The sequence below is a fragment of the Musca domestica genome, unplaced genomic scaffold, assembly GCF_030504385.1.
Source record: "Musca domestica strain aabys unplaced genomic scaffold, Musca_domestica.polishedcontigs.V.1.1 4, whole genome shotgun sequence".
Taxonomy (NCBI): domain Eukaryota; kingdom Metazoa; phylum Arthropoda; class Insecta; order Diptera; family Muscidae; genus Musca; species Musca domestica.
In genome coordinates this window covers 18,347,756-18,419,844 of record NW_026712328.1, presented here as the reverse complement: position 1 = coordinate 18,419,844, position 72,089 = coordinate 18,347,756, and the positions used below count along the sequence as shown (strand labels likewise).

Genomic DNA, 72,089 nt, shown 5'->3' with positions numbered 1-72,089 from the left:
CGCTTCGCCGGGAATTGGCCAAAATACCGCAGAGCAAAATTCGGGCTGCGTGTGACGGTTTCATTGGCCGTTTGAAGGCCATAATTTGTGCCAAATGTGTGATTTTGATGCAGTTTTTTTTATCTCACCCGGTATTCTTGATCAGCATAAGATTCCATGTCGATTTAGCCATGTCCTTCCGTCTCCCTGTCCATCTTTTCGTCTGTGGAAATCAGTCTAGCTTCCCAAAGAAATGAAGTAGATTGATATAATTCTGTTGAGATGCACTGAAGGCTCGAAGAATATTTCACCGGAATTGTTTTTAAATTTAGAATTCGTAATGGGTACCACTTCCTATAACAGAAAATTTCATGAACGTCCACATCTTTCTATATGCCTGATATAATGTTACTTTCCGATGTTCTGTATTTTTCCGCTTTCGCATAGCCTCCACATAAATGTACCACCCGATATTCAGTGTTTAGAATAATTCCTTCCAAGTGGTGGATGGTAATAAAAGTTCGGTGCGGCCGAACTATCTGCTTTCTTACTTGTTCAAACTGAAATCATATTTCTCATAGAAAGCTGAAACAGAACCGTCCCCTACAATGAATCAACATTTTGTATAATCAAAACACTTATAATAGATTTGAAGTTTTCCTGATATTTTGATTATAACTGGTATGAAAATGTACAATGTTTACTGGTTAGGATACTACTCCCCAAAAAGTCATAATTTTAAATAATCATTACTCTGATAACATGATGAATAATTAACCAATTTGCTTTAACCTCTCAACATGGCAGTGATATGTTCTAACAAGCTTTTTCTTCTCATTTTGAAATAACGGAGTTCAGTAAGTTTCATGTAAAAAATACTGCAGTTTTTAATCAGTCTGGTTTGGTACCACCATAAAACGATAGTTGTGCGAATATCATTACAAACGTACTTACTTTTTATAAACAGGACTTCGATCTTCTATTTTTCTATCATATTCACCATAGCAGGAGTTAAAATACCTCACAAATGCTTCATTGACATGACAGGTGTTTTCTTTAACACGGATCTGTCTTAAGCGTGGCGGTCCAAGAAGAATATTATCTTTTAATACCACCCTCTGCCATTTTGCCAATCCATCTTTGCCATTGGTTTTATTATTTAACGAAAATGTTTCATTTTCCGTGGAACTCAACATTTCACCGTGCAAATCATCCAGAAATTTATATTGTAAAAAGCTCCACCAATCAGCGGTTGTAACCAGTTCCTCAAAACGAACTTCCACACCATAATTCGTTTCCATTTCTCGTCCGGTAAATAGTTTTTCCAAAGTTTGGTTTAAATAGAACATGTACAGGTGACGTGATGCCGTGGCCACTGAAATAAAAAAATACGAAAAGCGGATACAAATTATAGTCCATAATTTTATCTTCCTCAGATTTTACCGATTGTTGTAGTTATTAGAAAAATCACATAAATTAATATCTCCAATAAAGCCGACCTTACAGATTCGTCAGTATCGTATTTAACGGTTGTAGTTTTGATGCCACGTTTTGTACTTTTTTTGTCTTTTATGCGAAATTTTTGTAGAAAAATTCTTGGGAAAAACATTTTTGAAGTTATGAATGTGTCATTATTTTATTGGCCCTGCATAAATTAATGCGTGTGCTTACGTAAAAAACAGTAACAGGGCTACTCATGTTACAATTATTGCAAGTGATTTAATTCCATTTCTTGATATAAAATATATATACAATTTTAGATCAGGGCAATATGGACATATGTTTTTTCGCGGTTAAAGAACAGCGACACTACATTAGGTTATATTGTCGTATATTTCCAAAAATTAACATTTTTGAAATTCAAATAATTTATTGAAAATTTATTGTTTACAGTTTTAGATACATAACATTCTTAACCGATTTTTGAAATTTTGACGAAATAATTCTGGACTAATTTTGGAATCTGTGGTATACATTATCATTCAATTTCATTTCAGGTTGGAGGCATGGAAAAAGTTGGGGGAATTCAATGGAAGTGTAATATTTGTGGAGAAGATGGAGAAGCTCAAATTGGGGAAAACAGCGACTGTCAAAGAAGGCAGAGACAGCTGGGAATGGCCATCAATAAATTAAATGGATGAAATGAATAAAAAATACAAAAAAAAATATGTATTTCTATACCATTACAAAAATGAGCTTAAATTATATTACTTTCTTAAGCTTATTCTAGAATAACAAGCTTAAGCTTATAAATAAGGGTTCAATCATGGTACCAAGGTAATCTAATGCTATCATATGATCACAATCTTGTTATTTTATGTCCCTTCATTGTCAAATTTATATTTTGTAGTTCTTCCTTAAATGTTTGCGTTATTTTTGTTATTTTCACGCCTTTTCGAGTGTATAAAAGTCAAGGAAGAATATAGTCTAAAACAGAAAATTGAAGTATTCGTCCGATAAGTCATGTAAGACTTAATTATGGAATGGTTTTCTTTTCGCTTAGGACAAGTATGAAGACAATACCACTCCTTGTTGGCTACAATATTGATCAAAGATTAACATACCTAATTTTTAGTCAAATTGGCATTAACTTCATTACAAGAAATTGTCAGCGTAAGTTTTCGTTTTAATACAGAATCCATATAACAGGTATTGTGAAGAATTTGCAACATTTTCAGCTGGTAAAGGCTGACCTAAAGTAAAATCTCATTCGAGGCCTACACAAGAACAAAAACATAACCGGATGAAGTGTTTGAAAGTCCAAGAGAAGATAAATAAATTTGGTATTCCAAAGATATGCCAAGAAATGATGAAAATACAAGACTTTTAATATATATATATATTTTTTAAAATCTGCCACACGTCATACGAAAATATAACAAGGTCAAGTTTGTCATAAACGGGGTGGCATACTATATTCCCCGATATTCGGTATTTTGATGATTATAGCGACATTATTTACCAGAATTGTTTCAACTTTGGTATTTGAAGTTCGTAATGGATGAATACTACAGCCTATGACAGAAAATTGCCTGTGTAGGTCCACGCCTTCGTATAGCCCCCATATAACGATACCCCCAATATTCGGTATATTGATGATTTTAGCAACATTATTTATCGAAATTATTTCAAATTTTGTATTTGAAATTTGTAATGGATACTACAGCCTATGACAGAAAATTGTCTGTGCAGGTCCACGTTTTCTAACCCCAATGGTACCTCCCTCTATTCGGTGTTTTGATGATGATTTTAGCTACGTTATAAACGGCTTTTTTTTAAGTTTCGCATTTGAATATTGTAATAGCTTGTGACAAAAGATGCCTACGCAGTTTCATGTCGTCGCATATACCCTAATATACGGCTACATTCGGTATTTTTAAGATTTTAACAGAATTTTTAACGGATTTAATTTTTTTTTAAATTGTTAAATTTGTACCAAATGGTGTTCAAAGTTCGGCCCGGCCGAATTTACAGCTTTTGTATTTGTTTTTTTTTTTAAGATTTTTGCTTGTGTCCTTAACCTCACCATAATTTTAAATAATATGCATGACGAAGAACGTCACTAATATTAGAAATTTTGTAAAATGGAAGCCTAAATTGATCATTTTACCAAGACTGAATTTATTCACATATAATCCAAAATGTCAAATTACAGCTGGTTTGGTTGGAAATTGATAGCGATGTTTCATTTTTCAAGACTAATCTGTAATATATAATAGTTGCAAACGCAATGACTAACATAAAGTAGTCTCCACTTTATGGTGGATGGTTTTGAAATGCGTAGATCGATTTATCGATGACTTAGAAATACTAAGTGCAATTATGTTCAACCTTAAATTTGGTAAATGCGCATGTTTGTTTAAAACTAACTTCCAATACAACGATTAATCATTATTAATCACAAGTCTGCATTGTAGAACTTGTATTTTTGAACTTTGCTACCTCATTATAGTTATAAAATTATCAGAGTTTGCTAATGAAGTTTACTCTATTAGAAGTCACTTAGACATTAATAATATTTCGCCCCTACTATTTATTAGAAGCTAGGCTTAGTCTGTCCATGTATATGAATTATTACGGACTTTGCTTTGGCGATGAATGAGTTTCAAACCTTCTTTTCGAATATAACACAAACATTTCGATTTTGCGTCTTACAGCCTGGTCTTGTAACAATATGTTCCCATTCGTTCGCAAATTTGTCGACTGAAAACATATTTAGAGCAAATATTTTTGTATATCACATACATTTTGGTTTCAGAAAAATAGAAAATAGGTAAAAATAGGAAGTCGCATTGACATTTTTCAATTTTATTTTAACATTTTTCACAAGGCCTATGTAAGGTCGACCAGGAAGCGAATTTGTAAAAAATACAGCTCTTTCTATTAAGTTTAATGTCAAATTCATGGCCTATATAAGGTCGGCCAGGAAGCGCATTGGTAAAAAATACAGCTCCGTCTGTTAATTTTAATGCCAATTTTTTGTTTTTTCTAGGCGAAACAACTTGTTTCGCCCTGACATCTAGTAATCACGGCAAATTTGTTAATTGCCAACAAATGAAAACAACCAAAAGGACAACATCATGTATCAGAACGTCGACTTTTGTGTGGGAGACATGATTATTATGCATTTTATGATAGATAAATTTTTGAAAATTTTGACCCGTTGTGGGGGAGGTACCTGAGAGAGTAGACTGATGTCGTCCTGGCACTAACATGGAGAGTTTTAACAAAATTGGATGACCTGTTTTTTTGTATTAGTTAAATTATTTTCTTTGAAATTGTTGGCCCTTTTTAAGTAGGTACCAGTAGGATTGGAACAATACTGCTCATCTACGAACTCGATCTAAGTTTTCTAAGCCAAATCGGGGGCTCCCTTCGGCAAGACACCTCTAGATCGATTCCAAATGTCCTGAAACGGATTAGTCCAAAGAGACCTCGAACCGTTGTTTCGATGCGACACGTTTTTGCCGTATCAAATGTTATACCTATCAATTATTCATACAGGTTGAGATAAAAAAACTGCAACAAAGTCAAACGCCATACTTTACAACAACATTTACAACATTTTATTGAATGAAAGCAAAAGATGTCGGCAATAGCGTCACATTTTATAATATGTTTACATTTGCTTGAATTGGTCATCTTTGGCACGAATTATGGCCTTCAAACGGCTAATGAAACTGCCTGAATGTTGTTCTGCGGTATCTTGGTCCATTCCCAGCGAAGCTCTTGCTTGAGGTGATCAACACTTTGGTATTTATTTAGTGCCAACCTTGCTTTCCAAAATACTCCAGACACAATAGTCCAACAGATTAATATCCGGAGATTTTATTGGCCATTGTGCGCTGGAAATGAAGCAAGGAACCTCATTTTGTAACCATTCTTGGGTGGCTCGTGCTGAGTGCAATGGTGCTGAGTCCTGTTAGAATGTCCAAGGTCTGCGGCCAAAATGTTTGCGTGCCCAAGGCTTTCATATACCCTCCAGAATATTATCGGGAAAATAGTCTCTTCCAGATTTCACCACATCAGCAACGTCGAAGTGTTCAGAGCATACAGAAGACGTTGCTTTAAATTCTCACTGGCAAACTTTACTCCATTCTGCCTTCGACATTTCATCCTTTTGAACCGAAAAGTGTACCCCTTCCTGGAAACTCCTTCTTTCTGCATATTCGGCAAATTCTCATTTTCAAAATTCACACATTTTTCTGTTTATTTATAACTAGCTGGCCCGGTCCGCGTTGCCGGCCCGTAGTTTTTGTCTATTATGCATATTTGTCCAAGCTTAATTATTCACAGATATGACTGATATAAGTGTTCACGTACAGGTCGATTAAAAGTGTTTTAAAATATTTAAACCGTGGGCTTCAACTGTGTGGATGTGCTATACAAATCTATTAAAAAGTATATATCAATCTTATCGCCATGTATGGGACCACATTAATTTTTAATATGGTAAAAATCGTAGCAAAATCTTCCAGTCAAATGAGCAATAATTTGGAATTTACTGTATTTTGTATACTACATAGTTGAGGGCTGAATGATTTAAGAATAGCCAAAGTTAATTACCTTATTAAACCCATTAGCACCTTAGATTGTACATTAGAGTCCTTATAAGTCCCCCTAACCATGTCGGTCTGTTTGTCCGCCAAAAGGTGGACTTGAGAGGGTATTATTACATGGAGAAAATTCTCAAATTTGTAGATATATTCAAATTTTTGTGTACGATTTTCACCCTCCTTATACACATTATTAGCCAAATTCTTTGAAATATGGTAAAATTAGGAGGTACCTTCTTTATATGAGCACTACTCTGAAACATCGACCTACACTGAAAACTTATAATCCAAGATGACAAATAGAGGCCAAATCAAAAATATAGCAGAACAATATAGCATGTCATAGCATTTCGCGTGATTTAAATAAGTAAAAATAGTTTTATCCACCTCATAATTGAGGGCAGAATGATAAGATGGGAATTAATTTTATTTGCCATTTAAATTGTAAGTTGGAGACCCCTTAAAGTTCATATTTTCATCATAGTATAATTCAATGATGACTCAACAAATATTCGGTCCCGTGCTACTTTCTTATATTTGTAATTTGTTCATGTTTCCACAACTTATTTCATATAGATGTACATCCCAAATCTACGTTCCAAACCAATTTTCTCTTGGGGGTTACAAATTCAATAGAATACAAAATTTTCTTTTCTGACCACACATTAGATGTGAAAGTGGACTTGGGGATACTCCAATGTGGGGACTTTACTTAAATAAATTCCTATGTGGCAATTATCTGTATGATGGTTCCCTACCCCAGGGTGATATTAATAAAAATTGTTAGCCAAATCAATTGATGAATGTGGTCAAGACCAATATGGGTCCTACTCTGGAAATTTCAAATTTTATGCGAAGAGGTTCTCTACCCCCTTAGAAACAAAAAAAGCCAAATAAGGGCCAAAAAATGAAAAAAGTGGCCAAGACCCCAAAAATAGCTTAAATCATAGATGGTTATATAAATATGAAATCGGGTTGTTCCCTTATCCGTGAGTTATGATCGATATAAAGACCTGCAAAAGTGATTTAAGGTATTTTGAATGTTTGGGAAGAATTTCTGGAAGGATATAAAAGCTTTTCTTACTAAAAGTCCCATTCGCTCTTCTATTTTGCACCTTTTATATTTGGTATTTTACTGATTATTCTCCCAAAGAATTTAGCATTTTGAGCTCTCATTGGACCACGCTTTGAAATGAGCCACATTAGGTTTATTCGGTCATTTTTGTTTTTTTTTTTTTTTTTAATGCGTTCGCATCTTCCAGGATGTCAGTTAACATCCTATTTCGCACTTATTTCATTTTATTGGTTAAAAATTGTATATAGTGAAAAATTATTCTTTATTTTGTTCACAAAAAATCCACTGATACACTGATAATACAAATTGAAAAAAAATTACAAAAGAAGAATAACAAATTGAAAAAATCTTCACCTTATTCGCTGATTTTTTACAGCAAATGTTTAAAGATCCTTAAAAAGTTTGTCAATAGAATAGTACAATTGTTTTAAAATTCGATTCCATTGAAAATTTTTTTAGAGTTTTTCCCGATTTGAGAATTTTTGCAATGAGATCTCTTTTTCGTGAGTTTTTAGCGATTTTGAAAAAGTAATTATCTTTTAACTTTGGTGTGACCGCGTTAAATTATTTCAATATCCTCTATTCCGTTTCACCACCACATAATTCGGTACTACACTTCCATGTAACCAGCCATCAATATCAGTTCTCAAGAAATCAAATCAATTTAATAAATTGGTATTAATATTCGAATTCTAAAATAAAATATAAAAAACACTACAAATGTACATTAGAAAAAAGTAAGTCAAAATGGAAAAAATCATGCAAAATAAAACATTACTATTGTACATTTCAAAAGTCAAAATGAAAATGTTAATATATCACATTTTTACGCGATTTTTTTGGATGTTATCCTTTTCGGAAAGGATACAATTCCGAATTTGTATGAATCGTTAAAATCTGTCCAGCGGTTTTTAAGTTATAAGCGTAGTAACTAACACAACTTCCTTTTATATATATAGATTTATAGACAAATGTTCAAACTCCTTTAATAATTTAAATTATTTGGAAATTTGTTGACAAGAACGTCACAACTTTGTTTTTGTTTTCATAGGGCGAATTCAGAATATATTTGGACAGAAAATTTGGTTGTCAGATGGTCTTACTGGCCGACCTTATATTGGCCATGGTCAAATTTTTGATTTTTTTCGTATTTATTTTTCCGTATTCACAAAATTTGAAACGAATCGTTGATTTGTATTTGTTATGAGAGATATCTTTTGTGGGATACGTACCGGAAGGAGTGGACCTTAACTTAAGTTCTCATCAATATCTTCCAGTGGAAGTTCCATTTATTGTAAAGCTATGGGCAGCAGTCTAAATCTCTTGCGAGATTTCACCTCATGACCAACGATGAAGTGTTGAGATTATAGAGAAGACGTAGGTTTAAACTCTACCTGGCAAACATTACTCCCTTCTGCCCTCGACGCTTCATTGTTTGGAATCCAAATAAAGTATACCTTCCAGGAACCTCTTTCTTTCGGAATATTTTGCAAATTTTTAAGTAAAAACCCGCACAATTTTTCCTTTTCAGATACTATTTATTCAGATTTCCTTTCAAAATGTTTAAATTAATTCTAAATTTTCTTGACATGAACGTTAGAAATTTGTTTTTTGGGCGACCTTACATAGGCCTTGATTTTTGAGAAATTTGGAATTTATTATGGTTGCCAAAAGCAGCAAAATTCCTAAATGAAAATTTAAGGTATAGTTAGATGTGACCGTGTCATATCCATAACTTTAACCGTACACACACTAATGTTATTGATTAGTGGCACTGAAATCCTGAACAGATATTATTTACAGATTTCTTCGGACGAAAAATATAAATTAGAACTTATTAATATATATCAGTTTTCACAGCTGTTTTATATGGTAACGGTTATGGAAATAATGACATATCAAAGCGTTTCGGAAATGGACGAAAGCTCTGAAAATCTTTATAAAAACCAAAATTAAAACGAATATGCTCAAATACAAACGATTCGATTCAACTTTGTACTAAAACTACATTTTTTACAAGACATGAATAATTAAGATTTTTAAGAAAAAGTACAAAACTTTTGCTTAATTTTTAATTTTTTTTTTCTTAAGTTTCTAATTGACATATATAAATGGGATTGAAAATGTATTTTTTAAAATTAATAAAAATGTTTTCCTAAAACTTGTGTAGATCTTCTTGACACCATAACTGGTTTCAAAAATGTAAACAAATTAATCGAAAACTTAATGACTAAATAGAGGGCGAATATCATTCGGCGTTCACCAACCAAAGGCCCGCTTTTTAAAGTTATGAAAGAAACGAGTTTTCAAACAAAGTCATTGCAAAATGTATGGAAATCTAGATGATTGGCAGTTCTAGCCATTTAGTTTCAGCAAACTAATAATCAGTTTGAATTACAAGTTCAAGCAGTTCGGTAAAAAATGAAGTACAAATCGCATAAAAATTATTTTACACAACTATTGATTCTTTGCGTAACGGCGGTTGCTGTAACAAATGGAGAGGCAGACTAATCATGTACATATGTGGATTAGATAAATTGAAAATGAGATTCGAAATATTTACATTCATTTCATATAACATTTTAGCTTCTTCTTCTTTGGTTCCCTGCAAATTACATGATCCAGACAATGGCGAGTGTATGAAAACGTTGTGGCAAAATATTTTAATAAGTGGCATTAACGGTAAATTAATTTGACCTCAATGGATTTACATTAAATCGTTAATAACAATTAATTATCTATAGATGTACCCGGCCTGAAATGGATTTCGTTAGATCCATATAAAGTGAAAAGAGTGAAAGTAACTGCAAATACATCAGTGCTAAATGTTACAATGGAGTTCAAAAAGCTAGTGCTGACAGGATTAATACAATCTAAAATTGAAAAGGTCAGGTAATACTAAAATTTAGCAGCATTGTAAGTATAAGGCATAAATTAGATGGATGAGTTGTAAGACAGAACTATTTTCAGATCTTTCAAAGATCATTCTATGGTTTTTCGAAGTCCAGCCTAGGTGATATGTGGCTATGACTCGACATCCTGTGTACTCCATATACTTTAAAATAGCAGAATGTAAAAGGACTGACTGCACCATTGTCGAAGTTCGCTGAGTATCAGGGCACACCTAGGTGCCTGTTCCTCTCCAAAAAGAGCCTAAGTATTTAAGTTAAGTAGGGTGTCCAGTGCAGATTGAGGTGTGCTGAATTCAACTGTGATTAGTAGAGGTCCTGCTCATTGAATGCTTCTCTTGAAGTTTTCCATATTTAGTTAGAATCGGACGGACATTTGACTCATTCATGACCATTTGATAATACGCGGTTAAAATCCTCAGCTTTTTCCCCAAATAGTAGAGTGCGATTAAGTCCCTCTTCGCAAGCTCCTCGATATAGATATGTATTTTTGATTCCTTTTCCAATTTAATGCATTGGCCGAGAACAGTATGGATATATTTGGCTTCCAAAGAAAGGCTCAACGTGACTCCATTTCTGCAATCAACAGAACCACGACTTTAGTTCCGTTTTGTTCCAGATCTTTTTATATGTCAAAAATTACCCAAAAGCCAAAGTAGTGGTGACAAGATACCTATTTGTGGTTTACCGATGCGTGAATTGATGATTCTGCTACTGAGCATAACATCGATTTACTCAGTGAGAAGTAATGGTATACCGAGTTTTCAATGTCGAGAAAGGCTTCCAAAGTGAAACAGGAGCAATTAAAGTTATTCTCGATGTATCCAAAGATCTACCTTTTATGTATACCTATTGAGCATTGTTTATCGAGGTCGTAGATAGTACAGATATTTAGTGGAAAGGATGAACGACTAGTAGACCTGTAATACTTTGGTAGTGAATGACTTGGTTTACCAGCTTTGGGAATGCAAGCTTTCCTTGGTTTGTGATGAAATCACTCTACAGGAATCCGAAATTTTATCCTCCGGTGATCCATGAAAGAACACTCGGAGGATAACTTCCAGTTTAATGAAAGTGATTCATGTTAGTAAAGGTGAGATCAATGACCTCCTACCTGTTCTTATTCTGAAATGTAGCTTCGTTACCCTTGTTAAATATCTTGATACTGTATTTAAGAATAAAATCAAAAATTGACTCACATCTGGCATTGGCATCTTTTATGTCCCACTGAAAATGGAAAGTGTTGGCGATACATCCCACAAAGATTACCTTTGTTTTCCAGCTACGTGAACAGTTTCTCAACTGTTTGGCCTAGCGTGTGGGGGGCTCACCATTCTCACCAACTTATTGTCTTCTCCACTGAAATTATTAAGGAAGATTACTTTAAATTTCTTCTTAGCTACAACAAAGTTTCTTATTTTATTTCCACTGGAGGTGGCATTAGTGATATGCCGTTCAATCTCTAGCACAGTAACCTTTTTTGTACCTCCAGATTTTCGGTATTTTGAAGGTTTCTGCCACAATTTCCAAGAATAAACTTGACAATTAGTTTTCTCGGTAGGTCTGTTCTCTCCGTGCGAAAAATGTTCGATTTAGGTTCACTAATTGGTTTAGCCACTATATAACGGTACCTCCCGATTTCGGTATTTTGAAGATTTCTTCCACAATTTCGAACAAAAATATGATAATATTTGGGTTATTTTTCATTTTCACCCTGGTTATTTAATTCGTCTTTCTTTCTATTAGTTGAAAACAAGATACAAACCACATTTTGTGACGGAGGGCTTTTGATTTGGTGCTGTGGTCTGCACAAGGATGGTTGGTATTGAAAATTAGGTAAATCGGTCCACGTTTTTCTATAGCAGCCATATAACGACACCTCCCGTCTAGGCCACATTTTTTTATGAAATTGTTTGAAATTTGGTATTTGGATTTTTTTCTGGACTTTACCATCAGTGGCACAACACTATCTATGTAGTCCATGTTTTCTCATAGCTCCCATATAGCGGTACGTCCAGATATACTTTTTAGACAATTTTGGACGCATTTTCTGTGATTTTGGCCACTATTTTTTCCAAATTTGGTATTTAAAACTCGCAATGGGTAACAATCCTTATAGTAGAAAATTTTCTACTCAAGTTCCCGTTTTGGAATTGCGCCCATATAACAGTTCCACCCATTTTTAAGCATTTTGAAAAAGTTTATTGCATTCTCAAACCAATTGTACTGGTGTTTAGAGTGTAAGTGAAACACGTTCGAATATTGATTTCAGTCACAATATTTAAAAATGTTTCTTTGTCTCGTGATGAAGGGTATTGAAAGATGGTCAAAAAGAACATAATGTTATTTAATTGTTTAACGTTAAAATGTTCGGACTAAAAAATAGTACGCAAAGTTTTGACCCCATAAATTTAGCTCCCAAATATATGTTTCATTTGACTTTATATTGCAATCTTCTCAAATCATAATATGCACTCTAAAAAAGCTTCAGAAAATAATCCAGTATAGATGCTGAATATGCGGTGCATAGTGCCATACAGACAACAACGTCTGACTTTTTATCATACCCTCTACCATACTATGGAGGGTATATTAACTTTGTCATTCCGTTTGTAACTCCTCGAAATACTCATGTCAGACCCAACAAAGTATATATATTCTTGATCACCGTAAAATTCTAAGCCGATTTAGCGATGTCCGTCTGTCTGTCTGTCTGTCTGTCTGTCCGTCTGTCTGTTTGTTGTAATCACGCTATCTTTCGAATGTATTGAGATAGATGGCTAAAATTTTGTACACATGTTTATTTTTCCAGTAGACAGGTTAAGTTCGTAATAGGGCCATGTAGGTCCACGTTTTCATATAGCCCCCATATAACGGTACCTCCCTATATTCGGTATTTTGATGATTTTAACGACATTATTCACGGGAATTGTTTCAAATTTGGTACTTGAAGTTCAAAATGGATACTACACCCTAAGACAGAAAACTGTCTCTGCAGGTCCACGTCTTCGTATAGCCCCCATATAAGGGTACCTCCCTATATTCAGTATTTTGATGATTTTAGCGGCATTATTCACCGGAATTGTTTCAAAATTGGTATTTGAAGTTCATTATGGGAACTACAGTCTGTGACAGAAAATTGTCTGTGCGGGTCCAGGTCTTCGTATAGGCCCCATATGTCAGTACCTCCCTATTTTGACGATTTTAGGTACAATACCCACCGAAATTGTTTGAGATGTGGTATTTGAAGTTCGTAATGGATGCTACAGCCTGTGACAGAAAATTGTCTATGCTGGTCCAGGTCTTCGCACAGCTCCAATTTAACGGCACCCCCTTATATACGATATTTTGATGATTTTAGCTACATTATCCACCGTTAATTTCAAGTTTCGAATTTGAATATGGTAATGGCTTATGACAAACAATGCCTATGTATGTCCACGTCGTGTAGACCCCAATATAACGGCTATATTCGGTATTTTTAAAATTTTAACAGATTTTTTTAAGGATTTTATTTTTTGAAAATTTCCAAATTCGTTGCAAATGATGGAGGGTATTAAAAGTTCGGCCCGGCCGAACTTACTGTTTTTTAAATTGTTTTCTTTACTGGTTTTTTAATAGTTTCCGTATGCTTTTAGTGTCACAAATGGAGAAATCTTTACAATGGATATGAAGATACCTAAGGTAAACATTAAAGGAAATTACATCATGAAGGGAAACGTTTTAGTACTGAACCTTGATGGTAAAGGACCGTTTAATATCGATCTCGGTAAGACAAAATATTTTTAAATATTAATGGATAAATAATCCTTTGGTTTGTTTTGCAGGTGACATTGAACTGAGATTTGTGGTAAAATCTAAGCGGGTTTCAAGAGATTCTGAAGAATTCTTTGAAGTTCAATCGGTGAAGACCAATGTAAAACATCTCGGATCCCTTCATGTTAAATTCAACAATTTGTTTGGCGACAATGAAACGCTGACGGATAGTGCCAATGATGTATTTAATCAAAATTGGCATGATTTATTGGGACTTATGCGTCCAGTTATTGAAGAAGCAATGGATGCTTCACTGTTAGACCAGGGCAAAAAATATCTTAACAAATTGCCAGGAAGAATAATTTTCTCAGATTTGTGATTATGAAGTATTTTCTAAATTAAATAAAACAAGTAAAAAAGCAGTAAGTTCGGCCGGGCCGAACTTTGAATACCCTCCACCATTTGGAACGAATTAGAAAATTTTCAAAAAAATTAAATCCAATAAAAATTCTTTTAAAATTCTTAAAATCTATATATATAAATGTAAGTTGTGTTAGTTACTACGCTTATAACTCAAGATCCGCTGATCCGATTTTAACGATTCATACAAATTCGGAATTGTCTCTTTTCCGAAAAGGATAATATTAAAAAAAATCGCGTAAAAATGTGATATATTAACATTTTCATTTTGACTTTTGAAATGTACAATAGTAATGTTTTATTTTGCATGATTTTTTTTTCCATTTTGACTTACTTTTTTCTAATGTACATTTGTAGTGTTTTTTTTTATTATTTTTTTTTTTTTAATTCGAATATTAATACCAATTTATTTAATTGACTTGATTTCTTGAGAACTGAAATTGATGGCGGGTTGCATGGAAGTCAGTCAAATGATATCGAAATAACTTAACGCGGTTAGACCAATGTTAAAAGATAATTACTTTTTCAAAATCGCTAAAAAACACGATAAAAGAGATGTAATGGCAAAAATTCTCAAATCGGGAAAAATCGAAAAAAAAAATCAATGGAAATTGACTAGATATGGAAATAATCCATCCAATGAGAACTTAAAATGCAAAATTCATTGGGACTGCATCCAGTGAAATACCGAATATGAAGAGCACTGTTATATGCGAACTATATAAAATAGTGGAGCAAATTGAAAATTTGGAAAGAAAAGGATACATTTCCTCGGAAAATTCTTCCGAAACCTTAAAAGTAACCTTAACTCCCATCAAACGTTATACGGTGACTATGCGCTATCATCAGTAGTCAGTTTGGTTGGTACATAACAATCCCAAAAAGGGGGGGGATCAAACGTTTTTAATGTCCATTTTATATAGTTTAACCAAACACAAAGGGCCTCAAATATTTTGCTCTATACTTCGCAAAAGTTACCATAGAGTTTTAAATTTTTCCTAGGGGTTTCATGAATAATCAGTTGTTCAAAATATATATCAGATGTATATTAAATGTTGGTAATTTGAGATTTTAAGAAGAACAACACATTTTTTCAAATAATTATAAGAATAGGACCATGCTTTGGTATAACCCTTATATGTGAACCTATTTCTTTCATATTACAATAATCCGCCCAATGAGAACTCAAAATGCAATTCATTGGAGCAAAATGGTGCAAAATGGTAGAGCGAATTGGACATTTAGGAAAAAAAAACTTTCAAGATATCTTAAATATATGACCCCCGGATAAGGGTACACTCCTTTTTCAAGTATAGTTTACATTTTAACCATATTTTACTCATACGCATTTTAGCAAAAGTTGGTAATTTGAGAAGAAACCATCCTCGCAAAAAATGATCACGTTTTGGTATAACCATTATATAATTTAAACTATATTCGGGGTTTTCGACATTTTTTTTTCATTTTTCAGGCCTTTATTTGACATCTTTGTTTCTACGGGTGTAAAAACCTCTTCTCATAATATTTTGACTTTTGGAGTAGAGTCCATCTTGGTCTTGATCACATTCATCAATTGATTTGGCTAAAAAATTGTATTTAGGCTACTCTGGGATAGAGAATCGTCTTACAGATAATTGTCCACATAGGCATTTTATTAAGTATAGTTCCCACATTAGTGTACCCGCAAATCCACATTCCTAACCAATGTTTGGTCAGAAAAAAAAAATTTGGTATACTATTGAATTTTTAACTCTCAAGAGAATATTGGCTGGGAACGTAGAAGTGGGATGTACGTCAACATGCTTTGAACTCCGAAATATCAAATTTTGGCAGAAACTTGAAAAAATCACGAATATTATTTTTTGGATCGTTATTGAATTATACTATGAAGAAAAATATGGACTTTGTGGGTTTTCCAACACACAATTTAAATGACAAAAATAAATTAATTCCTATCTTAAGGTAATGGGTGTAAAAGACCAATTATCTTTGACTATTTTGAAATCATTCAGATCAGTGTTCTATAATGCCTTAAAAAATATGCATTAAAAACTAAAAGTAGGGGCCGGCATCGCGGACCGGGCCAGCTAGTATCTAATATAGGAAGGTGCCGATATATGGGGGGATATACGATATTGTGGACCTATAAAGACAAATCTATGTCTGCGTGTAAAGTACTCACAAGGAACTTCGTGTATGGATTTTCAGACAATACGATTGGAAAATGTGGCTAAAATCATCAAAATACCGAATATCGCGGGGTACCGTTATATGGGAGCTATGCGTTATCGTTAACCTATATAGAGAATTCTCTGTCGGTGGGTAAAGTGCTCACAAAGAACCCCTTGTGTACAAAGAACCCCTTGTGACCATTCCGTTGAAACATATGGCTAAAAACCTCAAAATACCGAATATCGGGGGTACCGTTATATGAGGGCTATACAATATCGTGGATCTATATAGATAATTCTCTGCCGAGGTATAAAGTACCCACAAGGAACTCCTTGTGTGGATTTTCAGACAATTCCGATGAAAAATGTGGGTCAAATCATAAAATACCGAATATCGGGAGGTACCGTTATATGGGGGATATACGATATCGTGGACCTGTATAGACAATTCTCTCTCAGGGGGTGAAGTACTCACAAGGAACTACTTGTATTGATTTTAAGACAATTCCATCGAAAAGCGTGGCTAACATCATCAAAATACCGAATATCGGAGGTTACAGTTATATGGGGAATATACGATATCGTGGACCTACATAGACACTTCATTTTGAGGAGGTAAAATGCCCACAAGGGACTCCTTTAGTGGATTTTCAGACAATTCCGTTGACAAATGTGGCTAAAATCATGAAAATACCGAATACCGTGGGGGTACCGTTATATGGGGGCTATACGATATTGTGGACCTATATAGATAATTCTCTGCCGAGGTATAAAGTACCCACAAGGAACTCCTTGTGTGGATTTTCAGACAATTCCGTTGAAAAATGTGGGTAAAATCATCAAAATACCGAATATCGGGGGGTACCGTTATATGGGGGCTATACGATATTGTGGACCTATATAGATAATTCTCTGCCAAGGTATAAAGTACCCACAAGGAACTCCTTGTGTGGATTTTCAGAAAATTCCGTTCAAAAATGTGGGTAAAATCTTCAAAATACCGAATATCGGGGGGTACCGTTATATGGGGGCTATACGATATTGTGGACCTATATAAATAATTCTCTGCCGAGGTATAAAGTACCCACAAGGAACTCCTTGTGTGGATTTTCAGACAATTCCGTTGAAAAATGTGGGTAAAATCATCAAAATACCGAATATCAGGGGGGTACCGTTACATGGGGGCTATACGATATCGTGGACCTATATGGACAATTCTCTGCCGAGGTATAAAGTACCCACAAGGAACTCCTTGTGTGGATTTTCAGACAATTCCGTTGAAAAATGTGGGTAAAATCATCAAAATACCGAATATCGGGGGGTACCGTTATATGGGGGCTATACGATATCGAGGACCGATATAAATAATTCTCTGCCGAGGTATTAAGTACCCACAGGGAACTCCTTGTGTGGATTTTCAGAAAATTCCGTTCAAAAATGTGGGTAAAATCTTCAAAATACCGAATATCGGGGGGTACCGTTATATGGGGGCTATACGATATTGTGGACCTATATAAATAATTCTCTGCCGAGGTATAAAGTACCCACAAGGAACTCCTTGTGTGGATTTTCAGACAATTCCGTTGAAAAATGTGGGTAAAGTTATCAAAATACCGAATATCGGGGGGTTTCCGTTACATGGGGGCTATACGATATCGTGGACCTATATGGACAATTCTCTGCCGAGGTATAAAGTACCCACAAGGAACTCCTTGTGTGGATTTTCAGACAATTCCGTTGAAAAATGTGGGTAAAATCATCAAAATACCGAATATCGGGGGGGGGTTCCGTTACATGGGGGCTATACGATATCGTGGACCTATATGGACAATTCTCTGCCGAGGTATAAAGTACCCACAAGGAACTCCTTGTGTGGATTTTCAGACAATTCCGTTGAAAAATGTGGGTAAAATCATCAAAATACCGAATATCGGGGGGTACCGTTATATGGGGGCTATACGATATTGTGGACCTATATAGATAATTCTCTGCCGAGGTATTAAGTACCCACAAGGAACTCCTTGTGTGGATTTTCAGATAATTCCGTTCAAAAATGTGGGTAAAATTATCAAAATACCGAATATCGGGGGGGGGGGGGGGGGGGGTTCCGTTACATGGGGGCTATACGATATCGTGGACCTATATGGACAATTCTCTGCCGAGGTATAAAGTACCCACAAGGAACTCCTTGTGTGGATTTTCAGACAATTCCGTTGAAAAATGTGGGTAAAATCATCAAAATACCGAATATCGGGGGGTACCGTTATATGGGGGCTATACGATATTGTGGACCTATATAGATAATTCTCTGCTGAGGTATAAAGTACCCACAAGGAACTCCTTGTGTGGATTTTCAGACAATTCCGTTGAAAAATGTGGGTAAAATCATCAAAATACCGAATATCGGGGGGGGGGGGGGGGGTTCCGTTACATGGGGGCTATACGATGTCGTGGACCTATATGGACAATTCTCTGCCGAGGTATAAAGTAGCCACAAGGAACTCCTTGTGTGGATTTTCAGACAATTCCGTTGAAAAATGTGGGTAAAATCATCAAAATACCGAACATCGGGGGGTACCGTTATATGGGGGCTATACGATATTGTGGACCTATATAAACAATTCTCTGCCGAGGTATAAAGTACCCTCAAGGAACTCCTTGTGTGGATTTTCAGACATTTCCGTTGAAAAATGTGGCTACAATCATCAAAATACCGAATATCGGGGGGTACCGTTATATGGGGGCTATACGATATTGTGGACCTATATAGATAATTCTCTGCCGAGGTATTAAGTACCCACAAGGAACTCCTTGTGTGGATTTTCAGACAATTCCGTTCAAAAATGTGGGTAAAATCATCATAATACCGAACATCGGGGGGTACCGTTATATGGGGGCTATACGATATTATGGACCTATATAAACAATTCTCTGCTGAGGTATAAAGTACCCACAAGGAACTCCTTGTGTGGATTTTCAGACAATTCCGTTAAAAAGTGTGGGTAAAATCATCAAAATACCGAATATCGGGGGGTACCGTTATATGGGGGCTATACGATATCGTGGACCGATATAGCCCATCTTCGAACTTGACCTGCCTGCAGACAAAAGAGAGATCTGTGCAAAATTTTAGCTTCCTATCTTAATTCGTTTAGACTGTAGCGTGATTACAACAGACGGACAGACGGACAGACGGACAGACGGACAGACGGACGGACAGGGCTAAATCGTCTTAGAATTTTACGCTGATCAAGAATATATATACTTTGTTGGGTCTAAAATGATTATTTCGATGAGTTACAAACGGAATGACAAAGTTAATATACCCTCCATACCTTTTTTGGTGGAGGGTATAAAAACTGTCAAATTTCTTTGGTGTTTTGTTTTTTATTATTCTAAATCTTCAATAAAATATGTGGCTGGTATGTAGGCAAACAGTTTTTTGTAACGGTCTTCCAGCACCGTTTGTATTGTTGCTGTAATCGAAGGGCGCAAAGCCTCGAATAGTTCTTTCCAACTGTCATTGAACAGATTATTCGCTGTTTGTTCCAAATCCTTTTGACCATTGAACAGATTTTCCAAATCGATATGGAAACCACCAACCTCAATGTCCAAGCGAACTTTTTGAATGTCAGTAAATTTCATGCCATCTTCGTCACGTCGTTTTAGTTTGCAAATAACATTTATTAATAAGTTTTCTGAAATAAATTAGAAAATATACATGTTAATATTAGTAAATAATTATGATTTGTTAACTAAAATTTTGTAAATTTAGAAAGTTATTACATATTTTATGTGAAGCTACCTAAACCCATGCTTTTGAGGCAGAAAATCACAGTGACGAAGTAAACTTTCCAAAGTTTGTTTTCAGGTGCTGGTTGTGATGAGAACGAAATCTGCCAAATTTCTTTCGAATCTGCAGGAATATAGATATAGATCCCACATATAAATTTCAACCGATTTCAAATCTCAGAGTATTAATATGAACTCTATAACAATGACATCAGTACGATGTATTAGATGCAGATTAGTAATACTTTTGACAAATTTGGTCGAAATCGGTTTAGATTTAAATAAAGCTCCCAACTTTGTTTTGAATAATACACCGACCGTGCTATTTTTGTCTAAGTAGGTTGTGTCTTGAATCATATGATAAAATTCCGTCAGGAATAAAATAGGCCATATTTGGACCTACTCAATTCCTTTATAGCTATAGCTCCCATATATATGTTTTATACGATTATATATTTAAGTCTTCTCAAAGTCATAATATACTCTCTAAAGCAATGAAATTTGGTACAAGAGGTCACTACAGCATAAGCATATCTTCGTTTAATTTAGTGGAAAAGGATTCAGATTAAGATATAGCTTCCGTATATATATTTCATACGATTTCAAGCCGCATTGTGCATTCAATAAAGATCATTGTTGACATCATTTACATTAAACAACTACACAATAAACGCACCTTGAAAAGGAGGCTATATTAACTTTGTCATTCCGTTTGTAACATCCCTAAATATTCATCGTAGACCCCATAAAGTATATATATTCATAATCAATATGAAATTCTAAGTCGATTTAACGATCTCCGTCTGTCTGTCTGTTGAAATCACGATACAACCCACATTATTTGACGTAGACCTCCAAAATTTGGCAGAACAATTTGTATTTTGTCTCAGATGGTTGGTATTGAAAATGAGATATGTAGGTCCACGTTTTGGTATAGACCCCATACAACGGTAACTCCTGATATTCGGTATTTTGCTGATTTTTGCCAAATTTCTTTCACGGATTTGTCTAAAAATTGGTCTTTGTTGTCATGATGAGTTCTTACTCCGGTGGCGAAACATTGTATGTATAGGCCCACGCTTTGGTATAGACCCCATATAACTGTACCTCCCGATATTCGGTATTTTGATGATGATGATTTTGCCACATTTTTTCGCGGATTTGTCTAAAAATTGATATTTTTACGTCATAATGGGTTCTAGCTCCCGTGGCGAAAAATTGTATGTATCCACGTTGTTGCATAGCCCCATATAACGGTACCTCCAATATTAGGTATTTTGTTGATTTTTACCACATTTTTTTCACGGATTTGTCTAAAAATTGGTATGTGTGGTTTCTAGCTCGTATGGCGAAGCATTGTATGTATAGGTCCACGTTTTGGTATAGCCCCCCTATTACGCTACCTCCCGATATTCGATAGTTTGATAAAAATTGGTATTTGCAGTTCATAATGAGTTATAGCACGGTGACAAAACATTGAATATTTAGTTCCACGTTTTCCTAAAACGCACACATAACTATACCCACCGAAATTCGGTATTTTGATAATCCTATTCACATTTACCCTCATAATTATTTCAAATTTTTAATTTGAGAAAATTTGATAGATGACAAACCTTGAAGTATAAAATTGCCTATAGTGGTATGACCCCATATAACGGCCTCACTCACTTTATGTTTTTTTCATAAATTTAACTGCATTATGCAAACGGTCTTACTGGTAAATAAAGTTTAAAGTGTATTTTTAAGTGTTAAGCAAATAGAAAATGGACTTGTTTTTTGAAAATTTTGAAATTTTTTAAAAATATGATAGAATGCTGCATTTCCTTTTACTACATGTATATTGTTAAAGATACTACACATTCACCCCAGGGAAACTTTACAACGTTTAACAATACTTTTTATTTCTAATAATAATCTTGATTTACATTATTTTTCACGTGTTTTTCACTTGTTGTTGATAATATAATGCAATAAAAAATTAAGGCTTGATTAAGTTTAAATTTCAGGAAATTGTTAAAAGAAAATAGTGTATCTTTGACAAATCGGCATTACGCCGTAAGTTGTTGCCAGATTGTTATATTTTGTTTTCGAAGTTTCGAAAGTGTTCTAAACATAATTTCCTTAATTTTTTCTTCAAACGACTAACTTCAAAATAAGATTTGTTGCGTCAAAAGCATGCCGTTGAAAAATGTGGGTAAAATCATCAAAATACCGAATATCGGGGGGTACCGTTATATGGGGGCTATACGATATTGTGGACCTATATAGATAATTCTCTGCCGAGGTATAAAGTACCCACAAGGAACTCCTTGTGTGGATTTTCAGAAAATTCCGTTCAAAAATGTGGGTAAAATCTTCAAAATACCGAATATCGGGGGGTACCGTTATATGGGGGCTATACGATATTGTGGACCTATATAAATAATTCTCTGCCGAGGTATAAAGTACCCACAAGGAACTCCTTGTGTGGATTTTCAGACAATTCCGTTGAAAAATGTGGGTAAAATCATCAAAATACCGAATATCAGGGGGGTACCGTTACATGGGGGCTATACGATATCGTGGACCTATATGGACAATTCTCTGCCGAGGTATAAAGTACCCACAAGGAACTCCTTGTGTGGATTTTCAGACAATTCCGTTGAAAAATGTGGGTAAAATCATCAAAATACCGAATATCGGGGGGTACCGTTATATGGGGGCTATACGATATCGAGGACCGATATAAATAATTCTCTGCCGAGGTATTAAGTACCCACAAGGAACTCCTTGTGTGGATTTTCAGAAAATTCCGTTCAAAAATGTGGGTAAAATCTTCAAAATACCGAATATCGGGGGGTACCGTTATATGGGGGCTATACGATATTGTGGACCTATATAAATAATTCTCTGCCGAGGTATAAAGTACCCACAAGGAACTCCTTGTGTGGATTTTCAGACAATTCCGTTGAAAAATGTGGGTAAAGTTATCAAAATACCGAATATCGGGGGGTTTCCGTTACATGGGGGCTATACGATATCGTGGACCTATATGGACAATTCTCTGCCGAGGTATAAAGTACCCACAAGGAACTCCTTGTGTGGATTTTCAGACAATTCCGTTGAAAAATGTGGGTAAAATCATCAAAATACCGAATATCGGGGGGGGGGGGTTCCGTTACATGGGGGCTATACGATATCGTGGACCTATATGGACAATTCTCTGCCGAGGTATAAAGTACCCACAAGGAACTCCTTGTGTGGATTTTCAGACAATTCCGTTGAAAAATGTGGGTAAAATCATCAAAATACCGAATATCGGGGGGGGGGGGGGGGGGGGGGGGTTCCGTTACATGGGGACTATACGATATCGTGGACCTATATGGACAATTCTCTGCCGAGGTATAAAGTACCCACAAGGAACTCCTTGTGTGGATTTTCAGACAATTCCGTTGAAAAATGTGGGTAAAATCATCAAAATACCGAATATCGGGGGGTACCGTTATATGGGGGCTATACGATATTGTGGACCTATATAGATAATTCTCTGCTGAGGTATAAAGTACCCACAAGGAACTCCTTGTGTGGATTTTCAGACAATTCCGTTGAAAAATGTGGGTAAAATCATCAAAATACCGAATATCGGGGGGGGGGGGGGGGGTTCCGTTACATGGGGGCTATACGATATCGTGGACCTATATGGACAATTCTCTGCCGAGGTATAAAGTAGCCACAAGGAACTCCTTGTGTGGATTTTCAGACAATTCCGTTGAAAAATGTGGGTAAAATCATCAAAATACCGAACATCGGGGGGTACCGTTATATGGGGGCTATACGATATTGTGGACCTATATAAACAATTCTCTGCCGAGGTATAAAGTACCCTCAAGGAACTCCTTGTGTGGATTTTCAGACATTTCCGTTGAAAAATGTGGCTACAATCATCAAAATACCGAATATCGGGGGGTACCGTTATATGGGGGCTATACGATATTGTGGACCTATATAGATAATTCTCTGCCGAGGTATTAAGTACCCACAAGGAACTCCTTGTGTGGATTTTCAGACAATTCCGTTCAAAAATGTGGGTAAAATCATCATAATACCGAACATCGGGGGGTACCGTTATATGGGGGCTATACGATATTATGGACCTATATAAACAATTCTCTGCTGAGGTATAAAGTACCCACAAGGAACTCCTTGTGTGGATTTTCAGACAATTCCGTTAAAAAGTGTGGGTAAAATCATCAAAATACCGAATATCGGGGGGTACCGTTATATGGGGGCTATACGATATCGTGGACCGATATAGCCCATCTTCGAACTTGACCTGCCTGCAGACAAAAGAGAGATCTGTGCAAAATTTTAGCTTCCTATCTTAATTCGTTTAGACTGTAGCGTGATTACAACAGACGGACAGACGGACAGACGGACAGACGGACGGACAGGGCTAAATCGTCTTAGAATTTTACGCTGATCAAGAATATATATACTTTGTTGGGTCTAAAATGATTATTTCGATGAGTTACAAACGGAATGACAAAGTTAATATACCCTCCATACCTTTTTTGGTTAAGGGTATAAAAACTGTCAAATTTCTTTGGTGTTTTGTTTTTTATTATTCTAAATCTTCAATAAAATATGTGGCTGGTATGTAGGCAAACAGTTTTTTGTAACGGTCTTCCAGCACCGTTTGTATTGTTGCTGTAATCGAAGGGCGCAAAGCCTCGAATAGTTCTTTCCAACTGTCATTGAACAGATTATTCGCTGTTTGTTCCAAATCCTTTTGACCATTGAACAGATTTTCCAAATCGATATGGAAACCACCAACCTCAATGTCCAAGCGAACTTTTTGAATGTCAGTAAATTTCATGCCATCTTCGTCACGTCGTTTTAGTTTGCAAATAACATTTATTAATAAGTTTTCTGAAATAAATTAGAAAATATACATGTTAATATTAGTAAATAATTATGATTTGTTAACTAAAATTTTGTAAATTTAGAAAGTTATTACATATTTTATGTGAAGCTACCTAAACCCATGCTTTTGAGGCAGAAAATCACAGTGACGAAGTAAACTTTCCAAAGTTTGTTTTTAGGTGCTGGTTGTGATGAGAACGAAATCTGCCAAATTTCTTTCGAATCTGCAGGAATATAGATATAGATCCCACATATAAATTTCAACCGATTTCAAATCTCAGAGTATTAATATGAACTCTATAACAATGACATCAGTACGATGTATTAGATGCAGATTAGTAATACTTTTGACAAATTTGGTCGAAATCGGTTTAGATTTAAATAAAGCTCCCAACTTTGTTTTGAATAATACACCGACCGTGCTATTTTTGTCTAAGTAGGTTGTGTCTTGAATCATATGATAAAATTCCGTCAGGAATAAAATAGGCCATATTTGGACCTACTCAATTCCTTTATAGCTATAGCTCCCATATATATGTTTTATACGATTATATATTTAAGTCTTCTCAAAGTCATAATATACTCTCTAAAGCAATGAAATTTGGTACAAGAGGTCACTACAGCATAAGCATATCTTCGTTTAATTTAGTGGAAAACGATTCAGATTAAGATATAGCTTCCGTATATATATTTCATACGATTTCAAGCCGCATTGTGCATTCAATAAAGATCATTGTTGACATCATTTACATTAAACAACTACACAATAAACGCACCTTGAAAAGGAGGCTATATTAACTTTGTCATTCCGTTTGTAACATCCCTAAATATTCATCGTAGACCCCATAAAGTATATATATTCATAATCAATATGAAATTCTAAGTCGATTTAACGATCTCCGTCTGTCTGTCTGTTGAAATCACGATACAACCCACATTATTTGACGTAGACCTCCAAAATTTGGCAGAACAATTTGTATTTTGTCTCAGATGGTTGGTATTGAAAATGAGATATGTAGGTCCACGTTTTGGTATAGACCCCATACAACGGTAACTCCTGATATTCGGTATTTTGCTGATTTTTGCCAAATTTCTTTCACGGATTTGTCTAAAAATTGGTCTTTGTTGTCATGATGAGTTCTTACTCCGGTGGCGAAACATTGTATGTATAGGCCCACGCTTTGGTATAGACCCCATATAACTGTACCTCCCGATATTCGGTATTTTGATGATGATGATTTTGCCACATTTTCTCGCGGATTTGTCTAAAAATTGATATTTTTACGTCATAATGGGTTCTAGCTCCCGTGGCGAAAAATTGTATGTATCCACGTTGTTGCATAGCCCCATATAACGGTACCTCCAATATTAGGTATTTTGTTGATTTTTACCACATTTTTTTCACGGATTTGTCTAAAAATTGGTATGTGTGGTTTCTAGCTCGTATGGCGAAGCATTGTATGTATAGGTCCACGTTTTGGTATAGCCCCCCTATTACGCTACCTCCCGATATTCGATAGTTTGATAAAAATTGGTATTTGCAGTTCATAATGAGTTATAGCACGGTGACAAAACATTGAATATTTAGTTCCACGTTTTCCTAAAACGCACACATAACTATACCCACCGAAATTCGGTATTTTGATAATCCTATTCACATTTACCCTCATAATTATTTCAAATTTTTAATTTGAGAAAATTTGATAGATGACAAACCTTGAAGTATAAAATTGCCTATAGTGGTATGACCCCATATAACGGCCTCACTCACTTTATGTTTTTTTCATAAATTTAACTGCATTATGCAAACGGTCTTACTGGTAAATAAAGTTTAAAGTGTATTTTTAAGTGTTAAGCAAATAGAAAATGGACTTGTTTTTTGAAAATTTTGAAATTTTTTAAAAATATGATAGAATGCTGCATTTCCTTTTACTACATGTATATTGTTAAAGATACTACACATTCACCCCAGGGAAACTTTACAACGTTTAACAATACTTTTTATTTCTAATAATAATCTTGATTTACATTATTTTTCACGTGTTTTTCACTTGTTGTTGATAATATAATGCAATAAAAAATTAAGGCTTGATTAAGTTTAAATTTCAGGAAATTGTTAAAAGAAAATAGTGTATCTTTGACAAATCGGCATTACGCCGTAAGTTGTTGCCAGATTGTTATATTTTGTTTTCGAAGTTTCGAAAGTGTTCTAAACATAATTTCCTTAATTTTTTCTTCAAACGACTAACTTCAAAATAAGATTTGTTGCGTCAAAAGCATGCCATCGGCCCCATAGTGCATTGGTCCTATTTTTATTGACCCCCCGTGATATTAAAATGTTTAATTAAATTTTGGAATTTGGTACAGCGAGTTCCTTGTAGCAGAAATTATTCCGCGCTTAAAGTTTTAGGGCATTAGTATTATTCGGGGGATTTTGAACTGGACATCTTCATACAAATGCTGAATATATGCACACTATTTCGTACAGCCAATATATATTCCTTCACCATTAAAGTAATTAAGCTCGGTTGATCTTAACAATCTTTAAACTTATATCGAACTTGTATTGGGTACTATTTGTAACTTTTTTGTGTCCATTTTTTAAGTTCAATAATATTAATATGGACTCTATTAACAACAGATGCACTGCAATTATTACATCGACGTAGAATAGTTTTCGGATTAAATCAGATACAAATAGAATGTTGTAATAATATGGTGAAGATAATGCCACATACATGAATTCCACTGTTCTCATATGACTATTCGACATATTGCAAATCGATTGGCAAAATTACTATGCTTTCTATTTTTTCGTTTTGTATAGTAGAGAATAAACAACGTAGATTTATAAAATGTACTTACGAATTTTCATTTCGGCCTTTCCGTTGCCATTTATTGGCAAAGTTAAGACCCGACCTTGAGCCGCATAATTAGACTTAATTGTCATTTCGGGAATTGTAAATTTTAATTTGGTGACTAATTTGGGTTGGTCAAAACTAAAAAAAACTCAACGATTATATATAATTTTTATTGATCAAAATATTAACTTTACCTTGCGTCGAGTACTTTTGTGTTCCGGAAACCAATTACCTCCAAATCGGTGAGTTCAATATTAATGGCAACGGGACTATTGCCATCCTCTGCTATTACAACACGTTTAACATGCAACGGATCAATTGTTCCGAAAGTCTTTAGGCCGGGTACACCTTCAAGTAGAAGAGAAGATGATTAATTGGAAACAATTTCACAAATTTAAAAATATTTATTATTTGACCAAAAGTCGCATTGTTTATAGTTTATCAAACCAACAAATACACACAATTGCTTCTAATAAATATTTTCTCGATCTATATCTGCAGATTTCATTGTTTTTATACCCTACACCATTCTAAGGAGGGTGTATTAACTTTTTGCATTATTCTTGTGGTATAGTATATATACTATTGATAAGCGTAAAAGCAGGCCCACGTATTCATATACCCTACATGTAACGGTATCTCCCTTTTTCGGTATTTTCATGATATTGGCGAAATTATTAAACGGATTTATTTCAAATTTGGTATTTAAAGTTTGCAATGGGTACTAAAGCCTATGACAGAAAATTGCGTATGTTGGTCCACGTCTTTGATAACGATACCTCCCAATATTCGGTATTTCGATGATTTTACCAACATTATTCACCCGAATTGTTTTGAATTTCGTATTTGAAGTTCGTAATCAATCTCTGACAGAAAGTTATTTATGAAGGTCCTCGCCTTCGTTTAAGCGATATTTTTAGGATTTTTTTTTTTAATTTTCAAGTTCATTCTAAATGGTGGAGGATATCCAAAGATCGGCCCGGCCGAACTAAGGCGTTTTTTAACTTGTTTCTATTTTATGTTTTCAAGCATTACCATCTTTGTATTGTGAAAAAACCACTTCAAAATCTTTTGCAAAGCATTTGTTGAAGTTAGGGTCCGTTTGTTTACATGGCGTCAAGAAATCCGCTATAATAAAAACCAAAGTAGTTGACTCCCACTTAAAAATATCCATCTTCTACATACGTTTTTGAGCCAGAAATTTGTCGCTGGTAGCTGCAGCTACCAAAACTATTATCAAAACACTAACAACTTGGGCTCGAAACATACTTAAGTTAACAAAAATTAAAAAAAAAAAAAAAAACAATAATATAATTCGAATTTAATGAAATCAAACAATGAGTATCACGAATGGATCTGTACAAACTAACTGAGAACTGATCAATATTTTGGATAATATAATCTTTTAATCAGCTACACATATACAAAATAATACTCCTTTTTGAAACAGCAATGGATTTCAAACATGTTTCACAAGTTCATTTGGAAGAATTTTTCTAAATTGCATTTAATTTGAATGCATTAATATACATAACCGTCATTTATTAGTATTTTAACCGTTTAGAACCTGATCAAAGTTTAGAATACGAGTATAATAAAAAATTAACTAATTTTTAACCTAATTTCGCTGTTTTGCTTTCTGAAGCATTGTTGAAAAATTTAACTCTGGATTTATACCGGTATCAAACCAATAGTATAAATTAAAACTAAACTACTTTTATAAACACTAACTAACTACTGATCTTTATACTAGTTGTTTGCATTTTTACGGAATGCTGAGAGGTTCAATTCGGGGGCTTAAAATATATATTTGCCGTTACGTATAGGACATCTAGCATCTACAAAATTATGTATATATTTGTTGTCACGGATTTAAAAATATTTATATTTAAAATTGAATAAATTAATTTTTTACTAATCTATTTGTTGTTATTGCTTTTTTAAAGTGGGCCAATACATAGACTTTATTTATATGTTAATTACATTATTAAATTGGTAAACCAATAACAAAACCAAAATTTCAGACAAAACCAGTCAGTAAATAAGTAAAAACAGCTAAGCAAACCGAATCGAAAAATACCGCTTAAATGACACCCGTTATATGATGATTATAGTAGTAGCCATTACGAACTTCAAATACGAAATTTAAAACAAATTTTTTGAATAATGTCGCTGAAATCATCAAAATACCGAATATTTTGAGGTATCGTCATGTGGGGGCTACACGAAAATTTGGACCATTTACGAACATGACTTGCAAAATATATATCGTTTAAAAGATGATTAGAACAGACAGACGTCGGTAAATCGAATTAGAATTTTACGCTCATCCGTATTATATACACTTTGTAGGGTCTAACATAAATATTTCGATGAGTTACAAATGGAATGACACAGTTAATATACTCTCCATAGAATTGTGTGTACAAAAAAGTTATACCCGTTCTTTAGATGCTTTAATAAATGTCCGAAGGGGATACATATGGCAGAATTAAGATAGTAAAGTAATGCAATCACATGTTTAATATTTGTTTTTCAAAATTATTCTTTTGACAACATCTCATTGTTGAAATGTATTTTATAAATCCATTGTGCATACACATAATAGAGATGAGAACCTGTTTTCTATGCAGTGAAATTTGAATTACAAGGTGAATTACAAAAAATGCAGAGATGGGAATGTTTATTTGAAATGACATTACCTTCTTAATTTTACCACGGGGTTACAGTTAATCCAGCAAAAACCTTTTTTATAATAATTTTTAAATCTTTTATAGAGTTTGTAAATGGACGTTATATCCTCGCTTCTTCTAATACTAAGCGATGGAAGTACCCGTGTTCTCATAAAATGTTTTATCAGTGTCCGATTTTAATAAAATGTATTTTTCATATTTTTTCTATGTAAGAGCATATGTAAAATTATAATGTGTCGGTTCATTCTTTCTGGACCACAAAAATTAAAAATAAAACATAAATCTCTTACTAGGTGTTACCTGAAATAACTCAAACATAGCGCAGCGTAAAAATGTTGAATAATTATAACTCTCGTAGTATGTTATGTACCAGTCCAATTTTCTTCGAAGTTAACACATTGCAATACTCTGGTCTATGTTACAAAATATATGTAAATATCACAGTGCTTATTACACTGCCACTTAGAGATAGTAAACAAGTTAAAGCAAGTAAAAAAACATTATGTTTGGCCGGGCCGAAGTTTTAATACCCTCCACCTTAGGCTAAAGGAAACATTTTTATATAAAAGTATCTGAATTCAAGCGTGTTTCACTTTAAACTTCATATACCAGTAAGACCGTTTGCATAATGCAGTTAAATTTTTCAAAAAAACATAAAGTGAGTGAGGCCGTTATATGGTGCCATACCGAAACGGGACCTCTACAGACAATTTTATACATCAAGGATTGTCATCTATCAAATATTCTAAAATACCATTTAAAAAAAAAATTATGTGGGTAAATGTGACTAAGATTGTAAAAATACCGAATATCGGTGGTTATCGCTAGGAGGAACTTAATATTCAATGCCACTGGGCTAGAGCCCATCATGAACTAAAAATACCAATTTTTATTAAATTATCGAATATTTGCAGGTACCGTTATATGGGGGCTATAAAACGTGGACGTACACATACGAGCTAGAACCCATTATGACCTGCAAATACCAATTTTTAGACAAATCCGTGAAAAAATGTAGCAAAAATCAACAAAATACCGAATATCGAAAGGTACCGTTATATGAGGACTATACCAAAACGTGGACCGATATATTTTCATACCAATATTTTCATACCAACCATCCTAGGCACATTACAAATTGTTCTGCTAAATTTTGACGCTCTACGTCAAATAATGTGGGCTGTATCGTGATTTTAACAGACAGACGGACAATCGACTTAGAATTTTATGCTGATTGGGAATATATATACTTTATGCGGTCTACTATGAATATTTAGGGATGTTATAAACGGAATGACAAAGTTAATATACCCTCCTTTTCAAGGTGGAGGGCATAAAAAGGCAATCATTCTGGTCTTGCTATGCTGGTAAATTTAGAGGGTATGTGTGTTGATTTTGCTCTTAATACTAAATGAAGAATATACCCATAAAATATTTATGCTGAATATATACACATAAATCAGTAAATTAATGGCAGATTAACAGATCTATCAATGCCCAGAGGCATTATGATAGAAATTGGCCAGCAACATGGCGAAATATTGATAAGAAGAGTACAGGAGCATCTGATGTTTAATTTTAAAGAGTTATAGGAATATTTTTCAAAAAAAAAAAACAGTAAAGAAAGTCTTAAAGTCGGGCGAGGCCGACTTTATGATACAGTATACCACTTTGCTTATTTAGTAGAGCTCCACATAACAATTAAAAGTTTTTATGGGAGAACTCAATTATACACGCTATGATTATAATTATAATTTAAAGTTCAAAGGACTAAATATGCCGAAGCATTTGTATCTTTTACATTCGGACTTGTATTGCCCGTATGGTGCACAATTCATTTTAAATCGAATAAATATATATATATGGGAGCTATATCCAAATCTGAACCGAAATCGATAAAATTTGGCAATGATATTTCTGAGCTGTATTTAATATATTTTCCTGAGTATCGTTGTTACGGAGTGCATATTACGGCTGTGGATAACCCATTTGTGCAAATATTAGACGTTTGGTGCACAATAAAAAGTAAATCGGACGAAGTTATATATGGGAGCTATATCCAAGTCTGAACCAATCTCAATAAAATTTAGCAAAGGTATTTCTGAGCTGCATTTCATATATTTCCCCAAATTTTGTTACAGAGTGCATATTACGGCTACGGATGACAAAAATAACAAATCGGATGAAACATGTATATAGGAGCTATAGCTATATCTGAACCGATTTCGATCAAATTTAGAATATTATTTTCAGGCCTAATTTGGTTGTATGTGCAAAATGCTATAATATTCGAGCTGATATTACACGTTTGGTGCACAATAAAAGGCAAATCGGACGAATATATATATGGGAGCTATATCTTAATTTTTACCGATTATCTCCAATTTCAATAGGGTTCGTCCTTGGGCCAAATAAATTATTTGTGCAAAATTTAATCTGGATCGGGCAATAAATGCGAACCGTACTTTGTTTACAAAAATACATGGACAGGACGGACATACGGACGGACGGACAGACGGACATGCATAAATCGACTCAGAATGTGATTCTATGCAGATCATCAAAAGGAACTATGGATCTATCTCGTTTCCTTTTGCCTGTTACAAACAGATGCACAAAGACATAATACCCTGGCCACCATGTGGTGTAGGGTATAAAAATTAATAAAATGTAGAAAATGCATGCAATTTTTATTTGAATTGATTGGTTCATTCGATATGTTCAATTTTGTCATACTCTTTGCAACACTTCGGCTGGTATCTCACGAATGAATGCTTCAATGTTATCTTCCAATGCGTCAATTGAAGCGGGCTTATATGTATGGACATGGGTTTTAATATAGCCTAAACAATAATCCAAAGGCGTTAAATCGCGCTGTCTAGACAGCCAATTGACCGGTCTCGAACGTGAAATAAAGTTTTCACAAAAATCGCTTCTCAGTGGCGTTTGGTTTAAACCACATGTCATTCAAGTCAGTTTTTAATTTCCTTCAATATTAGAAATGTGGCAAAAACCATTAAAATGCCGAATATAGGAAGATACCGTTATATAGGGGCTATACCAAATCGGTATCTACAACTACCAATTTTCAGAAAAATTCTTTAAAAAAATGTGTCAATTATCATCAAAATACCGAATATTGGGAGGTACCGTTATATGGCGACTCTATCAAAACGTGGACCTATACATACAATGTTTCGCCACACGAACTAGGACCCATTATGACCCACAAATACCAATTTTTAGACAAATCAGTGAAAAAATGTGGCAAAAAAACATCAAAATACAGAATATCGGGAGGTACCGTTATATGAGGGCTATACCAACTCATGGACCCATACATGCAATGTTTCGCCACCGAAGCTGGAACCCTTTATGACCAACAAATATCAATTTTTAGACAAATCCGTGAAAAAATGTGGCAAAAAAAATTAAAATACCGAATAATGGGAAGGTACCTTTATATGGGGGCTGTACCAAAACGTAGACCTATACATGCAATGTTTTGCCACACGCACAAGTACCCGTTATGACCTACAAATACCAATTTTCAGACAAATCCGTGAAAAAATGTGACATAAATCATCAAAATACCGAATATCGGAAGGTACCGTAATATGGGGACTATACCAGAACGTGGACCGATATATCTCATTTTCAATACCTACCATCCTAGACACAATACAAATTACTCTGCTAAATGTTGGCGCTCTACGTCAAATAATGTGGGTTGTATCGTGATTTCAACAGACAGACTGACAGACAGACGGACAGACATACGGACATCGTTAAATCGACTTAGATTTTTATGCTGATTATGAATATATATTTATTTTATGGGGTCTACGACGAATATTTAAGGATGTTACAAACGGAATGACAAAGTTAATATTACGTCCTTTCCAAGGTGGAGGGTATAATAAATCTACTAAAGCTATAACGGAAACGTAAATGCAAATATTACGCACATACAAGTCAATCAACCTTCGGATTGTTTTACTTTATGACAACTCTTTTGTTAGTCACACATTTAAAGGTAGTTGCAAAATGAACATGCATTGAAATTATTACATCGGAGGTCAATGCATATCCAGTGTTGCCAGTAATTTTCTGTCTCAGGTGAACAACTTCGAAATCATTCTTCTCCTGAAATATCTATCAAAAAGAACGGAGAGAGATAGCTACAAAACACAATATCACAACTGGAAAGGTAGATTAACTTTAAAGGAAGTAGAAACAAATAAAGAAGCAGTTAAGTCCGGCCGTTAAGATCTTTTTACACCCTCCACCATTTGGAAAGTAACTCATGTATAAATACGTTTGTAATTGTCGAAATTAGACTATAGGAAAACGTGGATCTATATCATCGACAATGTTCTTCCAGAGAAGGTAGAACATAATACAAACTCCACATGCCGAAATTTAAACAATTCCTTTAGAAAGTGTGGCTAAAATCAAAATATCGGATCTATATAAAGGCTATATGAAAACGTGGACCAAAATTTGAATTTCAGTTAAAAATTTGGCTAAAACGGTCAAAATTCCAAATACAGGGATGTACAAATATATGGAAGCTATACGAAAAAGTGGATCTATAAAGACTAAGTTCTGTCACAGGAGGTAGTCCCCAATATAAACTCTAAATACAGCTGTTACGTTGGAAGGTGTGGCTATAATGTTATAGGTACATTATATATGAAAAACGTGTTTCACCGTGCCTTTACAGCAGACTGGTCAATAAATATATGAGTTTAACTTGTGTGGTGAAAAACATCGATTTTTGTCTTAATTTTATACCAAGTCCCAAAAATAAGTTTTTCGTCCAGTTCATATTTGGCGAAAAATTGGCAACATCGTGCATATCCAGCAAAAATTATGTCATAAACTCATTTCAGAAAAATGTGTGTGTAGGTGTGAATGAGTGCTGTTAAAAGTCAGAATTTCCAATTGACAACTGTCTAATTTTAATTCACATTGACTGTTGTTTCGACCACAATGTCATTGTGGTTTTATCTCAAATATAGGAAACGAGTTGTTCATTTTGTTACTTTTATCATGACAAAGGTATGTAGGATAGTTAGTGGCCCTTAAACATGTTAATTCAATTTTGAAATTTGTGTTTAATGACAAAATTTCAACATGTTATTAAACCAATTTTCGTTGAGACCAATTGAAATGGAAATCCTGTAAATTGAGAGGTAGCTTGAACTGCAGCCCACAAGACATTGATAATCAAGCTGTACGTTTTAACTCTGTCATATTTGGCAAGAATATATAGTTGGACATTCTCTTAATTATGGTAGTAGTTTTGCTGTTTTTTCAGTGCGGGGACTGTTTCCGAGTGAATTTTTATAAAACAATATTACTTTAAAAATTCAATAACAGTAATTTCGGCATGGAATTAATTTTGTGTTTATTGTCATTGTCTATGATTATACCTTTCAGGAATTTCTGTGTGAATAAAGAAAAATGAAGTCATATAATAAACATATGAGATATTTTGTTTATAATCTTTACTTATCGGGTTGATGTTAAAGGTAGCTGTTTATTATATATCCGTAAGGGCTCAGTCAAAATAGACATAAACAAATTTAAAATTTTCAGGCAGTTTTGGCCAAAGATGTATACCCTTAGCCAATAAATATATTTTAACTTGCGTTAGAAATATTTAAATTATTGACCGTTTTTGAATTGGTTCATTTCTTTCAGTTCTAAGTTTGATAAAAATATTTGAACGTGCCGGATTTGGTCTATATTCACTACTTTCTTTTAATGATATATGCGGTAATATTGAAACGCGCATGTGGCACCAGACATAGTGCACAGAAGTACTATATACTTCATCTAACACTGATAAAAATGCAGGGATGTGCAAAATTTAAAGAAAATGAAACATTTATTCCCAATTTTATGGGAATATTTCATTATAAAAAATTTAACCTTTTGTGGGTGAAGTACGAAAAGGTTGGTCGAGCTGGTTCGATATCTATCATGTCCGTGTTAGTAGAAATATTTGATTTGTCAAGTTTACACAAATTTGGGTGATCTTTTCTTGTTCTACAAGGAAAATAATATTCTGTCAAAATTTTGACCTTTTGTGATGGAGGTACCAGAAGGAGTGGACCGATATTGCTCATTTTCGAAGTCGATCTGAATTTTTGTATAGAGTTAAAGTTTACTGTAGCAAACAAAATATGAAAAGTCCCTACACATCTCATGTGTGCAAAAAAACGTAAGGCTTTATCAAAAATCTGCTCTCACAAAAGTTGCGTATCTTAAAATTTAACAGCAGTCTTATTAATAATTGTGAGACACATTTTACACATTTCCTCGATCCAAATATGCGAATCTGTTTGCCTACCCAGGTTAAACTAAAACTATTGAAGATGACAGCATAATAATTAGATGGTGAAATGAACCAAAAACAGATATTTTGCGGTCGCTCTATAGGTCACAATTTTAGACCAATCTTTAATGTTTGAAATAGACATAACTTTTAAAAATATTAGATTTCTGTTCAAACGCTAAATTATTTAATGCTGAAAGTCCAACACATAAAAGGGCACTTCTAATCTTTACAATAATGCTGATAAATTTGAGGAATAAAGTCAGATATCGGATGTATAGTAAAATATATACAATAATCTAAATTTCAACTACAGTGTTGAATTCACATTAGCACTAGAAAAGTTTTCAAGAATAAGTTTTCAGAAAAGTAAAATATATTTTACATACAGATTCATGAGGGTGGTTCGATAATGGAAGCGTAATAAGCAAAGTAATTTTGGGCGCATATGCCAAATTTATGAAATCGGCCATATACATACATACATATACTAGCAAGTAGTTATGTATGTGTGGAAGAATGAATGAACGCACGCCTTCTAAGGTCGTTGATATTTGCAATGCAATATATCACTACAAGGAAATTGCGTACGTTTCAAATCAATAACAAAGAACAACGAATACAGAATGATGTTGTAGGTTGTGGAATGCATAATAAACCAAAGCAACATAACTGCATTTTTAAACAAAACTGAAACTTTAGCAGCAGGTATGCTCCATGCAGTTTTTCAAATGCTGCAGCACTAGTTTAATTCCCTCGATTTTTACTGACGGGAGGGGTGAAATGTTGGTTTCTAGTTTTTTTCTTTGAAATTTGAAAAAGAAACAATGAAAATAAAAGTTGTTTCATGTGTAACCGGTTATTTAAAAGGTATGTGCATTTGATTAAATAATGGAATGAACTGTAACAAAACAAAAACAAAGGTTAGTAAATATACCAATGCTATCTCAATGCAGGCAGAACAATTTCGAGAAAAAACAAATTACATTATGACCAATACACGAAACCAAATCGTCGTTTTTTTAATGCGTTCATATTTGTTATTAGACCTTGACTAAGTTGATTTATACATTTTAGTTTCATTCAATTATGGTGAAATTTAGATACTTTTCATATCATATGCTTTAAATTTTAAGAAAAAAGATTCATCTAAGGCTTGGATATAAGAATCATTTATATTTATCAAAATTAGTGTCCATACAAACGTTCGACAATAGTAAGTGCCTGCACTATTAAACCAGAGCATAAAATCAAAGTTTCATTTGAACTTATGTTTCATTTGACCAAATTGTCGGTTTTTCATTGTTTAAGGTTGTTTAATTTTTTCCTTGTTTTGTGGGATATTGCTGTATTCTTTTCAACACATTCCATTAAGATGCACAATATTTGCGGTGAGTGAATGAAACCTTATTAGTTTTGATATTGTGGCATTTTCTTTAAGTGAAAGTGTTTTACTTTCTTAAAAGAAATTAAAGCTTACTCCAAAAATGTCGATGTAGGTTTATATAGCAGTCTGTTGTAGGTGTTTCAAATGTCCTAGCCAAATTTTCACCCACATGGCGTTAATTTAATATTCAACAAGTAAAAAAGCAGTAAGTTCGGCCGGGCCGAACTTTGAATACCCTCCACCATTTGGAACGAATTAGAAAATTTTCAAAAAAATAAAATCCAATAAAAATTCTTTTAAAATTCTTAAAATCTATATATATAAAAGGAAGTTGTGTTAGTTACTACGCTTATAACTTAAAAACCGCTGGACAGATTTTAACGATTCATACAAATTCGGAATTGTATCCTTTCCGAAAAGGATAACATCCAAAAAAATCGCGTAAAAATGTGATATATTAACATTTTCATTTTGACTTTTGAAATGTACAATAGTAATGTTTTATTTTGCATGATTTTTTCCATTTTGACTTACTTTTTTCTAATGTACATTTGTAGTGTTTTTTATATTTTATTTTAGAATTCGAATATTAATACCAATTTATTAAATTGATTTGATTTCTTGAGAACTGATATTGATGGCGGGTTACATGGAAGTGTAGTACCGAATTATGTGGTGGTGAAACGGAATAGAGGATATTGAAATAATTTAACGCGGTCACACCAAAGTTAAAAGATAATTACTTTTTCAAAATCGCTAAAAACTCACGAAAAAGAGATCTCATTGCAAAAATTCTCAAATCGGGAAAAACTCTAAAAAAATTTTCAATGGAATCGAATTTTAAAACAATTGTACTATTCTATTGACAAACTTTTTAAGGATCTTTAAACATTTGCTGTAAAAAATCAGCGAATAAGGTGAAGATTTTTTCAATTTGTTATTCTTCTTTTGTAATTTTTTTTCAATTTGTATTATCAGTGTATCAGTGGATTTTTTGTGAACAAAATAAAGAATAATTTTTCACTATATACAATTTTTAACCAATAAAATGAAATAAGTGCGAAATAGGATGTTAACTGACACCCTGGAAGATGCGAACGCATTAAAAAAAAAAAAAAAAAAAAAAAAAAAAAACAAAAATGACCGAATAAACCTAATGTGGCTCATTTCAAAGCGTGGTCCAATGAGAGCTCAAAATGCTAAATTCTTTGGGAGAATAATCAGTAAAATACCAAATATAAAAGGTGCAAAATAGAAGAGCGAATGGGACTTTTAGTAAGAAAAGCTTTTATATCCTTCCAGAAATTCTTCCCAAACATTCAAAATACCTTAAATCACTTTTGCGGGTCTTTATATCGATCATAACTCACGGATAAGGGAACAACCCGATTTCATATTTATATAACCATCTATGATTTAAGCTATTTTTGGGGTCTTGGCCACTTTTTTCATTTTTTGGCCCTTATTTGGCTTTTTTTGTTTCTAAGGGGGTAGAGAACCTCTTCGCATAAAATTTGAAATTTCCAGAGTAGGACCCATATTGGTCTTGACCACATTCATCAATTGATTTGGCTAACAATTTTTATTAATATCACCCTGGGGTAGGGAACCATCATACAGATAATTGCCACATAGGAATTTATTTAAGTAAAGTCCCCACATTGGAGTATCCCCAAGTCCACTTTCACATCTAATGTGTGGTCAGAAAAGAAAATTTTGTATTCTATTGAATTTGTAACCCCCAAGAGAAAATTGGTTTGGAACGTAGATTTGGGATGTAAATCTATATGAAATAAGTTGTGGAAACATGAACAAATTACAAATATAAGAAAGTAGCACGGGACCGAATATTTGTTGAGTCATCATTGAATTATACTATGATGAAAATATGAACTTTAAGGGGTCTCCAACTTACAATTTAAATGGCAAATAAAATTAATTCCCATCTTATCATTCTGCCCTCAATTATGAGGTGGATAAAACTATTTTTACTTATTTAAATCACGCGAAATGCTATGACATGCTATATTGTTCTGCTATATTTTTGATTTGGCCTCTATTTGTCATCTTGGATTATAAGTTTTCAGTGTAGGTCGATGTTTCAGAGTAGTGCTCATATAAAGAAGGTACCTCCTAATTTTACCATATTTCAAAGAATTTGGCTAATAATGTGTATAAGGAGGGTGAAAATCGTACACAAAAATTTGAATATATCTACAAATTTGAGAATTTTCTCCATGTAATAATACCCTCTCAAGTCCACCTTTTGGCGGACAAACAGACCGACATGGTTAGGGGGACTTATAAGGACTCTAATGTACAATCTAAGGTGCTAATGGGTTTAATAAGGTAATTAACTTTGGCTATTCTTAAATCATTCAGCCCTCAACTATGTAGTATACAAAATACAGTAAATTCCAAATTATTGCTCATTTGACTGGAAGATTTTGCTACGATTTTTACCATATTAAAAATTAATGTGGTCCCATACATGGCGATAAGATTGATATACTTTTTAATAGATTTGTATAGCACATCCACACAGTTGAAGCCCACGGTTTAAATATTTTAAAACACTTTTAATCGACCTGTACGTGAACACTTATATCAGTCATATCTGTGAATAATTAAGCTTGGACAAATATGCATAATAGACAAAAACTACGGGCCGGCAACGCGGACCGGGCCAGCTAGTATCTAATATAGGAAGGTGCCGATATATGGGGGGATATACGATATTGTGGACCTATAAAGACAAATCTATGTCTGCGTGTAAAGTACTCACAAGGAACTTCGTGTATGGATTTTCAGACAATACGATTGGAAAATGTGGCTAAAATCATCAAAATACCGAATATCGCGGGGTACCGTTATATGGGAGCTATGCGTTATCGTTAACCTATATAGAGAATTCTCTGTCGGTGGGTAAAGTGCTCACAAAGAACCCCTTGTGTACAAAGAACCCCTTGTGACCATTCCGTTGAAACATATGGCTAAAAACCTCAAAATACCGAATATCGGGGGTACCGTTATATGAGGGCTATACAATATCGTGGATCTATATAGATAATTCTCTGCCGAGGTATAAAGTACCCACAAGGAACTCCTTGTGTGGATTTTCAGACAATTCCGATGAAAAATGTGGGTCAAATCATAAAATACCGAATATCGGGAGGTACCGTTATATGGGGGATATACGATATCGTGGACCTGTATAGACAATTCTCTCTCAGGGGGTGAAGTACTCACAAGGAACTACTTGTGTTGATTTTAAGACAATTCCATCGAAAAGCGTGGCTAACATCATCAAAATACCGAATATCGGAGGTTACAGTTATATGGGGAATATACGATATCGTGGACCTACATAGACACTTCATTTTGAGGAGGTAAAATGCCCACAAGGGACTCCTTTAGTGGATTTTCAGACAATTCCGTTGACAAATGTGGCTAAAATCATGAAAATACCGAATACCGTGGGGGTACCGTTATATGGGGGCTATACGATATTGTGGACCTATATAGATAATTCTCTGCCGAGGTATAAAGTACCCACAAGGAACTCCTTGTGTGGATTTTCAGACAATTCCGTTGAAAAATGTGGGTAAAATCATCAAAATACCGAATATCGGGGGGTACCGTTATATGGGGGCTATACGATATTGTGGACCTATATAGATAATTCTCTGCCGAGGTATAAAGTACCCACAAGGAACTCCTTGTGTGGATTTTCAGAAAATTCCGTTCAAAAATGTGGGTAAAATCTTCAAAATACCGAATATCGGGGGGTACCGTTATATGGGGGCTATACGATATTGTGGACCTATATAAATAATTCTCTGCCGAGGTATAAAGTACCCACAAGGAACTCCTTGTGTGGATTTTCAGACAATTCCGTTGAAAAATGTGGCTAAAATCATCAAAATACCGAATATCAGGGGGGTACCGTTACATGGGGGCTATACGATATCGTGGACCTATATGGACAATTCTCTGCCGAGGTATAAAGTACCCACAAGGAACTCCTTGTGTGGATTTTCAGACAATTCCGTTGAAAAATGTGGGTAAAATCATCAAAATACCGAATATCGGGGGGTACCGTTATATGGGGGCTATACGATATCGTGGACCGATATAAATAATTCTCTGCCGAGGTATTAAGTACCCACAAGGAACTCCTTGTGTGGATTTTCAGAAAATTCCGTTCAAAAATGTGGGTAAAATCTTCAAAATACCGAATATCGGGGGGTACCGTTATATGGGGGCTATACGATATTGTGGACCTATATAAATAATTCTCTGCCGAGGTATAAAGTACCCACAAGGAACTCCTTGTGTGGATTTTCAGACAATTCCGTTGAAAAATGTAGGTAAAATTATCAAAATACCGAATATCGGGGGGTTTCCGTTACATGGGGGCTATACGATATCGTGGACCTATATGGACAATTCTCTGCCGAGGTATAAAGTACCCACAAGGAACTCCTTGTGTGGATTTTCAGACAATTCCGTTGAAAAATGTGGGTAAAATCATCAAAATACCGAATATCGGGGGGGGTTCCGTTACATGGGGGCTGTACGATATCGTGGACCTATATGGACAATTCTCTGCCGAGGTATAAAGTACCCACAAGGAACTCCTTGTGTGGATTTTCAGACAATTCCGTTGAAAAATGTGGGTAAAATCATCAAAATACCGAATATCGGGGGGTACCGTTATATGGGGGCTATACGATATTGTGGACCTATATAAATAATTCTCTGCCGAGGTATTAAGTACCCACAAGGAACTCCTTGTGTGGATTTTCAGATAATTCCGTTCAAAAATGTGGGTAAAATTATCAAAATACCGAATATCGGGGGTGGTGGGGGGGGTTTCCGTTAGATGGGGGCTATACGATATCGTGGACCTATATGGACAATTCTCTGCCGAGGTATAAAGTACCCACAAGGAACTCCTTGTGTGGATTTTCAGACAATTCCGTTGAAAAATGTGGGTAAAATCATCAAAATACCGAATATCGGGGGGGGGGGGGGGGGGGGGGGGGTTCCGTTACATGGGGGCTATACGATATTGTGGACCTATATGGACAATTCTCTGCCGAGGTATAAAGTAGCCACAAGGAACTCCTTGTGTGGATTTTCAGACAATTCCGTTGAAAAATGTGGGTAAAATCATCAAAATACCGAACATCGGGGGGTACCGTTATATGGGGGCTATACGATATTGTGGACCTATATAAACAATTCTCTGCCGAGGTATAAAGTACCCTCAAGGAACTCCTTGTGTGGATTTTCAGACATATCCGTTGAAAAATGTGGCTACAATCATCAAAATACCGAATATCGGGGGGTACCGTTATATGGGGGCTATACGATATTGTGGACCTATATAGATAATTCTCTGCCGAGGTATTAAGTACCCACAAGGAACTCCTTGTGTGGATTTTCAGACAATTCCGTTCAAAAATGTGGGTAAAATCATCATAATACCGAACATCGGGGGGTACCGTTATATGGGGGCTATACGATATTGTGGACCTATATAAACAATTCTCTGCTGAGGTATAAAGTACCCACAAGGAACTCCTTGTGTGGATTTTCAGACAATTCCGTTAAAAAGTGTGGGTAAAATCATCAAAATACCGAATATCGGGGGGTACCGTTATATGGGGGCTATACGATATCGTGGACCGATATAGCCCATCTTCGAACTTGACCTGCCTGCAGACAAAAGAGAGATCTGTGCAAAATTTTAGCTTCCTATCTTAATTCGTTTAGACTGTAGCGTGATTACAACAGACGGACAGACGGACAGACGGACGGACAGGGCTAAATCGTCTTAGAATTTTACGCTGATCAAGAATATATATACTTTGTTGGGTCTAAAATGATTTTTTTCGATGAGTTACAAACGGAATGACAAAGTTAATATACCCTCCATACCTTTTTTGGTGGAGGGTATAAAAATTGGATGGGTATACCAAATCCATCAAAAATAATATATCATAGGTTTATAACAGCCCCGTGCAACAGCTCAGCTCACTTAAAGGTATTGTAAACATTTTTCAGTCAAAGAGATTGATATTTGAAATTCTGAATACCTTTTTAGTTTTGTTCACTTCCAACTTACTTTGGCACTCAGTAAGGTATGGTATGTATTCTTGATCAAAATAAATTCTATGATAGGAAGAGTTCAATTTAAGTTCCTAGTAAAAAGCAGTAAAGAAAGGTCAAAAGTCGGACAGACCGACTTTCTGATACTATATGCATATTTAGGAAGCTACCCGTAACAAATAAAGGTTTGTACAAAGAATATGTAATCCAAAAGTAACTAACATATGGATCGATCGATTTTCATTTCATTTAACGGAGGCATTTTGTGTTCCTCGACCTTAAAAAATATATATCGGATTGAAAAATATATTTCGGAACTGCAAGTATATCTGAACCGATTTTCCCTAAAATATATCCCATTTGAACAGATCTCTATAAAATTTAAAAGAGGAATTTGTATGCTGCCTTTGATAGCTGGTACTAATTACCATTGTGTTGGGGTGCATGTTAAGAGTGTGAGGGACTTAAATACAAAATCGGACCGAACATATATATGGGACTAGTAGATATACCTAAACCGATTTTCAACAAATTTGACAGACTTTCTTCCAGTATGAATTTGATCGTATGTCTAAAATCTATTTAATTTGGGCTGATATTACACTTTTGGTGTATCGGGACCAGAATGCGACCTGTATCGACTCAAAAAGTGATTCTATAAGGATCCTCAAAAGCTACTATGGGTCTATATCTTTCCTTCTTCATGTTACATACAAATGCACACTGTGTGTATAGCTATGATTTTATTTATTTTTAAGGTAATAATCCAAAGGAAAGGTTTTAACTTTATGTGTTTTTTAAGGGAATGTATTTTTTAATGTACATTATCGGATGACTTCTTCTGGTACCTCCCGCACGAAGGGGTCAACATATTGAATAAATGCGAAATAAGCATTCGATTTAGTTAAAGTTTTACACATCCCAATATTTCTAACAGTACATAAACAGGTGTGAAGATGAGATACATCAAACTTGGTTTAATTAAACATTTCTCTCAATCAGAGACTTTATTTGAATATAGTAGAGGTCAAAATTTGGAAAAATTATAAACTTTTTAAATATTAGATGCGTCGGTACACTTTCCTCTCGATAAAAATTTTTACTAAGAATTATTTCCATAAAAGTGGAAATAAATCCCAATATTTGTATAAGTATTAGATCAAAGTTAAAATTGAAATACTACATTTTTCAGTCCACTATATCTGGTAACTCACGCACATTTGGATATTTTTACCCTACACCACATAGTTGTAAGGGTATTATGTCTTTGTGTATTTGTTTGTAACATGTAGAAGGAAGCGAGATAGACTCATAGTTACTTTAGATGATATTCATAGAACAACTTTCTGAGTCGATTTACGCATCCGTCCATGTATTCTTGTGAACAAAATGCAGATCGCATTTATTATTCGATTGAGATTAAATTTTTATTTGGCCCAAGAACGAACCCTATTAAAATTGGTGATAATCAGATTTAGATATAGCTCCCATATATCTTCAACCGCTTTCGGGTTATTTGTGCATCAAATGGCTAATGTAAGTCCAAATGAACTGTATTTTGATACATCCCATCGAATTCAACAAGTAAATAAAATTTGATTCAGATATAGGTATAGCTCCCATATATATGTTTTATCCGATTTGGGGTTTTAAGCCCTCATATGCGTAATATGCACTCCAGAAGAATGATATTTGGTACCGGACATCAGATACTGCTTGAAAATACCGCTTTTACATTTGTCGAGATCAGTTGAGATTAGGGTATAGCTCCCATATATATCTTTATCTTTATAAACCTGATATCGGTTTATTGTACACAAAATGGATAATATCAGTAACAAATTTTGATATTTACGATTGAATACATCTTATAAACCATTACTTCAAATTTTGTGAAAACCGGTTCAGATATAGCTATAGCTCCCATATATATGTTTTATCCCATTTGAGTTTTTAAGTCCCTTGGTACCAGATATCAGATACAGCTCTGAAATAAGTAAATCAAATTTTATCAAGATCGGCTCAGATTTGGATATAGCTCTCATATATATCCTTAACCAATTTCAGGTTAATTGTGCACCAAATAGCCAATATCAGGCCAAATGACCTGAATTATAGCATATCCAACCTAATTTAGTCTAAAAGCAATTATATGAAATTTGGTGAAAATCGGTTCAGATATAGCTATAGCTCCCATATATATGCTTTATCCAATTTGGGGTTTTAAGTCCCTCACAAGCATAATATGCATTCCACAACAATAAAGGGATAAAGCCTGACCATTTTGCAACAACAAAATACTATGGTATCCCGAACAAACAAATTCTTTTGTTACGGGAGCTCTACTAAATATACATAGTGGTGTAGGGTATCACATAGTCGGCCCCGCACGACTTTTGACTTTTCCTTTCTGGTTTTTAAAGTGGATTATATCAAATACTTCTATCATATAAATTGATGGAAGTAGTTAAATAGTCCAAATCTGGGATGGTCAGATACGAAATAGACAATATTGGCCCAATCCTTTAGAACGTCCCCCATAAAGGGTCAACGGCTGGAATAATCATAAGCACTACGCAAGTCAGTATATGTTAAAATAAATGGTCATTAGCTGAGGGTTTGTATCTCTGGGCAAAAACGGCTGATACATTTTAACTTGATCTTCAAAAAAATTACAAGGTCTCTTATTCTTTTTTTTGATGTTTTGCAATGTTGTGAATTGAAGGACCCAATTGTGTTGTATCAGTTACATTACATTGAGACTCACTGATATTTAAGAAGTGAATACTAACTATATTTTCAAAGAAGTTTTTGTTCCTTTGCTTATTAAGTAACTCCAAAGGGATATGAAAAAGTATTCTATTACTAAAAATATGCATAAATATATATTGATAGAATATTTACCTAATTGTTTATACCTTTTTACTATTTCCATTCTGTTTGTTATTAAATGAGTAAAAACCCATTTTGTTCATTAGGTGTTGCTTTTAATCTAACTAAAATCGATATTATAACATTTGTTTCTAATTTAGTTTTTTTATACAAAACTGGTTGAACCACTTTTTACGATTCAGTTAAATTTTTCGATTCAATTGTGGCGATTTTCACAACCAAAGCAAACACTTGTTGTGCAGAGGGCGTTTGTAAAAATTCAAACTACATTCCAGTCTAACCGAAAATCTTTGTCAAAACAAAACGAAATAAAAATAATGTAAAAGTGTTTCTGTGAACAATGCACTGCATTTAGCAGAGTCAGAGCTTTGCAGTAGCGAATTCAAGTATTGGCCAAGTTAATGCTTCTATGCTATTGCGGCTGAACACAAACATAAAATGCAGGTAAACAAAGCGCACTTGGTTTACCCAAAACAGTTTTTCTAAACGGTGTTGGAGTTTGTTATGCTTAATTCCTTTATACTAATTGGCATACATAATGCGTCTCTCAGTTTGTCACAGATATTTTACTGATTACCAGATATAGTTATTTTCGACTGGACAGATCCACGTGCTTAGTTGAAATCAATCAATATACTACATCTATTGTCATAAAATCGGTAAATAAAATTTAAATGTACCTGAAACCAGTGTTCTGTAGAGTAACCTGTAGAAAATAATCGTTCATAATAATTACGTATTAGAGCGGTCTTAATTTGAAATCGATTGATACTAACCTATGAAAAATATATTCCAATCGATTTCAACTAAATTTCCCAAAAGTAAATTTATATTGTATTTGACCTCTCGAATCAAATATCACTGCTATGGAGTACATGTTATGAGTTTCAGAATACTTAAATATAAAATCGTATAAAACAACTTCATTTGGTCAAAGGTAGTGTCCTTGATGCATTATTTACATCAAATTAGGGGGTATGGAGACATACAATTGTTGTGGAGAGCATATATGTCTGAACCGATTATCACCGATTCCAATAGCGTTCGTCCTTGGGCCAAACAAATGATCTGTTTTCTCATCGTAGAAAACCAAATTCGGCAGTTCACCACTTCGGCCAAGAGAAGCAACTCTTTAGCTCTTTTGAGTCTATTTTCTTTCTGTTGCGGTGTAAGTACTTGAACTTTTTGGAATTGCAATGGCTTTACCCCGAGCTAATTTTTCAATGTTTGCCGAATAGAATATTGAGATATGTTCAGCTCACGAGCCATTTTTTGGCCACTACGACGCGGGTTTCTATCAAGTCGCATCTTTACTTTTCGAACCATTTCTGCTGATGTTGCTGTTATCTTCCGTCCACTTCCTTAAAATCGGGCTACTCTAGCAGTATCACGGCAACGAGCGATGGTACGAGACACAAAAGATTTATTTATAATTTGATGCAAAACTAAATTTTTCAAATCGGTTCAGAGTTAAATATAGCTCCAATATATTTTAAGATTTTATGGATTTGATGCACCAACTACGCTATGTATCTCCGATTGCATAGACATAAGGAATATGTAACAGAATTTTGTTCCAAAATTGCCAAATCATATTGACATCGGTTCAGATTTGCATATAGCTTATATATTTTCGGCGAGTTCATGTATTTGATGCATCAAGCACGCTATAAATCTCTCTTAATGAAATCTGGAATGCGTGACGGAAATAAATAATATTGATATTGATTTGGATATAGTTCCCATATGATTTTTTTGCCGATTTGGTGTATTTGATGCCACAAACACGGTATGTATGTCAAATTCCAAAAAAGTTTGGAATGTGTGACGGAAGTTGGTCCAAAATTTTAACAGTAAAAAAGTACACAACATTTTAATTGACTCCACGATTATTACGGGGAATTACATAGGTTCATATGGATTGCTACCACGAATCCCACTAATACAAAAATATGCGGTTTAACTTTAAAAGATTGCATATTCTGTACATTTGGCATTTCATATGACAATTAATAATTCCCAAGAAAAACTCTTCGTGCACACGGACTAAATTTAGATTTATTCTGTTTTTTACATTTTCTTTTTCATTAAAATAAATATGTTTTTTATTCATTATATTAAAACAACATCATTATATACACTTGTGGATATACATGCTGAGATGAAAAAACTACAACCAACTTCAGACTCCTGTCATTTCCAAGCCACTCGTCCGACAGCTGTTAAAATTATTCCAGTGACAGCTTATTATATTGTTTACAAGCGCACAAAAGCATTCTGGTGAGAATTTTCCGTAGAGCAACATTCGCATGTAACGGTTTCATTGGCCGTTTGAAGGCTATAATTCGTGCCAAAGGTGACCAATTAGAACAAATCTAAACTTATTCTAAAATTGGATGCTATTTCCGACAGTTTTTGCTTTCATTCAATAGAATTAAAAAAAAGTTAAAAATTATGGCGTTTGACTTTGTTGTAGTTTTATATCTCACCCTGTATAGTATAGGTTTTGTTTCTGAGTGGTATATGCATTATTGCAAAAATATTATTGATGGTTAAGAATTTCAAACAAATATCAACATTTCAGATAATTCCATTAAAAAATTACTAAAACACCAAAATACCAAATGTAGGGAGGTACTGTAATTTGAAGCATTTTTGTATATGTGAAATTCATATTCACCGAGAAAAGAGGCAATAAAATCAAAAGTACTGATTCGCAAGCACTGTAATATGGTGGATATTTAAAAATTTAAAATTATACCAACAATTTTAAACAATTACTTTAAAAAGACTCCAATAATCAATATACGCGCTTCCCGCTTTCATTGAGCCTCTCTGATATCACGGACAAATATAGGTAATCTTCGAACTTGACCTAGTTGCAGAAAAACGACAACTCGAATATTGACAATATCGGTATATCATTTAGCTCTTCTGCCATGTTTACGTCAAAACCTTTTGTAGGGTTAACCTACTTTGAGAGGATTTATTTGAAGTATAAGTAATGGATATGACAATTTAATCCAAATCCAATTGGTTAACCCTTTTACATGTAAACGAGGGTTATTCAAACTGTTAACTCTTTATGGGGGAGATTCAGGAACAGTTGGGCAATATTGACCAATTTGTATGTGACCTAACACTGATGGAACTATTACAACCTGCCAGATTTGGGCTAAATCAACTACTTCCCATACTTTATATGACATACGTGCAAATGTGGAAATATGTGTGAGGTAACAGATATAGGGGACCGAAGTATTCCAAAATTTTAATGGATATCGAACATTTTTATCCAGTTTTATGTGAAATCATGAATTTCGATAAATTAAATATTAATATCAGATTTCTCGTTAAGAGAAAGAGCAAGTTGTAAAGAATCGCCGCGTTGTTTCGCAAGGTATGACAGATAAAAGTATTTGAAATTTGTGACTTTTTGAGGGTTTGGTACCAAGAGAGTGTTCGCAGATATATATCGTTTTCACAACAGATCCTGCGTGAGCAAAAATATTTGGATGTGCGTAATTTGAAGAGAGTTGGATGCTTATTTCGCTTTCCTTGAGCGTTTTGTTTTTTTAAAATCTGGAACCCTGTGTGGGGAGATACCAGAAAGAATCGATCTCTACCATCTTTATAAAAGATCTTGTTTTGATCGAAATATTGAAATGTACCAAGTCTGAATGTAATCGGATGTTATTTTCCCGTTTTATGAGCTTCATGGATACTTAAAATGTTGACCCTTTGTGGGGGAGGTACCAGAAGGAGTGGACCGGACCTTGGGTTAATAGAAATATTGTGATGTGTAATTTGAAGATAATCGGACACTTACATCACATTTTATGAGAGTTTTAATTATTCAACATTTTGACACTTATGACCCAGATGACCCAATCTGAATTACCACTAACTCATCTGAACTAACACTGACGAAAATATTAGGATTTGCAAAGTTGGAACAAAATCGGATTATTCTTACTTTTCTGTGCAGGAAATCATTTTCTTTTAAAGTGTTAACATTTTGTGGGGGAGGTACCAGAAGGAATGGACCGATATTGCCCATCTCCGAACTCGATCTAAATTTGACAATAATATTACGGTGTACCAAGTTTGGATCAAATCGGATACTCCCTTCGAATGTTATCGTGCTCACCAACCAGTCAGACGGACGTACGGACATCGCTATATCGATTCTAAATTTCCTGAAACGGATTTGGTCCGAAGAGACCTAGAGTCTAAAACCGTTATTTCGATGAGGTAAGTTTTGGCGTATAATGATATATAACCTCTCCAGCCATATGGCTGACGGTATAAAAAATAGATACGTTACCCCACCATTTGTAACGAACTCGGAAATTTTCAAAAACGTCTGTTGAAGAATTGCCGCTCATATTTTTTTAGAATAGTGAATGTTGGATGGTACAGTTATTTAGAGATAGAGCCAATGCGAAAAGGTGGATGTGTATATCCAATTAAATTTGTAGTGTTTATTGCGAACTTCAAACACCAATTTTAAGATAATTCCGTGCTAAATTGGTGGCTAAACTCGGTAAAATACTTACTCGGCAAAATACGAAGATGTGGACTTGTATATGTAAATTACTTTCTTGGGATTTGAAACAACAGAGTAGCCAATATCAACAGGTAGAAAGAGTCAATTAAAAAATTGACCATAAGAATAGTTTTTTTGCAAAAATGTTCCCTAACTACTGGAAACACAAACTGCCAATTTTCAGAAAATTCTGTTTAAAATTATGACTAAAACACATTAAATCTGCCGGTGCAGTCATATGGGGGCTATATCAAAACGTAGACATGTTTGACCCATTCTCAATACCAAAAATTCTACTAACCTTAATATATTTGAACTAAGTTTTTGTACACCTTCGTCATTCTGTTCAGAAGCTTGAGTGATTTTCACAGGCGGACGGGCTTGATTAAATCGACATAACTGACATAGCTGATCAAAAATATATACACTATGTGGGATCAAAAATGTTTATTTCGAGGAGTTTAAAACGATATGACAAACTTAATATACTCTCAAAAGTATGGTGGAGGGTTAAAAATAAGGTAACTATCGATGTTATCGACATATTTATAAAAATACTATACAATATTTTACAAGGGCGGATCAATAATGATAGCTGTTAGCCGCGGAAGCGAAATTTTATCAGTTGCTGAAAATTAGGGTCTTTTGATATTGTCCAATCTAAGGAATAATTTTGTTTCCCGTCTTGTCCAATCCGATATTAGCAACTTTTGTTTAAGGCCATGTTGTTCATCACCTCCTCAGGGGCGACATTGACTCCAACTTTTTTTTTAAGGGACTTATCTTTGTTGTTCTTATCAATTTGGTCTACTACCAGCATATTTTTAGTTTTTCAGCACATCCATTGTCATATATCTATAGCATTTTCAGATTAAATGAAACCTTTTGCAATTCAAATGAAACTTTTTGCAGCGGGAATGAAACCTTTTGCAGTTGAATTGAAACCTTTTGCAGTGGAAATGAAACCTTTTGCAGTGGAAATGAAACCTTTTGCAGCGGGAATGAAACCTTTTGCAACCGAAATGAAACTTTTTGCAAATCAAATGAAACTTTTGGATTTTTAGAAGGAAAAATAACAAACAAATTTTATTTTTAGTAGGTTTAAAATTAAATCAACTAATTATAACTTATATATAGTTAAAGAGGAATTTTCTTTGATTATTAATATCTATGTTTTTTTAAAAAATTTTCTTAAAGCTTCCATAAAACACAAGTGTAGATGCAGAAAGATTGAAAAAAGTTTTTCAAGGTATTTTTTTCAAAGGACCCGAATTAGGTATCTTTTTATAATCTCCTCCATGGAAAGGAGGATATATTAAATTTGTCATTCGGTTTGTAACATCTCTAAATTTTCGTCGTAGACCCCATAAAGTATATATACCATCATGATCTTAGTTGATTTAATGATTCCCACTTATCTGTCTATTGAAATCACGACTGCTCTATCTCCATAATCAATAAAGCTGCGAAGTGGGAATCCTTTATTAGGCAATATTAATAGTATACAATAACTATAAGAAATTGTGGTAAAGCTTAATTTCACAATTCAGTCCTGACCATACCTATAGCAAAATTTGTTTAAATTTCTCTTTTTAGCGTTAAGCATTTGGAATTTAATAATATGGAAGCATTTTATATCAAATCAATAAAGAACCATTTGTTATTACAATAATTGAAAATTTAAGAAATAATATAAATAAATGTAGATATTTATAATCAATAAAAAATCCTCTTTGTCAATATATTAGTTATATTATTATTAATTATTAATTGATTCAATTTAAAAACTACTAAAAATAAAAATGTTTTGTTATTTTTCCTTCTATAAATTTAAAAGTTTCATTTGATTTGCAAAAAGTTTCATTTCGGTTGCAAATGGTTTCATTTCGGTTGCAAAAGGTTTCATTTCCGCTGCAAAAGGTTTCATTTCCACTGCAAAAGGTTTCATTTCCACTGCAAATGGTTTCAATTCCACTGCAAAAGGTTTCATTTCCGCTGCAAAAAGTTTCATTTGAATTGCAAAAGGTTTCATTTAATCTGAAAATGCTATATATACTTTTACATTAAATTTAATTTTCCTTAACTCTGCCAGAATTTGACATTTAGAATTACTGACCTCTTATACTTTACTCGATCAGATTTTTCTTTAGTGTTCTGAAAATATTAATGCTTTCTCATTATAGGGGGTATACAATGATCGGATTGGCAGAACTTTACTTGGTTTTTGCTTATTTCCATTAGAGCGCAAAATTTTATGTGAACACTAAGCTAATCGAAATCATATTATGACGCTGCTCCATTTTGCTGCTGCAATGTTCTGTTAAAAGCCAAAAGTAATTGACGTTGCTGCATGGGTTGGACGACGCCATGTTACATGCCTGCACAAGGGTGGCATTAGATACCCGATTGTGTGGTCTAGCTTCAGCTGCTGCTGCGGCTGATGTTGGCAGCAGATTTTTCTGGTGGCAATGGTGATGGCGATGGTGGCGATATAAAAGCGTTCAACTCTTTGAGTTTCTTTTGAGTCCGTTGCTTTTCAGAGTCTTGTGCAAGTGCAAATTCTATTTCGATTTCTTGGTACGAAGGGAAATATTCCGAATTGTTTTTGTAGTGCACTTTAAATTTGTTGAATTCGCCACTGTGCTGTATATTCTTTGTTGTGCGTATTCGTATTGGACGTTCTTTCGCATTGTACGGTGTTTCAATTGTATTGACTGATGCCTAGATTGGTTTAGCAACGTCGGTCCATTACTAATATTAACCCGCCAAAAAGGCAATATCGTCAACATATCAGATTAGTACTTTTTGGATTTTTTTTTGACTTTTCTCAAAAGAAAACACCCACACGTGTCGCATATATTCTACTATCTATCGTGTGTCCGGTTAGAACGAAGGCCAAAGTAATAGACTGTTGCCAATACATACGTATTTTGGAATTTTGAGTACATTCCAGCGCTGCTGCAGTTAACAAAAATGTACAAAGTGGTGGTAAGCATTCGACTGGATACTGGTAGCGACGTGCATTCCTAATGAAGTGAATGGCTATTGCCAATGTGTTTAGAACTCTATAAGAAGTGTTGTTGTTATTTCCAAGAAATTCAAGCGTAGCCAACAGTACTGGCTGCACCAGTTTGTTTTGAAAGAAAGAACATTCTGGAGGCTAATGTAAAACGAATAACAAATATCAAAAAGGCGATTAAATCGCACAACAAAGAAAGAATAATTGCAACAATAACAATAAAACTAGTGTGAGTGAACAAAAGTGGACATTCCATTAACCATGATTTGAAAAGCGTTACCAGCTGTTCTAAAGTGTAAACAATTTTAGAATGGTGCTATTGTAGACACTGAAACTGAATGACATCACTGAACTGTTAAAAAAGTTTAAAATTGTAGAATATCCAATAGTGCACCCCAATGGATTTTCACACACACATATACAAGATTTAATTCAGAAACAATATTTTAAACAAACCTAAACATAAATTTAGCGTCATTCGGTCAACCAATTTTTTTTTCCACAAAGTAGTAAACTTTAATCACAGGAAACCAGTTGAAAATGTGGGTGAGGTTTACAGTTTATAGGAAATATGGTGATACTGGCAACTACCTATATAGAACAGCTTTTTGGACATCTATATACATATATAAAAGAAAGTTGTGTTAGTTACTACGCATATAACTCAAGAAATGTACATGTTTTATATTGCATGTTTTTTTCCATTTTGATTTACTATTTTCGAATATACATTTGTAGGGTTTTTTATGTTATGTTAATTACTACCCTTACAATTCAAGAACGCCTGGACCGATTTCAACAATTCATACAATTACCAAATGGTATGATGGCAAAAAATATGCTAATAAAAAAGGTCAGAATAGAAGCCTATTTCTTTTGGAGATGATCGCCAAATGTTTAGGGGTTGAAATGGACCAAATACTGTAAAAATTTCGGATTTTGCAGTAGCTATACAGGTCGCAATTATAGACCAATCGCATGTAGCTAGAGTTTAGGGCGGGGAAGAAGCCTACCAATTTGGGTGGCCATCGGATAATATTTAGCGGGTAAAATAGACCATGTATTTTGTATTGAAAAAATTCAACATTTTTCATTAAACCGTGAATTTTTTAAATCCCGGCGAAATCACAAAGTCATGACAAGGTTACTTCTGACCTTTACATTGATGTTAACATCCAACAAATCGGATATATAGCAAAATATGTGCGATATATATGTCTATCAAAGAAGATATGCTTGAAAGATCTCTTATATGTCGAGAACGGCTGAACTGATTTCGACAGTTCTCATTAATTCAGAATGGCCTCTTGGCAGGAAAGAAAAAACGTCTAAAAAAAATCGCATAAAAATATCTCTCTGAAGATGAAAATATTGGTTTTGTAACATTTTCTCATATTTTTTCAATTGTGTCATATTTTTGGCATATTTTCATTTTGAATTAAACATTTGGTAATATTTCTACAGCTAACAAAACTAAGTAGTTAGGATATCAGGATATCATATACAGATCGCATTTATTGCCCGATCCTTACGAAATTTTGCATGGGGATAAGATGAGGGTCAGAATAGATGCCTACTCTTTTTGGAGACGATCGCTATATATTTAGGGGTTGAAATGGACCAAAAAATTGCAAATTGTCAGCAGGTCGTAATTATCGCCCTATCCTCACGCACATTTGAATGGGGGTTACCGGACATTGCAAAAGCCAAGCAGTTTTGGATGGCCATCCAAAAATATTCAATGTGTAAAGGAGTTTGCCAACTTTTGTAGACTAAATACGAAAATGTCCATTCCAGCGACATCTACCAATAAATTGGAAATGAGCAAATTCGTTTAAGTTGCTATTATCCGAAAATTAGAGAACGAAACATGATGGTTTTCTTTTATTATTTGTCACAATATCTTGTGGTGTTCTGTCGAGTATCTCGCCTATATAAACTGTATGGTTTATTATAGTGTTGTAGGGTATTCAACGGTCGGCCCCGCTCGACTGTAGCCTTTGCTTACTTGTTTTTTAATATTTTTATTGTTTTGAATTCTGAATGAATAATAATAAAAATGAAATAAGTGCGCAATACGATGTTAAATGACGATATTTCATATCTAAAATTGGCATCAAACTTTCAACTATAGGAAATACATCGTGCTTCAGCTGGAAGATGCGAACACATTTTAACAAACAAAAACGTTATGGGGCTCACTTAGAAACGTGGACGTGCTTCTTTCATATTGGGTCTGTAATCAGTGAAATACCGAATATAAAAGGCACAAAATAATAGAGTGAATTGGACATTTAGTAAGAGAAGAAATTCTATCCTTTCAGAAATTCTTCCTAAACTTTCAAGATATCTTAAATCGCTTTTGCAGGTTATGGTATGGGTCATAACCCAGATAAGGGTACAATCCGATTTCAAGTATATTTTACATTTCAACCCTATTTGTTCATGCTAATTTCGGTAATTTGAGAAGATGGTTTGCAAAAAACATTTTTGGACACTTTTTTAAATTTTTTGGCAGAAAACCATTTTACAGATAATTGTCCACATAGGCACATATTTAAGTATAGTCCTCCTCATTAGTATACCCGAAAGCCAACTCTACCAACTAAGGTGTGGTCAGAAAAGAAATTTTTGTATTCTATTAAATTTGTAACCCCCAAGAGAATATTGGTTGGGAACGTAGATTTGGGATGTACGTCTATATGAAATAAAATACGAAGTGTCAGTCGGAAATTGTATCAGAAAAAGAAACTAATTACGAATATTAGAAGGTAGCAAGGGACCGAACATTTGTTTTATCTTCATTGAATTATACTATAATGAAGAATATGGACTTTATGGGGACTCCAACGAACAAATTAAATTACAAAAAACTTGATTTCATTCATACGGTAATGAGTGTTATTTATCTTTGACTATTCTGAAATCATTCTACCCCTAATTATGAGTTGGAAAAAACTAAATACCACTTATCATGTGATTCTAAACATTGGGAATACAAATTCCAAATTACAGCTAATTTGAGTGGAAAATGTCATTACAATACCAACAATGGAGCTGATTTTTCACATGGGCTGTTATAGATTTTTATACCCTACACCACATAGTGGTAAGGGTATTATGTCTTTGTGCATTTGTTTGTAACATGGAGAAGGAAACGAGATAGACCCATAGTTACTTTTGAGAACCTTCATAGAATCACTTTCTGAGTCGATTTATGCATGTCAGTCCGTCCGTCCGTCTGTCCATGTATTCTTGTGAACAAAATGCAGGTCGCATTTATTATCCGATTGAGATGAAATTTTCCAAACAATTTTTTTTGGCCCAAGGACGAACCCTATTGAAATTGGTGAGAATTGGATCAAATTTAGATATAGCTCCCATATATATCTTCATCCGATTTCGGGTTAAATGTGCACCAAATGTCCACTATCAGTCCAAATTACCTGAATTTTGGCACACCCAACCGAGTTCGGCCTAGAAGCAAGTATATCAAATTTGAAGAAAATCGGTTCAGATATAGCTATAGCTCCCATATATATATTTCATCCGATTTGATCTTTAAGTCCCTCACATTCCTACTATGCACTCCACAACCGTAATATTTGGTACCAGGTATTAGATGGAGCACAGAAATAGCTGTTTTAAATTTTATCGAAATCGGTTCAGATTTAGATATAGCTTTCATATATATCTTCATCCGATTTCGGGTTAATTGTGCACCAAATGGCCGATATAAGTCCAAATGGACTGAATTTTAGTACATCGGACCAAATTCAGCCTAGAAGCAAGTATATCAAATTTAGTGAAAATCGGTTCAGATATAGATATAGCAACCATATATATGTTTCATCCGATTTAGTGTTTTAGTCCCTTACATTCGTAATATTCACTCCACAACCGTGATATTTGGTACCAGGTATTAGATGGAGCACAGGAATAGCTGTTTTAAATTTTACCGAAATCGGTTCAGATTTGGATATAGCTCCCATATATATCTTCATCCGATTTTGGGTGATTGACCACCAAATGGCCGTAATAGCATCAATTTTGGCAAATCCGACCGAAACCAGCTTAGAAGCAAGTACACTAATTTTAGTAAAAATCGGTTCAGATATAGCTATAGCTCCCATATATATCTTCATCCGATTTCGTGTTAATTGGGCATCAAATGGCCAATATCAGCCCAAATGGCATGCATTTTCGTACATAAGACCGAATTCAGTCTAGAAGCTAATACGTCAAATTTGGAGAAACCCGGTTCAGAGATAGCTATAGTTCGTAAAATGCACGATAGAATTAGATAGATTTTGATTTTGTACCAAGTATCTCATAGAGCTCTGAAATTCCCTGTTTAAACCTTTTTACGAGAGCTCTACTAAATATGCATAGTGGTGTAGGGTATCATATAGTCGGCCCCGCCCGAGTTTTGAGCTTTCCTTACTGGTTTATATCATAAAGGTTTTTAATACTTAAATTAAAGCCTATGACTATAATTTTTGCCATTAATATTTATTTGAATTTAAAAATTGCTATGGAGTTATTACTTATAATAAAAATTGTGCCGTTTACATAAGTCGGATCTGTGATTTATTATGCTTTAATAAATATGCACTAAAGACTAAAAGTACGGGCCGGAAACGCGGACCGGGCCATCTAGTGTTATTATAAATACACGATATACCAAAATCATTCTGATGCAAAATGTGGCCAAGGCCGAGATGTATTATTTTACGAAGGAAATGTTCTTGTTAAAGGTAGTGAACCAATATACACGATATTTTGACACCGGTTGTTGAACCCATTGTGAACTACAAATACCAAATTTTACAAAAATCCGTTAGAAAATGTTACTTATATGTCAAAATACCAAATAACCCAAGGTACTATTATATTGGAACTATATGCAAATGTGGACCTATTTATACAATGTTCTGCTACCGGAACTATACCCCATTACTAACTACAGATACCAATTTTTAGATAAATCCGTTTAAAAACGTGGCTAAACCCAACAAAATACCGAAAATATGGAGGTACAGTTATATGAAGGCTTTAGGAAAAGTGGACCCATGCAGCTAATGCTGTGTCACCAGAGATAGAATTCGTTAAAAATTCCTAATAACATCTTTGGACAATTGCGTTGGAAATGTGGTTAAAATCATCAAAATAACGAATATAGATACAATATATACTATTGTGCCAAATTTCAAAGCTCTACGTCTAAAAGTGTGGACCGTAACGGTATTTCAACCAACAGAAGAACATCGTTTAGTCGACTTAAAATTTTATGCTGATCATGAATATATACACTTTATGGGGTCTACGACGAGTATTTAGAAGTGTTACAAACCCCCTCAATAATACAGTAGAGGGTATAGTAGATACAACTTGATTTTAAAAAAGTTCAAAAAGTCGGCCAAGCCGAACTTTGAATTCCACTCCATTCCATTTGGAACTAATTTGGAATATTTCCAAAAATAAACAATAAAAAAATCCGTTACAAATTCTGTTAAAATGTTAAAAATAACAAATATATGGGGTTACCGTTATTTTGGGGTCCATACGAAGACAATTTTTTGTCATAGGACGTAGTACTCATTAGGAACTTCAAATACGAAATTTGAAGTCATTTCGGTGAATAATGTATCTAAAATCATCAAAATACCGAATATAAGGAGGTACCGTTATATGGGGGCTATACGAAGGACTGGACCTGTATAGAAAATTTCTGTCATAAACTGAAGTACCCATTAGGAACTTCAAATCAAATTAAAAACAATACCGGTGAACAATGTCATATAAATACCGCTTATATAGAGGTACAGTTATATGGGCGCTATACCTAAACGTTTGTCAATATATACCAAACACACATTTGATTAAAATTTTATCAACCTACTTGAATTCGTTCGGAAGCTAGGCTGATTTCCACATACTCACAGTCATCGTTAAATCTACATTGAATTTTATATTGATCAAGAATATATATATATATATTTTGTGGGGTCTAAAATATATATTTCGAGATGTTATAAACGGAAAGACAAACTTAATATACCCTCCATATTATGGTGGATGCTATACAAACCATTAACTGAGCGAACTTAGATACGGGTAAGGAAAACATATATATTTTTCTATATTGCAATAATTTTGAAGTTTTGTTGCCTTTTGAAATCTTGGAAGATTGATTTACAGTCAACCCAAACCAAATTGTGGAATATGTCGAATGTTGCAATATGTCCCAATGTGCCTCCATATTGAAAATTTTGAAAATGTTGAAAATGACCTGCCCATTGAAGGCGTTCAATGACAAGTTAAAACCCATAATAAAAATTTGGAATTCTTTACTTCTGTTTTGTTCTCACAATTAAATTCTGTATATAAGCTACAAATATTTAGTAACATCTAAAAATAGTCTACAAAAGCAGTTTCCATAAAATTTTCCGCTCATCAAAAGAACGAATAGAGTGAAAACCTCTATAGTTTGAGTGTTATTTGTATTTTCATTTTTTTTATTATTTCTAAGCTCTCTTGTCTGAGTTCATTGAACCTTTTGGAATAATAATAATAAGTAGCATTCGTTGACATAAAACGTACAATTGTTGGCACATTTGTTTTCTTAAGAAGTTGACAGTAATATGTAGGTTCTAAAAGCAATTATATTTTCTTCCATAAAAAAGCAATTTTCTTGTTATTCCATTAAATTGGATATGGAGGAATTGTATTGCAGTCAGATACCAAGTGATATCTATCGTAATTATACGTATATATAAGGATTTATTTTCCGTCATGTAAGCTTGAAGCTATCACAGATAAATTGTTTGGGAATACTGATTAATGTAAGACCACGATTTGGCGTAGCACCCATATAACCGCACCACCCAATATTTAAATAATTTAGACATGGTTTCCAACGCAAATGAATAAGATTTTGAATTTTAAGTTTATAATAGGTATCTAATCTAGGTCCACATGTGTGAATTCAAATCACCAACGATAGGACCCGACGCCATGATCATACAATGCTGCGTAACAATCTTGAGGCTGTCTGGAGGGCGCGCAGTTTCGAAATGGGAACTCAAAGTTTCATTTTACGGGGTTTGGACTTTGGTTGCGGGATTCTTCGTGCGACTGGCATCCATACATATAATTGATTACCCAATGTTACAAACTGGTCCAACTGGGTCAGAGTGGAAAACGCTTTCATATGTCAACGCCTACCGACACTATTCCATGACATCAGCCTGTACTACTCGTCTTTGCTGCCATCCTTATATGTTTTCACTTTGCGGGAACACCCGATGTGAATGTTAAGCGACAGGTTGAGGACTTTTGTTAGGTACTCAACTTCCTGCTGGAATATATAAAAAAGACGTGCAACTCTGCGCTTCGTCTCCACACTCTCTTTGCTCGACAACTATCGGTTAAAGTAACAAGCGAACCTCTTCCGAACAGTGCCCTTTATGTTGTTAAACGTGACTGGAGTCCTTTAATCTTTTTGCTCAGGGTTCAGGAGATATTTAGCCGTTACCTATTTCGATTTGTTAGCCTATGTTTAACATAAATATAACAATGTAGATATAGCTCCAATATATATCTTCGTCCGATTTGCCTTTTATTGTGAACCAAACGTGTAATATCAGCCCGAATAGTATGGAATTTTGCACATACAACCAAATTATGCCTGCAAATAATTATGCCAAATTTGATCGAAATTGGTTCACATTTGGATACAGCTCCCATATATATTGTTCATCCGATTTGTAATTTTTGTCCTCCGCAGCCGTAATATGCAGTCTGTAATAACAATATTTGGGGAAATATATGAAATTCAGCCCAGAAATACCTTTGCTAAATTTTATCGAGATCGGTTCAGATTTGGATATAGCTCCATATATATCTTCATCGAATTTCAAACTAATGGTGTACCAAATGGGCAATACAAATCCCAATTTAAAACATACAAATGCTTCTGCATATTTAGTCCTTTGAACTTTAAATTATAATTATAATCATAACGTGTATTATTGAATTCTCCCATAAAAACTTTTAATAAATTTGCTACTAAATTAGCAAAGTGGTGTAGGGCATCATAAAGTCTGGCCCGCCCCACTTTAAGACTTTATTTACTGGTTTAAAGTATGAAATGAGATATAAAAACTTTGTGTGGAACTTAATTGTTCAATCGGCATAAAACTTATATATGTGTAGCCTTCAAAAGTCATATGTTTGATGTTCAAGATGAGACATAAAAGCAGCTTGTCAAATATCGCTCTAGACCATGGTACCGCTTCTAATAAAAACGTAATCCATTTTTTTTACAGCCAAAATTTAGCCTTAGATTAAAAAAAAATATCACAAAATCAATGAAAGTTAAGTAGTACGTATCTTTACGTTAAAAATCAGTATAATAAATATTACTTAATTATAGCAGTTGAGGTGGTATAGGTAGAAAATAATTACATTGTCGACATGGCAAAAGTTCGATAGAACCAACTGCCCATTCTACACTAAACAGGTTTTCTACATGTCATTAATATATGAATAAACTTTTCGTCATAAATAAATCCCCAGCCGAAAAGTAAATAAAGCAGTTGTTCAAATCGTTGTCAATGGTTGAGTAGATGTTGTCAAAAGACAAGATACATTTCTTATTTCTTTTCTGGCAAACGTTCATTCAATAAAAATGTTATGTTAGTCTCACCTGGGACGAGGTATTATTAATAATTGTCGATGTTATTACATTCAAGACACAAACGCATACATATTGTGCCAGTAAATTATTAAGCATTTATGTTATATTTTCGGCTTTAAAACAATGTAGTACAAATCTTCCACATACAAACCTGCAACAATATGTGTTTGATTGGGCCAAATAGTTTATATTATCTGGAAATATTGGATCCATGATGCTATTTAGGATCTTTCGATCTCGCCGAGCTGATTCGATCTAGCTATGTTTGTCCGTCTTATGTTATTATGTAATAACTCAAATAACTCAAGAACGTCTGGACTGATTTTGACAATTCAAAATGGCCTTAGGCTGAAAGAATAAAATCTAAAATAATTGCATAACAAGCAAAAAGTATCAGTTGGTTTTGTCGACAGATATTTAACCTCAGCTTATGTTCATTTGTTTGAATATATGTTGACTACTAATATCATTATTCAAATTGGTGTAGGTTCTGAAGGATTGGGACAATGCAGTTCATTTCGTATCGGACCCAAATAAATATTGCTAAGTGCCAGGTTTGGGCTATATCGACTAATTCCTTCACTTAATATGAGACTAGCTAATGCGTATTTTTAAAGCATAATAAATCACAGATCTGACTATAGGTCACAATTATTACAACAAGTAATGACTTCATAGTAGATTTTAAACAGAAATAAATATTCATGGCAAAAATTATAATAGATGTTCACCTACCTTATTTTACTATAGGAAAGGAGAGTATATTAACTATGCCATTTCGTTTGTAACATTCGTAAATATTCATCGTTGACCCAATAAAGTATATATACTCATAATCAGTATAAAATTCCAAGTCGATTTAACGATGTCCGTTTATCTGTCTGTTGAAAATTGAAAAATATATTTATATTGGTATTGAAAATGAGATATATCGGCGTATATATCCACCTTTTGGTATAGCTGCCATATAACGGTACCTTCCGATATTCGGCGTTTTGATGATTTTCGCCATATTTTTTCCACGAATTTATCTAAAAACTGGTATATGTAGGTCATAATGGGTTCGGAACATTTCATGTATAGGTTCACGTTTTCGTATATCCCAAATATAACGGTACCTTCCGATATTTGGTATTTTGATGATTTTTGCCACTTTTTCCACGGATTTGTCTAAAAATTGGTCATGATGGGTTCTTGCTTCGGTGGCGAAACATTGTATGTATAGTTCCGCGTTGTTGTATAGCCCATATAACGGTACCTCTCGATATTCGGTATTTTGATGAAGTTTGTCACATTTTCCCACGAATTTTTCTAGAAATTGGTATTTGTTGGTCAAAATGTGTTCTAGTTCGTATGACGAAACATTGTATATACATGTCCACGTTTTGGTATAGCCCTTTCATAACGGTGCCTACCGATATTCGATATTTTGATAAAAATTGGTATTTGCAGTTCATAATGTGTTCTAGCATGGTGTCACAACATTGAATATTTAGTTCCACGTTTTCCTAAAGCGCACATATAACTATACACGCCCATATTCGGTATTTTGATAATTCTAGTCACATTTACCCACATAATTGTTTTAAGTTTGGTATTTTAGAAGATTTGATAAAAACCTTGAAGTGCAAAATTGCCTATAGATCTTCCCGTTATTGTATGGCCCCATATAACGGCCTCATTCACTTTATGGTTTTTTGATAATTTTAACTGCATTATACAAAAGGTGTCAGTGGTATATGAAGTTTAAAGTGAAACACGAAAAAGTTTAGATTTGTCCGAATGGTCATCTTTATCATGAATTATGGCCTTCAAACGGTCAATGAACGAACGCTGCCCGAATGTTGCTCTGCGGTATTTTGGCCCATTCCGGGCGAAGCGCTTGCTTGAGGTGATCGACACTTTGGTATTTTTTAGTGCCAACTTTGCTTTCCAAAATACTCCAAACACAATAGTCCAACGGATTGGTATGCGGAGATTTTGGTGGCCATTGTGCGGTGGAAATGGGCGGAGGAACCTCATTTTGTAACCATTCTTGGGTGACGCGTACTGAGTCCTGTTGAAATGTCCAAGGTCTGCGGCCAAAATCTTTGCGTACCCATGACTTTAATACACCCTTCAGAAAACTTTCGCGATAATATTCGGCATTTATTCTGATGCCACGGTCGATTAATACGAGAGGAGAGCGACCATCGGCTGCTATGGCTGCCCACACCATGGCCGGCGCTTGAGTTCTGGTGGCCAACAGAAGGTACACATTTTCAGCTTACCTCTTTGGTAAGTAAACTCGATCAGTTTGTTTGTTTACAAACTGCTGGACAACGAATGCTTTCCCATCGGTGAAAACCAAATTCGGCAGTTCACTTCTTTCGGCCAAGCGAAGCAGCTATTTATCTCGTTGGAGTCTACTTTTTCTGTTGCGGTGTAAGTTATTGCACTTTTTGGAATTCCAATGGCTTTGCCCCGAGCTCATTTTTCAATATTTGCCGAATGGAATATTGCGATATGTTCAGCTCACGAACCATTTTTCGGCCACTGCGACGCAGGTTTCGATCAAGTCGCTTCTTTACTTTTCGAACCATTTCTGCTGATGTTGGTGTTTTCTTCCCTGTACTTAGCCAGATCGACTCGGCGAGATAGGAAGATCCATATATACATTCCTATGTGCAGGACCAATATTTCGAGGTGTTACACAATCTTTGGCCAATTCTAACTAATAATACCCCTAACAACTAGTGTTGTGAGCTATTAATATATATTATCGATAATTGTAGTTATTTCTTCGCCAACTAGTTACAGAATCACATTATTGATCAATTATTCGAATAGGAAGGTAAATATATAAAATATACAATTTTTTAAGTTCAAAAATTGCTTACAAATCGTTCTATTTGAAAATTAGAGAACGAACTTTCGAACAATTTTTTAGTTAAATTATATATGATAATGTCTGAGGGAATTATTCATTCCCTCCAAAGGGTATCACATCTACAGAAAATTTACAGTAAGTTATATTGTTGTAGGGTATCACAAAGTCGGCCCGCCCGATTATAGCCTTACTTACATGTCCTTTCCAGTATTTGCTTTATTAAACCCAATATTAACAAGTAAAAAAGCTGTATGTACGTCCAGGCCGAACATTGAATACCCTTCACCATTTGGAATGAATTTAACAATTTTCAAAAAAAAAAAAAAATAAATAAATAAATAAATAAAATAAAATCCGTTAACAATTCTCTAAAAATCTTAAATATACCGAATGTAGTTGTCTATACTACTACGTGGACCTGAAAGGAAACTTTTGTCATAAGCCATTAGAATATTCAAATGCAAACTTAAAAAAATCGGTAAATAATGTAGCTAAAATCATCAAAATGCCGAATATCGGGTGGTACCGTTATATGGGGGCTATACTAAAACGTGGACCTACATGGCCCATTTTCAATGCAAAGTCCTGTATACAAAATATACATTTGAGTAAAATTTTAGAAACCTACTTCATTTCGTTCGAAAGCTAGAGTGATTTCCACACACAGACGGACATCGACAAATCGACATAGAATTTTATGTGGGGTCTCAAATGTATATTTCAAGGTGTTACAAACGGAATGACAAACTTAATATACCCTCCATACTATTGTGGAGGGTATAAAAATGTCAACAGTTCTATGGGAAGGTAGCTTAAACCAGTAATGAAAGGACAAACGTCGGACGTGCCGACTATATGACATCTTAAGTCAGTATGCGTGTAAATATACTCTTATTTACATAAAATAAATTTTAAACCGTATTACGGCTTTGGAGCGTTTACAGTTTTTGATTAAGGTATAGCTGCATGTATGATCCACCTTATTTCAAATTCAAGCCACACTAAAGACTTTATCATGGTAGAATTAAGAAGGTAAAGTCATGCAATCATAAGATCACAATTTTTTTTTTCAAAATTATTCATTTGACAACATCTCATTGTCAAAATGTTTATTTATTAATCCATTGTACAAATCTGAGATGGAAACCTGTTTTCTATGCAGTGAAATTTGACAAGGTAAATTACAAAAAATGCAAAGATGGGAATGCTTATTTGAAATGACTTTACCTTCTTAATTTTAACATGGCCTTTATACTCATTAAGTAAGGATCCTGGTAGGTGTAATGTTCTTCTACTCATTTTAAAGGCTTTCAATATATTTTATTATCTGTAAAAACTATCTGAATTTACCCATATTATTTAAAGGTGTGTCTTATCGAACATCTATAACATCAACACCAAAATAATAAATATGGCCAGTCAAGAGCATTCTCGCCAAACTAGTGGTACAACTTGTCGGTCTTACATCATTGAAATTTTTTTTGTTTCTATTCTAAAATTTATTAATAAATTGTAAATAAGTAAGATTCTTATAAAAGTGAATAAGTGCTTTTGTCTTTTAGTGTATTGCTTGATTGAGATAACGGAAATATTTGTAATCTACAATTATTTCCATTTTTGCATCCAATCTAATGTTATTATTGCTTTTTGTTATGTTGTTTGTCGTTTTGTGGTAATACCACATATTACCTTGATCTCGTTTTCGAAAAAGTTAGGTGATTTATGTAGGTTGCCTTTTTGAGGCGGATTTCTTCATCTATCTTGGGGTTACGTAATTGGTTGACTGAATTAGTTATTCAGCAGCGCCCAAAAGCCCATATGAAACTTATTCTTGGTATATTTAAATCTGTCTTTAACACATTACAGTTTCATAGCTGTGCAATGAATTCCAATAACCACACTAATATTTTCAGCTCAATTATATAATAACAAAAAAACTGTACGAAATTCTATTTGTCGACATTACTTAATCGTGGAATCTGGTTCATTCTATATTTTAATTGTTACTTCAGACGCAAGGGTGAGAGTCTGGTAAGAAAACACAAAAAAAAACATGTTAATATGAACGTAATTATCAGATATAGACAGGTTTGCATGTTCATACAAAAACAAACCCAACAAGTAAATAAACACATGTATCTAATAAACATATACATTTTATAGCCTGCATTATCGAACATTGTTCTTGTACAGAGAGCAAACAATAATTGTCAAACTGGCAATGAAGGACGGTTGGGTGGTGTTTTCTGGTTTTGTTAGAATACTCTTACAACCACCACCCGAGTGTCAATCACCAAACCATATGAGACCAGTTGTTGTTGGTTATTGGCCCATTCGAATATGGAAAATTAATTAAGAATACTACAATTAATAGAACCACGACCGCATTAACCATTCCAATTTAAAGTGAATGGCTTGTTGTCGATGGTCTTTGTTATTAAGACATATTTATTTAGGTTATAAGAACACATACCGATATGGAAGCAATTAGTAAAATAACGTACGGAAACTTGGAGTCTCTGGGGTGTCATTCTTACAAAAATAATGTAGGTTTTCTTTAGGCCAATGGCCGTTTTACAAAGGCATTAATTATTAAATTTCCCAATATGAGATAATTGTATCATTACATCACAAAAAAGGCAAAACGCATTTTAAAAAGTGTCTCTTAGCGATCGATTTTAAATATTTTGTTGTGTCCGTTTGTCTTTCTAATATATGTTAATCCTTCTAATATATATACACAAATTAAATAGCCTCTAAGAATTTTGTTGAAATTATCTAGTCGGTCAGTTGAAGAAGTTAAATTATGTTATTGCTATGTTTAGTAGTTTCTACCTCATAAATTTACCATGCAGATGTTTTGGCTGCTGAAACGCAATAAATTAATAAATTTAATAAATTTCTGAAGAGACTTCAGTGCAAAATTGAAGTGAAAGTAAACTTTTATTTGGTCCTCATACACGGGGTGTTTGTCTTGCAATTAACTAATAGTCACAGCAAATGCTAAGCGTACAGGAAACGGAATTCTGTTAAAGTTGAACGGCCGTTCCGTTGCTATTAGAGGGCTAACAATACAACTGAACCTACATACTTCACCGCTTTTTTATACCCCCCACCATACATAGTATGGAGGGTATATTAAATTCGTCATCCCGTTAGTAACTCATCGAAATAATCATTTTACACCCAACAAAGTATATATATTCTTGATCAGCTGTTGTAATCACGCTATAGTTAAAACGAATTAAGATAGGAAGCTAAAATGTTGCACAGATCTCTCTTTTGTCTGCAGGCAGGTCAAGTTCGAAGATGGGCTATATTGCTCCACGATAACGTATAGCACCCATATAACGGTACCTCCCGATATTCGGTATTTTGATGATTTTAGCCACGTTTTCCAATGGTATTGTCTGAAAATCTACACAGAGTTCCTTGTGAGTACTTTAATCCATTAAAAGATAATTATTTATATAGGTTCACGATATCATATAGCTCCCATATAACGGTACCCCCCATTATTCAGTATTTTGATGATTTTAGTCACATATTTCAACGGAAATCTACACAAGGAGTTCTTTGTGAGTACTTTACCTCTGAAAGAGAATTGTGTATATCCAAATCCACAATATTTAGCCACATTTTCCAATGGTATTGTCTGAAAATCCACACAAGGAGTTCCTTGTGAGTACTTTATCACCTGGTTTTTATTTTGATTAATTTAGCAACATTTTTCAACGGAATTGTTTGAAATTCTACACAAGGAGTTCTTTGTAAGCACTTTACATAACTTCTTCTATATTGGTCGACAATATCGTATATCCCCCCCATGTATCGGCGCCTTCTGATATTAGGTATTTTAACAAAAAAAATTTTTTTTGAAAATTTTCTAATTCGTTACAAATGGTGGAGGGTATTCAAGATTCGGCCCGGCCGAACTTACTGCTTTTTTACTTGTTCTATTTGCTATTTGTTTCCTAATAATGTAATATTCAAATCTGAACCGGTTTCAATATAATTTGCCAAAAAATATTTTTAGACCACATTTCATACACTATTGACATTTTACATACATAGCGTGTTTGGTGTATCAAATACGTGATAGGAGCTATATCCAAATCTGAAACGAATATATATACATTAAGGACCCCCATTTTAAGTCCACAAAACTATGGAATGTATGTTAAATTTTTGAAACTGAAGGAAAACAGCTTTTGAAACTTAAAACAAGTGATAACATTTTATCAATTTTTCTTTACAGTTTATTGCATCCTGTTTGGCTTTTGTATTTCGTGGCGCTTTTGGCCAGCAATACACAACACCTGTGCCAATTTTGAAACAAATCAACAAACACAACTCGGATGGTTCATACACCTATGGCTATGAAGCAGCTGATAAAAGTTTTAAAATCGAAACGAAATATCCGACCGGAGAGGTTTACGGAAAATATGGATACATAGACGACCAGGGGCAACTGAGGGAAATTGAATATGGAGCAAGTAAACGTGGATTTGAACCGGCTGGTAAGTACACAAATCTCTCTTATACAAGTTCCTAATGTCCACAAATAATCTTTCAGGCAGTGACATAAATGTACCGCCACCAACACTCACAGCCAGTAAATCAACACCCTTGGGTCCCAATGAGATCGATGATGGCCAATATCGTGAAGATCCTGCCGAATATTACAAGGGACAGAATTTCAATCGCCCAGTAGCTGCTAGTAAATTTATTCTGAACAATTTCCAACAACAAAGACCCCAGCCAGCTTATAATCCAGCTCCAGCTCCATACAATCCACCTGCACCTGCTCCATATAACCATCCAACTCCAGCGCCATACAGACCACCAACTCCACAATACTATAATCCTCCCCCACAACCTCAACCTACATATTATCGGCCACAGCCACCACAGCCCCAATATAATCCCTACAATCCAAACAGCCAACCCAGTCATTTTCACCCTGCAGTAAAAAGTCTAGACATTTGGAGTGGCTCATATAGTTTGGATTATACGGGACGAAAGTAGACTACAACAACGTTTGAGTTTATGGTTATAGATGCGAGTGTGTATATGAACGAGAGTGTTTGCGAGAAGTAAAGGTGATGATCGTGTTTGAGTTGCAGCTGCGCGAAAATCTCCGAAAATGTGCTATCTAAGACTAACGAACGTTTTTTTTTTGTAATTTTTTGTTTATAAATTTTATTTTAATTAATATTTAAGTAATAAAGTATGGAAACAAGTGCAAGATGTCGATGTGGAATAAATGTAGAATGTTTTTATCACTTAGAAAACCTATAAATAAAAGTCAAAATTTTCAAGACGATTTAATTTAGTCAGGGATCAAGAGATAACATTTTTAGTGTGGTATGATTTTTGGTAAGAACAGAATGTCCGTTCCAAGGCAAAGTGTATTCTTAATTCTAATGCAATGGTATTCGTGTATTTTTTTAGAATGCTGTAACGTACAAACTCTAATTTGTAGATCTATATATAAAAGAAAGTTATGTTAGTTATTACTCTTCTGTCGCAATGATTTGGACAATCCACACCATTTTAAAATATTCTCTTGACAGAATAGAATAAAATCGA

The 72,089-nt window shown here is 34.3% G+C and overlaps 5 protein-coding genes across 9 annotated transcripts in view; 2 read left to right on the top strand and 3 right to left on the bottom strand.

The window, feature by feature from the left end:
• LOC101891186 (polycystin-2-like protein 1) overlaps nt 1-1,618 on the bottom strand; it is a 12,364-nt gene extending 10,746 nt beyond the window's left edge. For all 4 annotated transcript variants that reach the window (XM_059126772.1, XM_059126773.1, XM_059126774.1 and 1 more), the window contains exons 1-2: nt 1,423-1,618; nt 934-1,354 (exon numbers count right to left, since the gene is read on the bottom strand). In XM_059126772.1, the coding sequence (XP_058982755.1) occupies nt 934-1,354; nt 1,423-1,588 (587 nt within the window). In that variant the 5' untranslated portion in view covers nt 1,589-1,618. The remainder of the gene's footprint in view (nt 1-933; nt 1,355-1,422) is intronic.
• A 7,749-nt stretch (nt 1,619-9,367) lies between these two features.
• LOC101891012 (circadian clock-controlled protein daywake-like) lies at nt 9,368-14,266 on the top strand. 2 transcript variants are annotated; one of them, XM_005184753.4, is made up of 5 exons: nt 9,421-9,625; nt 9,697-9,792; nt 9,855-10,002; nt 13,658-13,788; nt 13,847-14,264. In XM_005184753.4, exons 2-5 carry the CDS (start codon nt 9,750-9,752, stop codon nt 14,152-14,154), a joined length of 630 nt encoding a protein of 209 aa, XP_005184810.4. In that variant the 5' UTR covers nt 9,421-9,625; nt 9,697-9,749; the 3' UTR covers nt 14,155-14,264. The 2 variants fall into 2 exon arrangements, with proteins under 2 accessions (XP_058982819.1, XP_005184810.4); XM_059126836.1 differs by having other exon boundaries at nt 9,368-9,792; nt 13,847-14,266.
• Nucleotides 14,267-19,756: 5,490 nt separating this feature from the next.
• Nucleotides 19,757-20,181, bottom strand: LOC131804191 (uncharacterized). The gene is made up of 2 exons (XM_059126675.1): nt 20,172-20,181; nt 19,757-20,064 (listed from the first exon to the last, which is right to left on the bottom strand). The coding sequence occupies exons 1-2, from the start codon at nt 20,179-20,181 to the stop codon at nt 19,757-19,759; spliced, it is 318 nt and encodes a 105-aa protein (XP_058982658.1).
• Nucleotides 20,182-24,738: 4,557 nt separating this feature from the next.
• On the bottom strand, nt 24,739-29,298 carry LOC101890323 (protein takeout). The gene is made up of 5 exons (XM_005184749.3): nt 29,110-29,298; nt 28,960-29,052; nt 28,119-28,272; nt 27,929-28,062; nt 24,739-25,069 (listed from the first exon to the last, which is right to left on the bottom strand). Exons 1-5 carry the CDS (start codon nt 29,189-29,191, stop codon nt 24,762-24,764), a joined length of 771 nt encoding a protein of 256 aa, XP_005184806.1. The 5' UTR covers nt 29,192-29,298; the 3' UTR covers nt 24,739-24,761.
• A 24,980-nt stretch (nt 29,299-54,278) lies between these two features.
• On the top strand, nt 54,279-71,764 carry LOC101890151 (uncharacterized). Its single transcript, XM_005184748.4, has 3 exons — nt 54,279-54,896; nt 70,756-71,017; nt 71,074-71,764. The coding sequence occupies exons 1-3, from the start codon at nt 54,882-54,884 to the stop codon at nt 71,523-71,525; spliced, it is 729 nt and encodes a 242-aa protein (XP_005184805.2). The 5' UTR covers nt 54,279-54,881; the 3' UTR covers nt 71,526-71,764.
• The last annotated feature ends 325 nt before the right edge of the window (nt 71,765-72,089 follow it).

Excerpts from the sequence above, each read along its gene's own strand:
- LOC101891012 (XM_059126836.1), top strand. The coding sequence starts at position 9,624 with ATGTACATATGTGGATTAGATAAATTGAAAATGAGATTCGAAATATTT. Across the intron at positions 9,793-9,854 it reads TTTAATAAGTGGCATTAACG|ATGTACCCGGCCTGAAATGG; the intron begins GTAAATTAATTT and ends AATTATCTATAG. Across the intron at positions 10,003-13,657 it reads TCTAAAATTGAAAAGGTCAG|TGTCACAAATGGAGAAATCT; the intron begins GTAATACTAAAA and ends GTATGCTTTTAG.
- LOC101890323 (XM_005184749.3), bottom strand. The coding sequence starts at position 29,191 with ATGTTTCGAGCCCAAGTTGTTAGTGTTTTGATAATAGTTTTGGTAGCT. Across the intron at positions 28,273-28,959 it reads TTTTTCACAATACAAAGATG|GTGTACCCGGCCTAAAGACT; the intron begins GTAATGCTTGAA and ends TTCTACTTGAAG. Across the intron at positions 25,070-27,928 it reads AAAGGCCGAAATGAAAATTC|AAAACTTATTAATAAATGTT; the intron begins GTAAGTACATTT and ends AATTTATTTCAG.
- LOC101890151 (XM_005184748.4), top strand. Across the intron at positions 71,018-71,073 it reads ACGTGGATTTGAACCGGCTG|GCAGTGACATAAATGTACCG; the intron begins GTAAGTACACAA and ends ATAATCTTTCAG.